Source organism: Carica papaya, chromosome 1 (genome assembly GCF_054855325.1).
Source record: "Carica papaya isolate Zhongbai chromosome 1, ASM5485532v1, whole genome shotgun sequence".
In the NCBI taxonomy this organism is placed as follows: domain Eukaryota; kingdom Viridiplantae; phylum Streptophyta; class Magnoliopsida; order Brassicales; family Caricaceae; genus Carica; species Carica papaya.
In genome coordinates this window covers 4,805,850-4,877,938 of record NC_142309.1, presented here as the reverse complement: position 1 = coordinate 4,877,938, position 72,089 = coordinate 4,805,850, and the positions used below count along the sequence as shown (strand labels likewise).

Sequence of the window (72,089 nt, the reverse complement as noted above, 5' to 3'; positions counted from 1 at the left end):
TTACGAGAATGTCCCTTATAAAAAGCAAACGAAAATTAAAGAAATAAAATGAAAAGCGAATATCTAATTATCCTAAGACAACTTTTACTAGCATTTGAAGGGAGTCTAGATAATGAACTACTTACAACTTTCTTATTGATCGGAATCTGAATTTTGATATTGTTAATCTGAAATAATTAATGAAATGGTGAGTTACACAACTACAGTAAGAATATCACACTAATCAAATATACAAAAAACTGAAAATTGATAAAAAAAATAATAAAAACAACTAATTGAGTATTTGCTATATTTAAATACAATTGAAACTTGAAAATATTTGTTTAATACTTACCATAACGAGTTTTCCAAAAACAACCTATGAACACTCATCTCCATATCATTTTTTATTTTCACACATAAGAGAACGAAAAATAATAACTTTCCTTTCTTACATGTTTACTAGTACCCCTGGGGGTCCATAGAGGTGTCCCCCTTACTCGTGAACCCAATATTCAATTTTACAATTGACAGACTGTCCCCATACCCCGTCCGGTAATAGGTGTCAAACATTCCATCACCTCGATGCTCCGTCCGGTATGAAGGTGAACTATATCTCTCAAACCTTTCCGATAAGGGACTTCTAAGCCTCGTCCGACTGAGATAATGTCCACGGTAGGGTTTTTTATATAACGGACCCGTCTGCCCTGTCCCTAGGTAACCAACAAGTCTTTCACATACAGATTTTCATCAACAAACAACTAACAAACTCATACCAAGATCTCATATCACATTTATATATAAATTAAAGTACATTCATACTGACGGTATATAATCAAAATAACTAGATACGTTGATAACACTATTGAACTATAAATTAAGAACATGTATTATACGAAAATCAAGTAAGTAAGATAGTACAGGAAAATAAATAGAAAATCAGGACAATTATGAACTAACTGATTCCAACTCGATTAAACTTATAATTATTTTTAGGATTTTTTAATTTTTCATAAAAATATAAAATTATACATCGTTAAGTCTCAATTTACCGTAAGGAAGAATAAAGTGAGGAATTTTTACCTAGATTGGTGTTTCAAGACATCAAATTATTTACTACGCCTCCTAACGGGTACCGGGTTTCTAAAATTTTTTCTATGAAATTCAAAACACTCATCACATACCTAAAAATATCCAAAAGAATCCAAAATCAGTATCAAAAACTCATTCCGGCCAATTTTGGGGTTCTGGAACGGCACCACCGTCATGCTCCAGCGCCGATTCCGCCGCTCATGGCGGCGATTCGCCTCGACCTGGTCTGTTTTGGCTGATTTTGGCCATATCTCTGCAAAAAAAATACGTTAAAGGTCTCAGTTGACCGAAAAATTACAAAAAACCGAACCTACTAGCAAGGGGGACCTTTGTATACAGTGGCTTCACCGGTCCTCCTTCACAGTTGAGGTTCTTTCTTCGGCTACCCTGCATAAAAAAGAATAGTGAACATAATGATCAAAAAATCACGTGAAATGGGAATCAAAAAGGGGCTCATCAGAGAAATTTTGGAGTTTTGGCTGCGGCGGCTCCCCCGGACTTTACCTGCAGTTTCTGACTCATTTGCTGTCTTTCTTGCTTCAATTTGGCCACAAGAGTACTCGGAATCGAATTCCGAGCGGGTAAGGAGAATTTTTACATTTTTTGGTAGTCAATGGTGGCTCCGTGCGGCGACGATCAATGGTTGGTGATCGGCCTCCTTCTCTAATGTCTGGTTCTTCTTCTCCAGTGGGGCCTGATGGCTAGGGTTAAAGTTCCTGTGTAATGCAAAATATTTATAATCATCCTGCATTGATCTTGGCCGTCCATCGCAATCGATCTTGTCCGTCTGATCGCGTGTAAAAAGAAAATGAATCTAAATCGTTTATCGCGATTGATCTCTACCATCTGATCATGCATAAGGAGAAAACAAATCTAGGTCGTCCACGCGCGAGGGATCGATACTGGGTCGTCTGATCGTGGGGTATGCGGATCGCGAACGTGGCCTCTCACGTGGCACCGATGTCAGCGCGCCTTGTCACGCGATGCGCTCTGGTTCGTTGAGACTGCTGAATAGATGATCCTACATGGCTGAACTTTCTCTATTACTACTTTGACCCTCTATTTTTAATTTTTTTTTTCAAAAATATCTACAGAACTCAAATTTTCACAATTTTTTTCAAAATTATTTTCAATCTCATCTCTAATTTATTTTTTTTTAAATTTTACTTAAATAAAAATAAAATAAATAAATTAATTATTTTAAATTAATAATTAAAGAATAAAAAATTTATCTCAGATCATTTTTCAGGCCCAGATTATACATGTTTCTCCCTATTTAAAAACAATCCTGCATCACAACTAGATAGCCTACACTATTGATGGTTATTACAAAGAAAGCAACTGCTTAAGGAGGAAGAACAAATGAAAATTTTAAGACTTACCACTTTCTTCATCATCGTGTAAGGCTACCTTCTCCAGCAGACAGGAACCCATCGCCCGCAGTGACTCTGAGAACTTTGAAAGCATAGATGGAGCTGAGTGGTATATCTCCATATTAATTTTAAGGGAAAAGATATAATAACCTTTTTTCATGTATTTCATTCAAATTAGATATGCTTATTGATATATAAATTTTATAAATATGATTGGTGTCCCCTTGTCACCGATACTCAGTACACTTATTACACTTTTATTTTAAAAGAAAAAAGTATTTCATTCAAATTGCCACATTTATATTCAACTTGAAACATTAAAATTAAAGATTTAGTAACCAAACTGTAATCTACAGTCGGCGGCCCATAACCTCCGTAACTATATAGATAAATCTCTCCAAAAAAAAAAAACCATCCCTAAACGTCAACAAAACACATAAATGATCCTGCCACATTCTAAACTCTTTTGCCTAATGGAGGTCAATAACATCATTAGGCAGAGATCTTAAGTGCAGACAACGTCACTAGTGGCGTCATCCATAAACCTAGTCATACAAAAGAAGCAATAGATGTGACAAATCTAATAGATATTTATCTTACGCGGTTTATATAATCCTTATGATAGTAACTACTTCAAGTATTAACTATCTTTTAGGAATAGGAAACAATATTCAAAATATTTTTGGTATTGAAAAGGCTTAATGTGAATATAAAATTAAACCAAAAGTTAACATGTAATAATAATATTAGGAATGAAAACACTTACCATAAGCACTGTTTGTTGCTGCTGCTGCTGCAGAAAGTAAGCTGTCGTAGCAATCTCTCATGTCTTGCATGTCTTGTATAAGAGCATTCAAATTTTAGAAGTCCTTTAAGAATATAATTCATATATATATGGTAAAAACAACTTGTCTAATTGTTATATGTAGGAAACTGATTTCTAGGCATTAACTACTTTCCATTAGGCCAATTCTAAGACAAAAAGAAAAGATATATATGATTCCCATATATTTCTTTTTTCTTTTTGTAGAAGCTAAGAGGAACAATTTCCCACGTCAATGAAACACGAGTCTCCAAAGCAAAGAGTAGGTTACGTCAAACATGTAACAACTCTGAATATAAAAAGAAATAAAATCATAAATTGAATGCGAAAGCGAAATAATAGAGTTAGGGTTTACATTTCTTACACAATAATTTAAAATACCAAATAGGGTTACGTAAATATTCCTTCTAAAAGAACAAGCAAAAATCAAAGAAATAAACGAAAAGTAAACAACTGAGCATTTTAAGACGACTTTCACTAGCTTTTGAAGGAGTCCGGGTGGTGAACTATTCACAACTCCTTTGTTGATCGGGATCTGAATCTTGGTTCTCTTGATCTAAAATATTTAATGAGGGGTGAGCTACACTAACCCAGTAAGAATATCACACTACTCATCGATACAGAAACTGAAGATTGGTAAAAATCATAAAAACAACCAATAGAGCTTTTGATTTAAATAAATTTATTTATTATAAGTAAAATCATTTATTACATACTTACAATTGCAAGATTTCTAAAACTGACCTATAGAGACAATAACTCAATAACATCATAATCTTATATTCAAGTAAGTAAAAATAACAACATTCTCTTTTTATTTGCCTACTAATATCCATGGGGGTTCATAGGAATGTCCCCCTATGTGTGAACCAATATCCAACCTTGTCAACTAACTTATCGTCCCTATACCCCATCCGGTATGGGCACTAAAAATATCATCCATCAATACTTCGTCTGGTATAAAGGTGAAACGGGTCGTTCCCATATCCCGTCCGATATGAACGCCAAAAATACCAATCCTCAATACCTCGTCTGGTATAAGGGTGAAATGGGTCGTTCCCATACCACGTTTAGTATGAGCGCCAAAAATATCAATTCTCGATACCCCGTCCGGTATTAGTCAACGTTCACAGTAGTGCGTTTTAGTTCCTCGGAAAAAATTCAGGGAAAATTAGGGACAGCCTGTAGGCGCACTGTGAAGCCGTGTTCGGACCCCGAAACGAGTAAGGACCCCTCACCCTATTTCCTATCACGGTATTAAAGTTCAATAATGATAAAACGGTATTTCTTGAATCAACGAATGTGTGAAATTGCTTAAGATCGCTAATGGAGCCCGAGTCTAGTGTGTTTGTCGGTTAACTGTTATTTGGCATATTTTACAGTTTTAAATGCAGTATGAGGTCTGATGTTTTTATTTCATTGTTTCGCGTGCATATTTTACTGTTTTGTTGATTATGGGTTGAATGACTGAGAAACCGATGCTGTATGTTGTCTTGTTTGGCATAAATTATTATTTGCTTGTTTGTATGTAAATTGATGATGCTGACTGAGGAAAAGGAGAATGAAAGATTATGTAAATTGATAATTGTATAATGTGGTCAGCCTGACTAGATATCCTGGGAGATGGTGGACGGACCGGGTCCGTAGGGAACCCTACCGGGATTGTGGTCTCTCATACCGGACGGGGTATGGAGACCTTATGTGTTTTGGCGCCCATACCGGACAGGGTATGGGGACGGCCCTGGAATCTGATTTTAAGTGTTAAGGGTTAACGGGTAGCGGGACCCTTATGGATCCCCATGGATACTAGTGGGCTGGTAAATGAGAAAAATATGTTGTGTAATGATTGAATTACAAAAGGCGTGATAAGTATTATGTTATACAGTTTATATGATTTCATGATGATGATAATGTTATTGCTTTCGTATATTGTTTTATGAATTTCACCGAGGTAAGTGGATGGTAAAGGATTTATTATTGATAAAAGGATTTGTTGTAAATTATGCTTCATTGGTCTTTTTGTGTTTTCTACCCACCTTTACCTCCGTGACGGTGAGATATCGTGATGTCTTTACTGGGCTAGTGTAGCTCATTCCTTATTTAATTATTTCAGATCAGGAAGACATTGTTCCCGAGCCCGTTCCGCAGGAGGACGACGAAGGGGACGCCTAAAGACTCCATAGTCATATTCATAGCTTTTACTTTCGAGTTTCTTCTTTAGTTAGTTTGATCTTTTATATTTTGTGAGCACGTTTTTGGTTTTAGTGTAAGGGATGTTAATCGAAATTTTGACTTCGCTTCCGCATTTGATATTTTTAATACACATTTCATTTTAAATTTCCGGGGCCGTTACACTTATAATTCCCCATATCCATCAATCACACAGTAAATCCTCTGCAACGACAACACCAAAAGGATATGTCCGAATATCCATTGGCCTCACTCTTCCTAGTGTTGGGACAAAAGTATCATAGTAGCAAAGTTGCACAGCCTATTTGAAATTACCTAACATTAAAAACATGAAAGGAAAAGGAAAAAAAGGATTTCTTCACATCATCGCAGTTTATGATAAATAAAACAAAATTTTCGCTTCTTCAATTTAGTTACTGGATAGACGAGGGCTTGAACGCAAAACTTCCATGAACAAAAACCTCCAATTATCACCAAGATGCATTCGAGCACTCCAAAAACCTTCCACTTCACACTTCATAATTGTAACGCCCCGAGTTTAGCCTCAGCGGCATTACGACGACCTTGTTAGCATACGTAGCATAACATATATCATTTTGTAACCAATCAGTCATACCACATAGAAAAGGTTCAAATCAAATCATTCAAATTTCTAAAGTTACTTCATTGTATATTCATTAATTGTAGATTACAATTTCACAATTTCTCATTTCAACAGAAGCTGCTTTCTACTAACTATATGAGTATTCTGTTTCATTATCCATACTCCTTGTTCCATCTTCTCTATACGCTAAGATCGGAAGAACACAACTGTGGTCCAGTTTTCGGTGCTACATCATCTATAAATGATAGTTAATGATTATACACAAGCTCAATAAAGTAAATTCAAATAATAAATATAACATAAAAATTCAGTTGAATACCTGCTCTCCTAGGTCCCCACTTCTATTAGTCACGCCATCCCTCCTACCCACACTTTTCTCCTCTTACTCACCTACCCCTTGTTATAATTACAATATCTCATCGAAGAAAAATTGTCAACCATTCCCACGTCTTACCATGTGAAGTTACCATAATAAGCCACCCCAACATTTTCCCACATACCTGACGTACCTGTCCACTCGACCCTAACCCCGCCACACACCCACACTGTTACTCCCAGATCAAACCCCCAACCATCACCAATATCGGCGACTCTCTTTCTTTTTTGTTACTACTTGATCCCAACTGACTACCCACTCACACCGTTACCTATTCCTTCCATCACCAATATCGGTGACTCAACTCATCCCCACCTCCACCAAGTCTCAATCATAAACTGGCCACACACTCACACCGTTACCCTTCTGATAACCCTTTAACCGTCACCAACATCGGCGACTCCACTCCTCTCCCAGACCAACAACTATCAATAACCAATATCGGCGTATCCAACCATGACAATACTACAAGTATGGTTATATAATTTCCACAATCAGAGTCAATCATCACATATGCATGCATATTCAGTAAACACACGGAATAGTTCATACAGAAACATATTCAATAAATACATAAACCAGTTCATTTCACTGTCCACATGCATGTTCAACCAACAAAACTCCTACACATACTCATTACGGTTTTCTCACAATGCACACACACACTGTTAATGCACGTTTTCACCACGACCTCACTCACTGTTTTTATCCGTTTTTCATTTTTATCTCTCCCTCTCATCTCACCTGACAGTACCTCATCAGACCACTCCCTCTCACTTGTATCTCTTTCTCTCATCTTCCTCAAGTGTCCCTCTCAGGCCACTCCCTCTCACTAGTAACTCTCTCTCTCATCTTCCTCATCCCTCGCAAACCGCTTCCACTGTCACAATCTCGTTTACAAATCCCTTCACAGCCTAACCTCAACGGCCTCTAAGCTTCCCATCTTTTTGGCGACTGTCCGGTATGCCCTACACATTTATATATTTTTTTGCATAATTCCTACATCCTTCGGACTTCCTCTCCCGTTGATAATATTCTGATATATATATATATATACCGATACAGAGTTATACAATTATTTCCTTCGCAATTCCCATTCGTACCTCCTGCATAATACTCTCCCGCTTTCGCCTACCAGACTTCCCACTCCCTATTCACTTCCCGACCTACTCTCCTAGAAGAGTCATTTCTCTTTTATGGCTCCCTATCCTCTCTGTGATCCAATCCCTCTCATCTAACACACAAGTATGCATTTCCATGATTGAAATTTAACTACAATTTCCATTTCAATGTTTGAAATTCAAATTTACCATACCTCCTGTCTCCATCATCCTCAACACAGCCCCAACTCACTTAATCCTTAATCTTCTCCTCCTTTTCTGCCTTTCTCTCAAGTCCTCGGTCGACTGTCTCCTCTTCTCTCTTCTTGTCTCCTCCTTCTTCGGCTTTCTCTCAAATCCTCGATCGACTACCTCCTCTTCTCTTTTCTCTCACTCTTTTCTTTTTCCTTTTTTTTTTCATCCTAATTATTCCTACTCCTTTTAAATCATCCCAACCGTCCATTCCTATTCCTTAATCTGAACCATCCCTTCTCACTCTTCCCCTCTTCTATATATATATATAATTACTATTATTATTTATTTATTTATTTTTCCTATAATAATTCAGCTATTACAATAATAATCTTATTCTCTCCAGAATTTTGCAAAACTGAGAATGATTTTAATTTTCAAAACCTTTAAAACCCTACTTAAATCTTACCTAAAAGAAAAAAAAAAAGAAACTCTCACCATTCAGAAATTTTTAGATTGTTCAAAAGGAAGTTCCGGCGATGAAATTATCAAATAATTAACTAACCCTTAAAAAAACAAAAAAACAAAAAAACAAAGTACCTTAGCAGCTTGAGCGAGTTCATCCGCCAGAGCAGATGTAAGGACTAGAAAGAAAAGAAAAAAAAATAATAAAAAAATAATAAATAAATAAATAAATAAATTTCTAATAGGTAGGAAATGACGTCGTTTTAAAGAGGGAAAAAACGACATCGTTTTGAAAGAAAAAAAAACGACGTCGTTTTGGGTAGGCAAGCAGGGTATAAAGGGAGGTCAGGAAAGGGAGAAGGAAAGGAAAAAAAAAAGGAAAAAGAGAGAAAAGAGAGAAAAGGAGGGAAAGAGGGGAGCAGAGAATAAGAGGGAAGGAAAGTTCCAGAAGGAGAGAGGAGAAAGTCAGAGCGGAGGGGAGCGAGAAGGGAGAGGGAAAGAGGCCGTGGACGGATGACGCGACCGGCAGGAAGAAGGAAGATGGAAACGGGAGGTACGGTGAAAATTTGAGTTGTTTGGTGTGGTGTGTGTGTGGTGAGTTTCGTTTGTAGGTTGCGGCGTCGGCAATGGCGCGACGGAGTTGAGCGGTGAAGGTAGGCCGTAAAGCGTGGGGTTATTCCGCACGCTCACAGAGGAGACCGAGGGAGGAAATGGAAGTGTGGTGGTGTTGGAGGCGAGCGGGGAGCCGTGGGGAAGGATGGGGGTGGTGCGGGTAGAACAGAGTGAGGAAGATATGAGAGGACAAGCTAGGGAGCGCGAGGGGTAGAAAAACCCAAGAGGACGGAAAGAGGTGTGTGCGTGGGGTGTGCGTGGGTGGAGGCATGGAGGGAGTCGCTAATAAGAGGCGACGTATTTTCCCGAAGCACACGGTGGTGAGGGTGTGTGTGTGGAGTGAGGTGCAAGCTGAGAGGTTAACCGCCCTAGGTAGGCAACAGTGTAGAGGAGACGGGAGGAGGCAGAAGGATAGTGGGGTGGTAAGTAGGGGACGGTAGGAGAGGGAATGGGGGCTGGAAGGTACGGTAGAGGGGACTAGGAATCAGGATTTGAGGGGGTTCGGATGAGAGAAGAGGAGTAATATGAACAGTGTAGGAGTTAGTAAGTTAGAGAAAAGGGGGGGGGGGGGGGAATAGTGTAGAGTACTTGGGATTAGCATGGTGTAAGGGTAGATGGGAGCGTGCGGTTTGGGATGGGAGATTTGGAGCCCGTTGGTGGGGGTGGTTTGAGCCGCCGATGTTGGTGGCGTGAGGAGGTGGTATGTGTGTGTGTGTGGCCTAACAAGGTCGAGAGGTGTAGGAGAGTGTATGAGTCACGGGTGTTGGTGACGGGAGGTGGAAACGCTTGTGTGTGTGCGTGGCCCACGAGGTCGAGAGTTGGAGGAGTGAGTATGAGTCACCGATGTTGGTGACGCGAGATGATGGTGTTTGTGTGTGTGTGTGGCCTTTCTAGGTTGAGAGTTGGAGGAGTGAGTATGAGTCGCCGATGTTGGTGACGCGAGATGATGGTGTTTGTGTGTGTGTGTGGCCTCTCTAGGTCGAGAGTTTGAGGAGTGAGTATGAGTCGCCGATGTTGGTGACGCGAGAGTATGGTACTGGTGTGTGTGTGTGGCCTATTTAGGTCGAGAGGTAGAGGAGTGGATATGAGTCGCCGATATTGGTGACGTGGAATGAAGGTGCTTGTGTGTGTGTGTGGCCTCATGAGGTCGGGAGATGGGGGAGAGAGTATGAGTCGCCGATGTAGGTGACGTGAGTTAATGGATGGTTATTGGGTGGGTGTGGTTGCTTGGTCGTACTGTTTCCTTGGAATAGGACCTTGACGATTAGTGTAGGGGGGGGGGGGGGGGGCGGGTGGTTATGAGTTGTTTTGGTTTGGGTAGGATAAATGCATATAGACATTTCTGGAAATTCTTGTCACTGCATACTGCACTTACAACTTGGTTTTTATCGTATTGAGTTATGTGAACTCACTTCTCATCATTCACAAGTGGAGTAAGAACGGAGTCGGGATCCGAGCGGCTGGTAACGGAGCCCCGTCGGTAGTGCCATAGGGCACAAGTTTTGTTTGTGATTTAAAGTTGTTTTGAAAGGGTGTTTTAGTTTGGGTATTGAACTTCTAGAAATGTTTAATAATGTGTTACTATGTGTTGTAGAGGTGGATATGTATGTACAATTGATTTGGAGCAATGAATGTGGACAAGTTTCTCTTATGCATGGTTGGAATGATATGGGATTTGTGTGTTGAGTCGTATGAGTGCTTTATCTTATACCGTTAGAAAAAAAAAAAAACGGGGTGTTACAGCAGATGGTGAAAATTCTCTTTTGTCCTTGCCATCGTTCTTGTTGAGCGACCTTGACAGCTTGCCGAGCGAAGATTCCATTTCCCCCTTTCCTCCTTCCAAAGCCCGAACTGACAAAAAAAACGAAAAAGAAAAACTACCAAGGGTTGTCTGAAAATGTTGATTACAAAAAAGTAGTTATCTAAAATAATATATATTTGTTACAATTATTGTATAATTTATATTATTGTGTTTATTATTAATTCAAATGAATATAAATGCAATAGATAAATAAATTCGTTAGATAAAAGATAAAATATAAGTTAACAAATTAATCTCTTAAATATGTATTTTTTAGTTTTTAGTATTTTTTTAATTTTTAATATTTCTATTTGTCTTGTTCAATTTTTTGTATTTTTAATAAAAAATTAAAATAATTAAATTATTATTTGAATATTTAGAAAATTAAATTAAAAATTAATTTTAATTAATTAATAATACTAGAAATAAAGTAATAGTATTATTAATTTATTAATATATTAATTTAATTAATTCATTAATGTTATTTTCTTAAATTATTTTTTAAATTATTTAAACATACTCTAAATATTTTAATTTTTTTGTTCTAAAACAAAAGACCTGAATATTAAAATAAACAAAAAAATTTAAAACTAAATTATAATAAAAAAATATTTAAAATAAAATTATAATGGATGTTAAATTATAAAAACTAATTTAATAATTTACTTAAAAATAAAAACTAAAATATTAAGAAAATAAATGAGTAAATAAGAGAGATTGGATGTTGCTAACGTCATTCGTCAAAGTGAAAAAGCTGCTAAATTCTGTGGTGACACGTCTCTTTTAGGGGCTATTTTGGTAATTTCATCATAAAAGGGGTCCTTGGATTCTCTGGAGAATGATCGAACGGCCTTCCATTTGACACGTCATGATCACAGGGGCCGTTGACGGTTGTGACCCCCCTCGCATATCACCATAAATTTTAATTTTACTCAATAAAAATATTGTATTAACAACTACTGTTTTAATTTTTTTCCCCTCAAAACAAACGTGAGTAATTCAATAATTTTTAAACAATATATTATTTAAAGAACACTATAAATTAATATATAAAATATATATTTTTTTTTTGAAAATTTGAGTAAAATATTAATATATATATGTATATGTATACTTGAACTTGGAATGAACGGTTCAGAAAAAACAGTTGGAGTGACAGTTGGGCAATGTAAAGTCAAAGTTTGCTGACGAGGGAGAAAGCAAATTCCAGAAATGTAAACTACCATCTTTAACTTTCCACGTCACCTCTTTAAATTATACGTTACATAACATTAATTAGTTATTAAATCTTTATAACATTAACTACCGATTAAATTCTTATTTACAACATCAAAATTCGGTACAAACCCACCAAATTTCTTATAAAACTTAATGTTTTAACATATTGGGTTAACGAAAAAATTGAACTGACATAAAATTAATTTAGAATGAATTATCAAAAAAGAAATAATTATAATATTCTTATAAATTAAAGTTTAAAGTTTAAATTTTAAATATATAACAAAATTATTCAAATCTGATATTAATATTCTAATAAATTTCAGGTCTAAATTTGAAAAATTCTCAATTGTCTGGTGCATGTGAATTTGATTTTACATTGATCTATCAATCAACTTCTTTGTATTTAATTAGTCCAATAAGTGTGGTGTTCTCCCGCTAATGCCGAAAAAGGTTCTTCTTTTGGAGAAACTAACAATCCATTCACACATCAATATACACATCATGTGTAACATCCCACATTTTCTATAAGACTCAAGGTCACTAAAGTATTTATTTATTTATTCTACATTGACGATTTACACCTTAACACAACTAAGAGTTCACTTGAGACAACACTCATTACAAGTACGTAGAATATCATATCTATTCTTTCAAATATCTATCATCCCATCAGTGTACATCATTCTGTCCCCACTATTTCGTAAACATATTAGGCTATATTCTCTACTCAACTATAGTACAAAAAAAGGACTTCCATAGCCGTGTCTAATATCACCTGACAAGCAGTAAATACAATAAACTAACAGAAATGATAATATTAATTATTAATCCACCAAAATTTAATAATAGTTCTGCTTACATTCCAGCGCATGGCTACGCTTTGGAGGTTATTAAATTTCTTCCCCTTTAACCATTTATGTAATATAATAAAGGAATGAGTTACATAGTTGAGTAAAATCAATTTAAACTTAAATCAACAGAATTGAAATAGATGTAAATAAATTTTTCATTTTTCTTCAACGACTTCCCTCACCCAAATCATTCTCAGGTCTACATAATACTCAACTCATCACTTATCCATCTCTCTAACTTGGTACCCTTGTATCATGAAGATTTTATAACAGCAACTCCCTTCTTCCACTCTAATCTGCAACTTTTTGATTTTGATTTTTTTCTCTCTCGTAAATTCCCTCTATTTTTTTTTCAGCCACTTTCGAGCTATTTCAATCTCCATAACAGATTATGCAAATTAAACAAAATGACTCACATTTAGCTTACTTACATTTTCACCCATTTTGCAGAACCATACTACTTATTTGCATTATCCTTTCTCATCCAATATGGAGTTTATATATATATATGCATAAATAGTATATACAAATAAAAAAGATCACTCAACACAGCTGCTTAATTCACCTAATTATATCTTTGCTTTTTTTTTTTTCATCATTACACCCTTTCTCTCTATTATCCTTTAACTTTACTTCCACTAGATTTCATTATAGGCTCCACTGGCCCCATCTCTCTATCTGTATTGGTCACACCAGAATATAACGCACGCACACTGACCACGAGGTCCACACACATAAACACACGCAGCTTGCACTTAGCATACTCGACACGACCCTTCTGGGCCTTCCTTTATTGGCCACACCTCTGGCCTCATATACCGCACACATCCAGGACATTTACTCCCTTTCGGACCCTCTATTATTCGGTCCACTCCACTAACTAATCATTAGTCAGCTGATACACATCACCACAACCAATGCAGGCCACACTCACACCACACGAAAGGAATAACATACAAAAAGATGTAGATTAATCTCAGTTTAGTCTTATTTAATATTTACTCTCTAGTTTTTGTTATTTGTTGTTCTCAACATACCACACTACTACCCAGTCCATTTACGACTGTATATTCAACTCTTTTCATGCCCGTTCATCATTATTGTTATTATGTTATTACCTTCATTTACTAATTTGGCCACTTAATGATATGGGTCACCTGAAAATTCCTCAGTTCATCTATGAGTAATAAGCATGCAAAATCACTGTTAAACTCGTACTATAATCACTTCCATATTGGGTGAATGGAAAAATTAAACAAATATAAATACATAACAAATATAAAATTAATTTAGAATGAATTATCGCAAAAAAATAATTATAATATTCTAATAAATTAAATTTTAAAATTTTCAACATATAACAAAATCATTCAAATATGTCATTAATATTCTAATAAATTTCAAGTCTAAATTTGAAAAATTCCCAACTTCCTTGTGTATGTGAATTCAATTTTCCATTAATCTATCAATCAACTTAATTGTCTTTAATTAGTCCAACAAGTGTGGTGTTCTCCCACTAATGCGGAAAAAGGTGCTTCTTTTGGAGAAATTCACACATCAATATGTACATGATGTGTGTATATATGTACATATATTCTTTAAAACATGGTATGCTTATATATGTATATCTTTTAGTACATGGAGTTCATGCTTTATGTAGATTGTGGGTTGATAGGAACGGAGGGATAAATGGGAAGAGTTATTATTGTGTTTTGAATAAGAACTTTATATAATTGGTCAAAAAAGGACAGGTTCCTTGAAGCTTAAGGCATATAAAGAAAAAAAGAACACCCACCTTGAGAATCAATATATGCACATATGTATATAAACATTTATGTATATATATATATGTATATGTATATATATACATGAATGATAAAAGAGTAGCAATCTATAGATATAATCTAAGAAAAATAAAAAGAAAAAAGAAAGCCTTTGTTTATAATTATAGTATTTGACTGCGTTTTAGTTGAGATTCGTTAAGAAGTATTCTTAGTTTATAAATGAATTTATGAACAATTATTAAATTAATTTTTGAAGTTTTATATTTATTATAATTTGGCCACCAATATTTTTTATTATAACTTATCTTGATATTTCCTGTTTATTTTAAATATTTAGTTTTTTATATTTTATGTAATAGCCGGAATTAATTTTAAAAATTTAAAATTAATGTATAAAATATAATTTTTAAATTTAAAAATTTTTATTTTATATAAAAATTAGAAAAAAATATGTGAAGGATAAAATTAAAAATAATTTTAAGAAAAATGAGTGAAATACAATTTTAAAAAAAATGTGTCACGTAAGACCGCTCAATCAGTAGCCCTGACGAACTGGAGCACGCTGTGTAGCAAAGCACGCTGACGCGGTGCCACATAGGAGGCCACGCTAGCAATCTGCGTACTCGCAATCGGACGGTCCGGATTTGTTTCTACGCATATGGACGGTCCGAATATGTTCCCTTTTGAAACGTGATCATATGGTCCAGATCAAATTGCAATGAACGGTTCAAATTCATTTTCTTTTTAAACGCGATCGTACGGTTCAGATTAAATCACGACGAATGGTCCAGATTTATTTTTTAAAACACGATCGGACGATCGACATCAAATGCAATGGATGGCACAAATTACAAAGAGATATATATAAATACCTCACTTCACATCGAACTCTAACCCTAGTCGTCAACCCCTCGTCAGAAAAGGGAGCCGACTTCCGCCCGCAGTCGTGCCAGAGCCACCTCCGACCGCTAAAAAAAGGTAAAAAAATTTTAATTCACTCGAAAATTGATTTTAAACACCCTCATAACCAAATCGGAGCAAAATGACCAGCAGATGAGCCGAAAACTGCGGGTAAAGTCGAGCATTGCCGCTGCAAAAAAAAATAAAAAATTACCTTCGATGAACCCCTTCCCAATTCCCGTTTCATGCTATTTTTTTACCATTGTAATCACCATTTTATTTTCTATAGGTTGACCGAAGAAAAATGCCCAACCGCGAAGGTGAGCCGGCGAAGCCTCCGTGTCGAAAAATTCCGTCGCCAGTGAGTTTTTATTTTTTGACTTTTTTTGGTTAATTGAGACCCTTTAACGTGTTTTCTCGCAGGGATGAGTATAAAACAGGCCGAAAATGGCCAGTCCGAGGCAAACTGCCGCCAGGGCTGGTGGTGTCGTTGCCGGAGCACGGCAGTGATACCGTACCGAAATTCTGAAATTGGTCAAAAAAATATTTTTAATACCGATTTTGGATTTTTTGGAGTATTTTAAGTACTTGAAGCGTGTTTTAACATCCGAAGAAAAATTCAGAAAACCTGAGGACCGCCAATAAGTGCAACTGAAAGCTTAGTGTTTCGAATATCAATTTGAGTAAGAATCTATCACCTTATTCTCTGTTATGAAATTGAAGTTTAATTATAAATAATACAGTATTTTGCGTAATTTAAAAAATATCAATAATTAATTACAGGTTACTAATGGAGTCGAAACTAGTTATTTATTATTATTTGTAATGTTTTAGCTGATTGTTTGATTTTACAGTTTCGAATGCATGATAATACATTGGAATTGATAAGATGATTCAGTTGTGTTTCTTTGATGCAAGTATTGCTTGTTTTGCGTGATTTATAGTTAAATTGTGAAACTGGAAATTAAATATAAACGAAAAATTGCTTACTTAAGTGAATGGATGAATGGTAGCCTTATTAGATATCTTGAGAGATGGTGACTGTGTATATAGGGAACCCTACCGTGAACGTTGTCTCAGACCGGATGGGGTATTAATGATTAGTATTTTGATGCTCATACCGGACGGGGTATGGGGACAGTTCGTTTCACCCTCATACCGGACATGGTATTGATGGATGGTATTTTTGACGCTTATACCGAACGAGGTATGAGGACGGCCCGTTTCACTCTCATATTGGATGGGGTATTAAGGGATAGTAGTTTTGGCGCTCATACCGGACAGGATATGGGGACGGCCGGTTAGTTGACAATGTTGAACAAGAGTTCACGCGTAGTGAGAACATCCTTATGAACCCTCATGGATACCAATAGGCAAATAAGAAAGAAACATTGTTGTTCTGCCTAATTGAAAATGAGATTATGATATTGTATATGTTATTGCCTCTATAGGTCGGTATTTGGAAATCTCGTTACGGTAAGTATGTAATATGTAACGGCCCCAGAAATTTAAAATGAAATGTATATTAAAAATATCAAATGCGGAAGCGAAGTCAAAAATTCGATTAACATCCCTTACACTAAAACCACAAACGTGCTCACAAAATATAAAAGATCAAACTACCTAAAGGAGAAACTTGAAAGTAAAAGCTACGAATATGACTATGGAGTCTTTAGGCGTCCCCTTCGTCGTCCTCCTGCGGAACCGGCTCGGGAACAATGTCTTCTTGATCTGAAATGATTAAATAAGGAATGAGCTACATTATTCCAGTAAAGACATCACGATATCTCACCGTCACGGAGGTAAATGTGGGTAGAAAACACAAAAAGACCAATGGAGCATAATTTACAACAAATTCTTTTATCAATAATAAATCCTTCACCATCCACTTACCTCGGTGAAATTCATAAAACAGTATACGAAAGCAATAACATTATCATCATCATGGAATCATATATAAACTGTATAAAATATTACTTATCAAGCCTTTTATAATTCAATCGTTACACAACATATTTTCCTCATTTACCAGCCCACTAGTATCCATGGGGATCCATAGGGGTCCCGCTACCCGTTAACCCTTAACACTTGAAATCAGGTTCCAAGGCCGTCCCCATACCCCGTCCGGTATGGGCGCCAAAACTATAAACCTCATTACCCCATTTGGTATGAGGGTGAAACGGGTCGTTCCCATACCCCGTCCGGTATGGGAGACCACAATCCCGGTAGGGTTCCCTACAGACCCGGTCTGTCCACCATCTCTCAAGATATCTAGTCAGGCTGACCACATTATACAATTACCAATTTACATAATCTTTCATTCTCTTTTTCCTCAGTCAGCATCATTAATCCACATACAAACAAGCAAAACGGTAATTTATGCCAAACAGACAACATACAGCATCAATATCCCAGTCATTCAATTCATAATCAATAAAACAGTAAAATATGCACACGAAACTATAAAATGAAAACATCAAACCCCATACTGCATTTTAAACTGTAAAATAGGCCAAATAACAGTTAACCGACAAACACACTAAACTCGGGCTCCATTAGCGACCTTAAGCAATTTAACACATTCGTTGATTCAAGAAATACCGTTTTATCATTATTAAACTTTAATACCGTGATAGGAAATAGGGTGAGGGGTCCTTACTCGTTTCGGGGTCCGAACACGGCTTCACAGTGCGCCTACAGGCTGTCCCTAATTTTCTCTGAATTTTTTTTCGGGGAACTGAAACGCACTACTGGTACCTGCACGTGTTCCAAAAAATCCCAAATTAGGCCCAGGTCCCCTTTTTGGCCAATATCGCAATTCCGGCACGGCGGCGATTCGCCTCAGTTCGACCGTTTCCGGACGAATTTGGCCACACTTGCATCGGTCCTTGCGATAAAACAACCCTAGGGCCCTCGGGGGGCCAAAAAAATTACGGAAAATCGAAGCTTACCGGCGGCGGTGCTCTCGGGTGCGGCAGCTCTCCAGTGAGGTTCGTGTTTTGGTGATTCAGCTCCGATCAACCTGTAGAGAAGAGAATGGTGATCACGGTGATATAAAAATTGCATCAAACGGAGGCCGGGAAGGGCCTCATCGGAGGCAAAAACCGAGGAGGGGCGCGGCGGCGCCGCTGGGTTTCGGCCGTGTTTTTCGGCCGTTTGGCCGGGATTTTCGCTCCGATTTGGCCACAGGGGAAATCAGCGTGGAAAAACGAGTCGGGGGTATGAAATTTACCTCGATCGGCGGTCGGAAATCTCCTCGGTGCGGCGGCGGGTGGCGGCGGCGGGCGTCTCCGGCGTCTGGTTCGTCTTCTTCGGCGAGGGCAGGCGGCTAGGGTTTTTGTGGTCAGGTGTGGGGGTTCTATTTATACCCTTTTGCCTTTTGATCTCAGCCGTCCATTTTGTTTTAATCTGGGCCGTCCGTTTTTGATTGAATCTGAGCCGTCCGTGCAATTGCATCTGGGCCGTCCGTGCAATTGCATCTGGGCCGTCCGTACGCACGTTTGATCTGTGTCGTCCGATCGCGCGTACGCGGATCGCCAACGTGGCTCGTCCCCGGTCGACGTGGTTTTGCCATGTGGCAGGTCCTGGTTGGCCGGGACTGATGACTGGGTCTGCTGACGTGGCTGCTGACGTTGCGTTTTTTTTTATAAAAAAAACCTAATTAAAATAATTAATAATAAATTAATAAATTAAATTTTTTTTTTCAAATTTTCGGGCGTTACATAATAAATAATTTTATTTATGATAAATGAATTTAGCTAAATTAAGATCTCAATTAGTTATTTTAATGATTCCAACTTTTATTTCTATACCGGTGAGTAGCATGACATTCTTACTGCTCTAGTGTAACTCACTCTTTCATTATCTATTTCAGATCAGGATGACCAAGATTTAGATTCAGATCCCGATCTACAAGAGGGTTGCGAATAGGATGCCAAGTTGTTTATTTTTTATTTATTTCTTTGATTTTTTATTTATTCTTTTAGAATGGTCATTCTCGTAACCCTATTGGATATTCTAAATTATTGTGTAAGTAATGTAAACCCTAATTTTATTATTTCGTTTTCGCATTTAATTTATAATTTATTTTCTTTTATGTTCCGGACCGTTACATTTTATAACAGAAAAAATTAAAATAGTTAGATTATAATGAAATATTTTAAAAAATAATTAAAATAATAACTTCAACTAATTAATTAAATTAAGATCTCAATAAATTACTAATAATATTAGGTATATTTTTATTGTTATTAATTTATTAATTAATAAAAAGTATTTTTTTGAATTATTTTTTAAATGTATCCAAACATGACATAATTATTTTATTTTGTATGATTAAAAAATGAAAAAAAAAAATTGAATGTTTGAAATAAATAGGAAATGTTAAGTAAAATATATGAATAAATTTGATCTTCTATAAACATCTCGTAGCAGGAGGATATTATTTAAGTGGTGCAATTTAAAACAATTTGATTAAATATACAAATATTATTATAATAAGCCAATAAAAAATTAATATATTATTTACACATTAATACATTCCTCATTCATGTATCTACTAATATGCAATTAATGTGGATCAAGTATGGACTAATATTATCTTGTTTATAAAGTATACCATATACAGGTATATACATACATATATATATATATATATCTGAAGTTAAGAAATAATGGCCGACAAATTGATGCCATATCTAACTAGCTTGTTTGTATCTATGACTTGTTGTATGAAGGAGGTTGACCGGGGAATTCAACTTTTTGGTCAGATTGATATTTAATATTTAACGGTTCCAAATATCTCATCGTTTTCTCTACACACATAAATGTATACCTATATATATATATATATATACATATGTATGTATATAGATATAGGTATTTATGTATGTTTCTAAATTATTTTCTATTTAAAAAATGTAAATTTAATTATCCAACTAAGTAACTTATCCTTCATCAGAATCATAACAACTCATTAAAACAAAACACCATTTAATAACCACAACTCCATGAACATATTAATAAACTAAACTAGTGGTCTGCTGAATCAAAACTTTTATTAATTAAATATTATATATATAATGAATTCACAAAATGACAAAATATACTTTATTATAATATTTGAACTTAGTAACTTGGATATTAAATATTATAATACAAATCATTCGGGCAACTTTTGAGGAATTAGCATTGATTGGTACAAGATCATAATTAATTGGCCATTAATTTAGATAATGGGCTATAAGTATGTGGATTTGGGTGCAAACATGTTTATGGGTTATGGGTTTTGGAGTGACATATAATCATATAATATACATATACATATACATATACATATACATGTAAGTTTGTACATTCTCTACCTAATAAAATTACTAAAGAGAGACACATTAGTATTCCTTTAACTCTGTTGAGAGCTTGAGATGCAATATCTACAAGGGATTTAGTATTTGAAAGAATAAAAAATAATATTAAACATTTAGCGACAGTTTTTTGGAGGTGTGGAATGATTAATTAGACGACGAGTAGTAATGGCTCTGGCAACTCCAACATTTTGCATCACACTTTTAATCCCTCTTCCTATTCTCCCTCTCCTTGTTTCCCGTCTCCTCCTTCCCTGCTCCTCCATGTAAAAATCAACTAATTAATACACACACACACACACACAATATATGTATATGTATATGTATATGTATATGTATGCTTACACATACCTTGCCACTGTTGGAAGATGACACCTCCGATGACTTTCTGGATGATTTTTCTGATGAGTCACTCTCTCTCTTTTTAAGTGAATCAGATTCGCTTTCTCTCTTCGATCCATCTTCTCCACCTACGATTTAACAATCATTGTATTATGATATTTGAATCCAAAAGCTAAATATAAAATTTTTTTCAATTTCGTGGATCGATTTTTTTCTAAACAAAATAATGTAATTCTTTTTTAAAAAAAATTAATTTTCAGATAAATTACAATTTCATTTTTCGTAATATGTTTTTATTTGCATGCATGTGAGTTTAGAAACTCAAAGATGTAGAATTTTACAGATGAATAAGTTATGAGATAATAACCCAGAAAATTGAAAAAAAAAAAACAAAATAGGGAAAAATGTTAAAAATTACAATATAATTACAATTTTCTGGGTTATTATCTGACAGAAAAACTAATAATTTTGTACTGAAATGAGAAAAAAAAAATCAAATTACAAAGTAATGAATTATTACAGAAAAAAAAAAACTAGAGAATTTGAGTTATAATGAAAAATAAAAGAAGTTAGAGGAGTAAAATTTCATGCAATTATATAAATAAATATTAAAATAAAATTTATACAACTTTAAAATATTTAAGATGTCGAACATATCTTACGTTCAATATGACCATCAGAAGAATCAGAATCGAGACAATATTCTCTAAAACTCGGCGATGCGGGATATAAGATATCATCCTCTCTATGATAATCATATTTTCCATCTTCATCAATGTTGGGACGATAGTCATCACTCTTTTCCTTATTTTCATTTTCTTTTTTATCTTTGTCCTCCTCCTCTACTTCTTCATCTGATTTATCCTTCGGTTTTTTTGAAAATATATTGATATTGTTATATCTTGTTGATGAAGAAATACTCTTCCGACCACGTTTAGCTAAGAAATCGTTCTCTCCAATATCCTTGTCTTTGCTACCTTCCAAGGCCAATGGTGTTCTCTTCAAGAATATCGTGCTATCGATAATGGCATGGTTGATTCGCTTGCGGTGAAAGATTTTATAGTCACCAATGCCTTCTGATGCTCTTTCTTCTGCCTGCAACCTCGATGTTCCGCAACCCATTAAAAAGTAAGAAGAAAAATATGAATGAAAAATATCAAGGAAAATTTAAATTTTAAGGAAGAAAATAACGAATTGATCATCTAAGTAACTGACTAATAAGAATTTTAATAAATCATATGAGAAAGAATTTGTTGGAGAAAATGGAAGGTTTAGACAATAGTTACGGAAAAAAATTTGTTGAATTCTAATGAATAAAGTTTTTTTTCTTCTTTCGTTTTGATTAATTCCTCATGAGTTCGAAAACAGTTAAGTATTAATATGATTGACAGCAAAATTTTTTTTTTCATGATAAGATACCAATCACAATTAAATACAACTATGTATGATTATCTGAATTAACTCCAAATTAGGAGTTTCATTTATCCATTTTTACCCTCATTAAGTATAAAAATGTTAATTAACCTATATTTATGCTAACTGATCTAACACCAAACTGTATATCCCCCTAAATATTCGGTCATGATCTACACCATATCACTAATTTGTATCTTAATATGTATGTCTCTGTGTGTGTTTTTAACAGTTTGTTGGATTAATTTTTAAATATTATTTTGTTGGGTAATTAAGATTAAGTGAGAAATGAAAAAAAAAAAAATAGATTGGAAATATTTTTTTAATGAATTTCATAATTTTGAAGTAAATAACTGAATGGATTAAAATGTAACTTTGATCTCAACACTAAAATTAGCCTGAAATTATATTTGTTGTTAAAAAAAAAATCAAGTAAATAAGTTGCAAATCTCATAAACTGATTTTTTTTTTAATTACAATACTGCTTTATGATTTTTAATTTCACTCATTTTAGTTACCTCAATTAAGAAAATTTGATTATTACAAAATATTTTTTTATTATAATATATCATAATTCGCTGAAACAAAAATTAACTAGATCAATTAAATTCCACTAACATCCTAATAAAATGAATTATTAACTCAATTGAATTAAACTTTGTAAAATAATTATCGTTAAACTATAATATATTTATATAATAATAAATTCAATCTACTTAATAAAATTTAAATTTATAAACTATCAAATAAAATATAATTTTTTTTTCTATTAATGTTTGTTTAATGGTATATTTGTTAACTATGTAATATCCGGACTTGAAAATTGGTGTATGATAATCATTTTTATTTGTAAAAGTATATATATAATTATTTTTATTTTATTTTATTTAAATCATTGAGAAAAATATATTATGAACAAAATTAAAAATAATTTTAGAACGAAATTTTGAATCAGTTGGGTGTTTTGAAAGAAAACTTGAAAATAAGAAGTAAAATCACAATAAAAAAAGATTTAACTACATGAGACAGCCCAGTCAGTAGCCATTATGAACCAGAGCACGCCGCATGGCAAGACACACTGACATTAGCACCATGCAGGCAATCCGTGTGCCAGCGATCAAACAGTCCTGATTACGTCTCATGCGCACGGACGGTTAAGATGCATTTATTCTTTAAACGCAATCGGACATATGAGATCAATAGCGATGAACAGGCCAGATTCGATCACGCAATCGGCCTAAACAGGCAATGATCAGACGACTCTCCTCGCTCCACGTTGACATGAACGGATGACCCAGATCGATGCGAGATGGGTATTTAAATATCGCATCTCAGAGAACCCTAACCCTAGTGGCAACTACCCTCACCGGAGAAGAAGAACCAGATGCCAGAGAAAAAGACCGACCCCCAACCGCCGCCGATCGCCAAAAAACTGAACCTTCTTATTTTCCAATTCGCACAATTTTTCGACTATTGTGTTCACTGTTCTTTTCTGTACAGGTTAGCCGAAGAAGAAACCCCAGCTACGAAGGAAAACCGGTGGAGCCACCGCACCCGAAGACCACCCAGTAGTAGGTTCAGTTTTTTTCAATTTTCTGGCTAACCGAGGTCCCCTAACATATTTTCCACAGGGAATATGTACAAAACCGATTAAAACTGACCAAAACTGGTGAGGCTGAAGTGAACCACCATCGTGGGCAACGGAACCAACACTGAAGCATGGAGATGTCGCTGTACAAGAACCCTAAAATTGGCCGGAAAAGAATTTTTAACATCCATTTTGGATTTTTTGGGTATTTTTAAGTACGTGACGAGTATTTTGATTCTCACAAGAAAAATTTAGGAAATCTGGGACCTGTTAGGAGGTATAGTAGATAGTACGATGCTTCAAAATATCGATTGGGATAAGGATCCCTCACTATATTCTCTGTTACGGTAAATTGAGTCTTAATGATGAATAATTTTATGTTTTTTAAAAATTTAAAAAATCCTAAAAATAATTACATATTACTAGTAGAGCCAAAACTGATTAGTTTATATTTGTTTTAATTCCCTGTTTATTTTCTTCTATTGTTTAAACTACTTACTATTATATTGTATGTATTTAAATTAATAATTTTTATGGTCTTCACAATTATTTGGTATTTGGTTCCTCCTGCATTATTTATTTGGTATTCTGGTTATTTGGTTATTCAGTCATGCTAAACTATACCGCTTGTTTGGGTGCCATTTGAATTAATATGTGATTATGAAATGAGATGTTGGTATACGTTGGTGGTTGTTTGGATGATAAGAATCTATATAAATGAAAGCTTGCTGGGTATCTTGGGAAATGGTAGACAGACCCAATGTATAGGGAATCCTACTGTAGACATTACCTCAGTTAGACGGGAATGAGAAGTCTCATACCAGAAGAGTTTTAGGAGATATGGTTCACCCTCATACCGGTGGGGGTGTCGAGGCGATGGTGCTTTTGGCGCCCATTACCATACCCCAAGGTCAGCCGGATTATTTGTCAAATCTTGATACTGAGGCCATGAGTAGAGGAATATCCCAATGGGCCCCAAAGGGTCCTAGTAAGTAGCTTAAAATAGAAGAATTACTTATCCTATGCATGAAAATAAAATGTTGTTTGAATATTTATCTTCATAAGTTGATTTTGGAAAAAATCGTAACAGTAAGTATCAGATAGAATGTTTTGAAGTTAAATGTATTTTCTTAACGCAATGGCTCCATTAGTTGTTTTCTGATTTTTACCGACCTTTATTTTTTCGTATTAGTAATTGGTGTGATATTCTTATTGGGCTAGTGTAGCTCACCCTTTTATTAACTATTTCATATCAAGAATACCAAAATCCATATCCCGATCAATAAGAGGGTTATAAGTAGTTCATCTCTCGGAATCTCTTTAAGTGCTTGTGAAGGTTACCTCTAGAATATCTATTTATTTGTTTTCTTTTTATTACTGTTTGTATTTATAAACCAAGGTAGAATGTACATTCCCGTAGGCCTATTGGGCAGTTTAATTTACTATGTAAGGAATATAAACCCTAACATTACTATTTGCTTCTACATTTAAAATATAAATTTATTTTTTTTGAATTTCGGGCTATTACAATTGGTATCAGAGGCGTGTTCATCAGAACCATTCCTCACACAAAGACTTAAAAACACCAAATATAAACTATCACTCAACCCTTCCTTGTGAAATGCAAGTACAAAAAAATTAGGATGGTTTGTTTTGAGAGAATGTTGATTGACTCTTTGAGATACTGGAGAGACTCATCTCTGCCCAGGAGGCCTAGGAGGAAAGGAAGGAGTTGTCTGACTCTTTTATGCTGCCACAATTTGAGCCACCCTTACAGCGGAAAGATCTAGAGCCACCTCGCTATAACCCTGTTTCTCCACTGTATCATCCAGCACCACCGCAGTATAATCCGGTGCTTCCACTGTATCATTCAATACCACTACAGGGCCACCCAGTCCCTCAACAATATAATCCAATCCCTTTTCTATGGGATCCAATTTCATTCATGATGGACTCACACTACATTGAAAGATACAAAAGACTAAAAACATATACTTTTGCAAGGACATCCTCTTTCGAAGAGGTCGAGTATTAGTTAGCTGAGACAGAAAATGCCTTCACGACTCTTAAGGTGATTCTTGAACAGAAGGTTGCACTTACCACCTACATGCTCGTGGGAGAGGCAGGCCGCTGGTGGCAGCTCAAGCAGGCCACTATGTCCGTTCCAGTTACTTGAGAATAGTTCCAGGTGGCCTTCAATGCAGAGTACCTCTCAGAGCACCTTCGATATTTGAATGAAATAGAGTTTGCACACCTAGTTTATGGTGATATGACTGTGTCAGAGTATGTCTGAAAATTCCAGGAGTTGGGTTGGTATTCCCCCCGAGAGTATGATGGATGAAGGCAGGAAGACAAGGAAGTTCGAATGGGGCTTCCATCCTGAGATCAGTCAGCAATTGTACGTATTTGAGCTCAGTACCTACTCAGCTGTCCTGGTCAAGGCACAGCTAGTAGAGAGAAACTTTCGTATCTTTCCTCCTGTAATGGAAAATTTCAGACCTCCAGTTTCTTGCTACAGACCAACACCCATTGTACCAGTTCAACAAAACAAAAGGCAGGCCAGTGACTCAGGTTCCTCTTCAAACTCTGGCAACAAGATGAGGTAGGACTTATCAGCACTGTGGCAAGGATCATGAGGACCAACCCTATTATCGTCTCAATAACACCTATCATATAAGTGGGAGTGTCTAAAACTACATGAGAGAGTGCTCGCAAAATCAGAATTAGGCCAGACCTCTTATCTAAAGTAGACCTTACAACATCACCCAGTAGGATGCTAAAGCCAATCCGGACGTAATATAGGATACATACATTATTTGTGATCATCTTATACATGTTTTGATTGATACTGGTTCTTCACATTCTTTTGTTTCACATACTTTTGCACAAAACTTGAATGTATTATCTGAGAGACTTGATTTTGTGTTATTTATGTCTACTCCTGAAAGTAGGACACTACTATGGGAGGTTATATACAAGGCTTGTATCATAGACATAACAAATAAAAAACTGAGTGTGGGCTTGATAGAGATCGACACGAGGGACTTTGATGTAATTCTAGGGATTAACTAGTTAGCAGTATATCACGCTACCATAGATTGTTTCTACAAGAAACTTGTATTCAACCCTCCTAACAAAGAGTCATTTACAAGTTAATAAAAATTTTGAATATTATTCCCTAACGGCAATTCCCTTATTACATAGTATTTTAACTCGGTTGTCTTCTCCACATAGGCAAACATGAGAAAGAAGTTTGCATTCAAGAGATTCTAGTAGTCCGGGACTTCCTGAATGTGTTTTCTGAAGAACAACCCGGACTGCCAGTGGATAAAAAAGTTGAGTTCACCGTACATCTTCAGCTTGACACCCAACCTATCTCAATTGCCAATTACTGTATTAGTCGTGTTGATACGGAAGAATTAAGGAAACAAATCAATGAGTTGCAGGATAATGGGTTTATCCAACATAGTGTGTCTCCTTGGGGTGCTGGATCACATTTGTAAGAAAATGGGATAAGACGTTAAAATTATGTATTGACTACAGGTGATTGAACAAAGTCACGATCAAGAACAAATATCCCCTCTCCAGAATTGATGACCTTTTTGACCAGTTGCAGGGTGTTCAAGTCTTTTCCAAGATAGACCTGCATTCGGATTACCATCAGGAAGGATCAAGGCAGAGGATATTCCCAAGACAGCCTTCAAAACTAGGTACAGACATTATGAGTTTTTAGTCGTGTCATATGGATTAACCAATGCACCAATTATTTTTATAGACTTGATAAGTAGAGTTTTCAGATAATTCTTGGATCAGTTTGTCATTGTGTTTATCGATAATATCTTGATCTATTCAAAGAGCAGAGAGGAAAACGTCCACCACCTAATTAAGGTTTTGTATGTTCTCAGAGAAAAAAAAATTGTATGCAAAATTTAGCTAGTGTGGGTCGAGCAGACTACCTTTCTAGGACACATCATATCAAGGCATGGAGTATCAGTGAATCTTGAAAAAGTTAAACCAATACTCGGTTGAGAGAAATTGGCCTCAATTAAGGATATTCATAGTTTTCTAGGAATGACAAGTTATTACCGCAGGTTTGTAGAAAGATTTTCTAACCTAACCACTCATTTGACCAGGCTCACAAAGAAGAATGTTAAGTTTGAATGGAACGAGAATTGCAAAATAAACTTTACAGAACTCAAGAAGTGGTTGACTACTACACTCGTGCTGACTTTACCGAGTGGAACATAAGAATATACAATGTATAATGATGTCTCATACCTGAGGTTGGGCTGTATTTTGATGTAGTATGGGAAAGTCATAGCCTATGGGTTCAAATAGTTGAAGAGTCATAAAAAGAATTACCTCCCCCCCCCCCTGACTTGGAATTGGCTGCCATTATCCACACCTTGAAGACTTGACATTATTATTTGTATGGGAAGCCTTTTGAGATTTACACAAAACATAAGAGTTTGAAGCATATATTCACTCAGAGAGATCTCAATATGCGTCAGAGGCATTGGATAGAGCTCCTCAAGAACTATGATTGCAATATTTTGTATCATCTGGGTAAGGATAATGTGGTAGCTGACGTGCTCAGCAGAAAAATGCAGGTATATTTACTCACTTAATAATTTCTGAATGCAGGGTAATAAGGGCTACACAACAGATATGGTTTCAGGATTTAAAGAGGGTTACATGTTTGGCCAACCTGACTGTTCAATCCAAATTCATCCAAAGAATAAAGAAAGCCCAATTAACCAATTCTACCATAGCAGCTCTCAAGAAAGATGTGGAACAAGGAGTAAATTAAGAATTTCAAGTCTCTGCTAATGGGTTGCTCACGTTTCAGGACAGGATGTGTGTTTCAGATGATAGTGAACTGAAACAGGGCATCATGACATAGGTTTAGAACTTAAAGTTTCTCATACATCCCACAAGTACAAAAATGTATCAAAATATGTGGCCTTAGTTTTAGTGGAACGGGATAAAAAAAGAGATAGTCGACTTTGTCTCCAAGTGCCTGATATGTCAATAGGTTAAGGTAGAGCATCAAAGCTCAGGTGGGCTACTTCAGCCATTATCGATCATAGAGTGGAAGTGAAAACATATCACAATGGATTTCGTGACATGGTTGTCTAAATCACACTCAGAACATGATACTATCTGGGTAATTGTTGACCGGCTCACCAAGTTCTCTCACTTCTTTACTATCAAGATGATTGACCCATTAGACAAGTTAGCAAAAATCTATATCTGGGAGATAGTCAGACTACATTGAGTCTCGATAACAGTGGTATCCGACAGAGACTCCAGGTTTACTTCTCAGTTTTAGTCTGGTTTTCAGCAAGTCATGAAAACGAAACTGTCCCTTAGCACCGCATTCCACCCTCAGACCGATGGACAATCAGAGAGGACGATTCCTACCTTGGAAGATATAGTCCGAGCTTGTGTTCTAGATTTCGAGGGCCGTTGGGATGATCACCTACCTTTAATAGAGTTTGCCTATAATAACAACTATCAAACAAGTATGAGGTGTTATATGGCCGACCCTGTAGGTCGCCAATCTGCTAGAAAGAGGTGGGTGATAGAAAATTATTTGCCTCAGATCTCGTGAAGGAGACTACTAACAAGATAGTTAAGACTATGAAGAACATTTGGATAGCTCCAAATAAGCAAAAGAGTTATGCGGACACCCGAAGGAGGGATTTAGAATTTGAGAAAGGGGATCAGGTGTTTCTTAATATCATCCATTTCAAGAGAATCAGTAGGTTTGGTAAGAGAAAGAAATAAAATTCTCAGTTCATTAGGCTATTTGAAATCTTAGATATGATTGGTACGTCCGCTTACAGACCAGCATTACCTTTAGAACTATCCAGAGTCCATAATGTGTTTCATGTGTTCATATTGCGCAAGCATAACCCGGACCTCTCACACATCCTATCCCACGAGCACCTTTCACTCCAGGAGAATCTATCTTATGAGGAGGTACCGATATGCATTGTAGGCATAAAGAACAGAGTACTTCGCATCAGAGAAATTTTTTTTGTCAAGGTCTTTTAGCATAATCGTACTCAGGAAGAGGTCACTTGAGAACTAGAATCAAACTTCAGAGCTCAGTACCCCCACATATTTGACTGAGTAAGAGGGTAACAAATTTGAGGGACCAAATTTTTTTTAAGGGGTTAGATTTATAATACTCGGACCCGAAAATAAGTCTGAAATTATTTTTTTAAAGTATATATACAATTAATTTAATTTTATTTAAATTATTGAGAAAAATATATTAGAGATGAAATTAAAAATAATTTTTTAAAAAAATGGTAAAATTTTGAATCAGTTGGTGTTTTTAAAAGAAAACTTAAAAATAACAGGTAAAATCCTAAAAATGAGAAATTTGACCACGTGAGACGGCCCAATCAGCAGTCACAATAAACTAAAGCACGTCACATGGCAAGATACATTGACATCGATGCCACACGGGCAATCTGCGTGCCTGGCAATCCGACAGTCTCGATCATGTCCCACGCGCACAAGCGGCTAAGATGCATTCCCTTTTTAGGCGCGATCGAACGGACGAGATCAATCTCAATGAACGGTCCAGATTCGACCACACAATCGACCTAAATAGGCAACGATAAGACGACTCTTCTCGCTACAAGTTAGCACAAACGGACGGTCCAGATTTATACGAGATAGGTATTTAAACATCACATCTTAAGAAACCTAACTCTAACCACACATGCCCTCGTTAGAGAAGAAGAATCAGACGCTGGAGAAGGAGACCGATCCTTGGCCGGCGCCGCACCAGAGCCATCACCGACTACCAAAAAAAAGGTAAAAACAATTTCTACCCACTCGAAATTCGATTTTGAGTCTCCTTATAGCCATATTAGAGCAAAAAAGACGACCGGTGAACTTGAAATCGATGGCAAAGCCCGATGGAGTCACCGCCACCAAAACCCTAAAACCCCTTTGATGAGGCCCTTCTTGTTTCCCGTTTAACATAATTTTTTGACCATTGTGTTCATCGTCCTTCTCTATACAGGTTGGCAAAAGAAGAAAACGCAGCTGTGAAAGAGAACTGATAAAGCCGTTGCACCCGAAGACTCCCCACCGATAGGTTCGGTTTCTTTCAATTTTCTAGCCAACCAAGATCCCTTAACATGTTTTCTGAAGGGATACGTGCAAAACTTGCCAAAACTGACCAAAATTGGACAAAATAGGCCATGCCGAGGTGAACTGCCGTCATGGGCTACGGAGCTTGCGTCACCGTACCGGAACCCTAAAATTGGCTGAAAAAGTGTTTTCAACAACGATTTTGAATTTTTTGGTATTTTTAGGTATGTGACGAGTATTTTGATTCCTCCAGTAAAAATTCAAGAAACTCATGATCCATTAGGAGGCGTAGTAGATAGTACGACATTTCAAAACATCGATCTAGGTAAGGATATCTCATCCTATTCTCTGTTACGATAAATTGAGGCTTAATTATGGATAATTTTGTGTTTTGTGAAAATTAAAAAAACTCTATAATTAAAGATCACTAGTGGATGTAGAACCAGTTAGTTCATATTTGTCCTGATTCTCTGTATGTTATCTTGTACTACTTAAACTTTTTACTATTATATTGTGTGTATTTAAATTGATAGTTTTTTTTTGTCTTCACAATTATTTGGTTATTTGGTTCCTCCTGCATTATTTATTCGGTATTCTGGTTATTTGGTTATTCGGTCATGCTAAACTATATCGTTTGCTTAGATGTCGTTTGAATTAATCTGTAATTATGAAATGAGATGTTGGTATGCGTTGGTGGTTGTTTCAATAATAAGAATCTATTTAAATGGAAGCTTGTTGGGTATCCTTAGAAAAGATGGACATACTCGGTGCATAGAAAACCCTACCATAGACATTACCTCAGTCGGACGGAGCTGAAAAATCCCATACCAGAAAGGTTTTGGGAAATATGATTTACGCTCATGCCGGACGGGGTATCGAGGCGATGGTGTTTCTAGCACCCCTTACCGGACAGGGTATAGGATCGGTCGGGTTAATTGTCAAATCTTGATACTGAGTTCATGAGTAGAGAGATATCCCTATAAGCTTCCAGAGGTCCTAGTAAGTAGGTTAAAAAAGAAGAATTACTGATCCTATGCATGAAAATGAAATATCATTTAGATATTTATTTTCATAAGTTAATTTTGAAAAAAAATTGTAACGGTAAATATCATATAGAACATTTTAAAGTTAAATATATTTTCTTAATGTAATGGCTTCATTAGTTATTTTTTTATTTTTACCAGTATTCGTTTTTCCATATCAGTTATTAGTGTGATATTCTTACTGAGTTAGTATATATCATCATTTTATTAATCATTTCAGAACAATAAGATAAAGATTCAGATTCCGATCAGTAATAGGATTATGAGTAGTTCACATCTCGGACTTCCTTCAAGTGCTAGTGAAGATTATTTCTAGGATATCTATTTATTAATTTTTTAATTATCTTTTATCTTTATGAACTAACGTAGAAGGAACATTCACGTAATTTTATTGAATAGTTTAATTTATTGTGTAAAAAATATAAATATTAACATTACTTCATTTAAAATATAAATTCATTTTTTTTGGATTCCGAGTTATTACAAACTATTACTTTATCCTATTTATATGGATTGTTGAATTAATTATTGGACGAAAAGAAATTGGTATTAATAGTCAAATCTCATAATCTAGAAAGCTTAATCTTTCTTGATTTATGGGTTGGGAATAATAAATGTCAATTTAATTCCGTTTAATTAAGTTTAAACTGCAATTAAATTAAATTAGAGACGGGTATGAACAGATATGTTAATCTAATATATAAATCCAGTAAAAATATAAATATATACTATATTTACGTATAAAAAAATATTTACTTCTTATGGGTAAGATTTTTTAACCCCTTGTTTTTTTAGTTTTAAAAAAATTATAAAATATTTAAATAATTATTTAAAACTTAATTAAAAACTAAAATTTAATTAAAACCTTCAATTTGGTAGTTGAGAAATTTAATTAAAAATACAAATAAATGTAGAGAGAGAGAGAGAGAGAGAGAGAGGAGACCAAGTAAAGCCTGATGAACGTGCGTGTGTATATATACGTGTATATATAGGCTTTTATGATACTTTTATATTTTAAAATTATTTTAATTTAATTATTCTGATTCCAAACCCACTTCCACAAGAAAACTGTCTATCCGGTCGGCAGGTTTGTTGCTCTAGATTCATTTTCTATGGCACATATTGACAAACATCAACTCACTCTCCTCGTATACATATTATATATATATATATATATTATCCTACAAATAATTTTTTATTTTTTTATTTTAAATGTCTATAATTTATAAAATTTACCATTTATTTTTATGTTGACCCAAAATATAATTTTTGGGAACCAACAGGCTTAAAATATAATTTTTAAGTGGGTTATTATTCTAATTCCAATTTATAACATAGATTTAAATTTCGAGAATTAATTAGAGTAAAATTATAAAGATATTATACTAATAACTATATCATATTTTACTTAATATATTTATATTTTAAATTTTAATTATAAATAAAGATATTGACAGACATGGCTTGGTATATATTAATAAGGTCAAAAATTCTATGAGAAAGTCAATTATGTCGTTCTAATTTTGACATTAATAACAAGAAGGATATATATATATATACACACGCACACATATATATATATTTCCAAGCAAGAAGGGAATTAACTTTGTAATGACGTATAAAACAAACATGCTCATCATGTCCATCAAATGTGAATGCTAGTTTTTGTAACGTAACCTCAAAGTAATTTTTAAGACTAACTTACACCATATATATATATATATATTTAATCAAAGTGCATTGCACAATCTATAGTTGTTATTATTATTTTTTTCTTAGCGAGATTTTACGTTTGAAAAAAGAAATTCATTGTAAATAAAGTATCTAATTAAAATATATATTGAAATCGGAGGCACATTTAAGATTTTTCAAAAATAATTTAGTACTGAAAAAATAATTAGAATTTTTATTACTGACGGCCATAATTATTATAATACTCAGATCTAAAATTTAATTCGAGAATTAATTTTCGTGTTATAAAAATAATTAAAACCATTAATTTAATTAATTTTATTAAATTATTTAAGAAAAATAAGTTAGAGACGTAATTGAAAATAATTTTAGTAAAAATGGGTCAAATTTTGATTTTAGTGAATATTTTTAAAAGAAAAAATAGAAACATGGGGGGTCAAAATGTAAAAAAAAAATTCAATCACGTAGGATAGTCATCAGCACCGACGAATCAGAGCACGCCGCGTGGCAAAATACCCTAACGTCAGCACCGTTCGAGAAGCTTCGCGGGTGATCCGCATGCCTAGTAATCCGACGGCCCAGATTCGATCACGTGCACGTGAACGATTCAGATGCATTCTCTCCTTAGACGTGATTGGACGGACGAGATCAATCGCGATAAACGGCTCAGATTCACCCACACAATCGGCCTAAATAGGCAACGACCAGACGACTCATCTCGCTCTACGTCAACGCGAATGGAGGGACCAGATCAACGCAGAGTGAGTATATAAATACTGTGTCATAAGGAAACCCTAACCCTAGCCATCCTTCCCTCATCGGAGAAGAAGGACCAACCGCCGGAGAGGATAGCAACCCCCGGCCAATGCTACACCGAAGTCACCGTCGACCGCCAGAAAAGATAAAATTATCTCCAACCCGCTTATAATTCGATTCTGAGTCTCACTATGATTATATCGGAGCAAAAGGGACAATGGGTGAGCCGAAAATTGTAAACAATGTATAGCAGAGCTGCCATAGTCGAAACTCTAAAACCCCTCAAATGAGCCCATTTCTGTTTCCTGTTTCACAAAATTTTTCTACCATTGTGTTCACTGTCCTTTTCTGTGCAACTTAACCGAACAAGAAACCCTAGCCACGAAGGAAAACCAACGGAGCCGCCGCACCCAGAGACCCCCCCGTTGGTAAATTTAGTTTTTGTGATTTTTCGGTCAACCAAAGCCCCATAATGTATTTTTTTTACAGTGATACATGTAAAACAAGCTAGGCTGAGTCAAACCGTCGGCATGGGCAGCGAAGCCGGTGCCGGAACACGGCAGCAGCGCTGTACCAGAACCTTAAAATTGACCAGAAAAGATTTTCGACACCGATTTTGTTTATATACCGTCAACATTAATGTAGTTTAATTGATCCGTGAATGTGATATGAGATATTTGTATGAGTCTGTTGGTTATTTATTATGAGAATCTTTATGTGAAAGAGTTACTAGATACCTAGGGAAAGGTCGGACAGGCCTGGTATATAAGGAACCCTACCGTGAACGTTATCTCAGTCGAACTGAGTTAAACAGTCCCTTACCGAGAAGATTTAACAGATATAGTTCACCCTAATACCGAACAGGGTACGGGGACGGTCGGTTAATTGTTAAAATTGGATATTAGATTCACGAGTAGAGGAGACACTCTTATGGACCTCAAATGATACCAGTAAGCAGGTAAGAAATGAAAGTTATTATTTCTCATTCTCTTATGTGTGAAAGTGAAAAGTGATATGGACATGCGTCTTTATAGGTTGTTTTTAAAAAACTCGTTACGGTAAGTACAAAATAAATGATCTTCTTTATATTAAATGAATTTACTCAAATTAAGTGCTCTATTAGTTATTTTATGATTTTTATCAATCTTTAGTTTTCCGTATCTGTAATTAGTGTGATATTCTTACTAGGTTAGTGTAGCTCACCATTTCCTTAACTATTTCATATCAAGAGGATCAATATCTAGATTTTGATCAGCAAAAAAATTGTGAGTAGTTCACTATCCAGACTTCCTTCAAGTGTTAGTGAAGGTTATTTTAGGATATTTAGTTATTTGTTTTTTGTTTCATTTCTTTAATTTTCATTTATCTTTTAAAAGGGACATTCTCGTAATCCTATTGGACATTCAAAATTATTGTATAAGAAATGAACGGTCCAGATTCGTTTCATCTTTAAATGCGATCGTATTGTTAAGATCAAATCGTGATAAACGGTGCATATTCATTTTCTCTTTAAACACGATAGGACAGTCCAGATCAAACGTGATGAACGACCCAGATTTAAGGAAGACAGGTATAAATATCTTACTTCACACTGAATCCTAACCCTAGCCGTCAGCCCCCCACTGGAGAAGAAGAACCAGTCGCTGGAGAAGAGAGCCGACTATCACCACACCGGGGCAACATCCGACCGCTAAAAAAGATAGAACTTCTCTCATTCGCTCGAAATTTAATTTTGAACACCTCCATAGCCAAATCGGAGCAAAATGACTGACGAATGAGACAGAAACTGTAGGTAAAATCCGGCGACACTACCGCAGAAAAAACTAAAAATTACCTCTGATAAGCCCCTTATCGATTCTTGTTTCATGTGTTTTTTCCACCGTTGTATTCACCATTCTATTTTTCACAGATTGACTAAAGAAAAATTTCCAACCGCAAAGGTGAGCTGGCAGAGCCGCCGCACCGGAAAACTCTGCCGCTTATAAGTTTTTTTTCGATTTTTTTCAGCCAACCGAGATCCCTTAACATGTTTTCTCGCAAGGATGAGTATAAACTGACCAAAATCAGCTAAAATCGGCTGAAAATAGCCAGTTCGAGACAAACCACCATTACAGGTGATGGTGCCATTGCCGGAGCACGACAGTGCCACTATTCTGGAATTCTGAAATTGGCCGAAAAAGGTTTTTAATAGTATTTTGGATTTTTTAGGGTATTTCTAGGTACTTGAAGCGTGTTTTATTCTCTGAATAAAAATTCAAAAAATTCGGGGACTGCTAGTAGACGCAGTTGAAAGTTTAGCATTTTATACACCGATTCGGGTAAGAATCTCTCATCTTATTCTCTATTATGGACTTAAAGTCTAATTATAAATAATACGGCATTTAATAATTTAAAAAATTTTGATGATTAATTACAGTTTACTAATAGAGGCGGAACTGGTTAATTATTATTGTTTGTCCTATTTTAGCTGATTGGTTGATTTTACAATTTTAAAAGCATGATAATACACTGAAATTGGTAAAATAATTTGGTTATATTTTTTTGATGCATGTATTGCTTGTCTTGCGTGATTTATAGTTAAATTGTGAAATTGAAAATTAAATGTAAAAAAAAAATTACTTGTTTAAGTGAATGAACGAATTGTAGGCTTACTAGATATCATGTAAGATGGTGAATGGATCGGATACATAGGAAACCCTACCGTGAACATCGCCTCATGCCGGACGGATTATCGAGAATTGATATTTTTGGTGTTCATACTGGGTATGAGAACGGTCCGTTTCACCCTCATACCAGACGAGATATTGAGGGATGATATTTTTAGCGCTCATACTGGACGGGGTATAGGGACGACCGATTAGTTGAAAATGTTGAATAATGGTTCACCTGTAGTGGAGATATCTCTATAGACCCCCATAGAAACCAATAGGCAGATAAAAAAAGAAAGTTGTTATTCTTACTTACTTGAATATGAGATTATGATATTGTTCGTATAGGTCGTTTTTGAAAATCTCGTTATGGAAACAATAAATTATTTTATTTATGATAAATGAATTTACCTAAATTAAGACCTGCATTAGTTATTTTTATGATTTTTATCAACATTCATTTCTGTATTGGTGAGTAGTGTGATATTCTTACTTAGCTAGTGTACCTCACCCTTTCATTAACTATTTTAGATTAAGATGATCAAGATCCAGATCTCAATCAATAAGGGGATTGTGAGTAGTTCACCACCTGTACCCCCTTCAAAGGGTAGTGAAGGTTGTCATAAGATACTTAATTGTTTACTTTTCATTTATTTCTTGATTTTTCGCTTGTTCTTTTAGAATGCCCTATTGGGGATTCTAAATTATTGTGTGAGGAATGTAAACTATAACTCTATTATTTTACTTCAACATTCAATTTATAATTTATTTCCTTTCAAGTAGGCCGCTACATATTCTTAATTTATAGTTCAATAATCTTATCAACTTATCTGGTTATTTTGTTTATATACCGTCAGCACTAATGTAGTTTAATTGATATGTGAATGTGGTATGAGATATTGGTATAAGTTTGTTAGTTATTTATTATGAGAATCTTTATGTGAAAGAGTTACTAGATACCTAAGGAAATGGCGGACGGGTCTGGTACAGAGGAAACCTTACCGTGAACGTTATCTCAGTCGAACAAGGCTAGAAAGTCCCTTACCGAGAAGATTTGGGAGATATGATTCACCTATATACCAAATGGAGTATGGATACGGCCTATTAATTGTTAAAATTGGATATTATGTTCACAAGTATGGAGGACACCCCTATGGACCCCCAGGTGTATCAGCAAGCAGGTAAGAAAGGAAAGTTATTGTTTCTTGTTCTCTTATGTATGAAAATGAAAAGTTATATGGACATGCGTCTTCATAGATTATTTTTGAAAAACTTGTTACGATAAGTATGGAATAAACGATCTTCTTTATATTAAATGAATTTACTCAAATTAAGTGCTCTATTAGTTGTTTTATGATTTTTATCAGTTTTTAGTTTTTTATATATGTGATTAGTGTGATATTCTTACTAGAGTAGTGTAACTCACCCTTTCATTAACTATTTCATATCAAGATGACTAAGATCCAGATTCCGATCAACAAGAGATTTATGAGTAGTTCAATATCCAGACTCCCTTCAAGTGTTAGTGAAGATTGTCCCAGGATGTTTAGTTATTCATTTTTCATTTTATTTTTTTTTAATTTTTATTTGTCTTTTAGAATAGACATTCCCGTAATTCTATTGGGCATTCAAAATTATTATGTAAAGAATGTAAACCTTAACTTTATTAATCGATTTCGCATTAAATTTTTGAATTTTTTTCCTTTTAAGTTCCAGACCTTTACATATCGGTATTCATATGTTGATTTTTAAAAAACTCGTAACGGTGAGTATGGAATAAACAGTTTTCTTCATGATAAATGAATTTACTTAAATTAAAAGATTCATGAGTTGTTTTGTAATTTTTACTAACATTTATTTTTTGTGTCAATGATTAGCGTGATATTCTTAATGGGATAGTGTAACTTACCATTCTATTAATAATTTAAGATCAAGAGGATTATGATCTAGATTCCGATCAACAAAAAGGTTGTGAGTGGTTAATCTCTCAAACCCCTTCAAAAGCTAGTAGAGATTAAACCCGTATAACATTTATCTATTTGTTTTAAATTATTTATTTTATACTTTTTACGAATCACTGTAGTAGGGATATTTTCGTAGTTTTTTGGGTATTCTAATTTACTGTGTAATGAATATTAATTTTAATATTATTATTCGTTTTCGTATTTAAATTATAAATTTATTTTTTTTAAGTTATATAATTTTACAATTATTATATATATTTTTTAAATAAAATTTTAGAAAATAAAAAAATAATAATAATAAATTGTGGGTTCAAGAGTTTTTTTCTTTTTGGATTTACCTCATTTGTCTCAATTTTTTATTGTTTTGTTTAAGTTAATAAATCTTAATTAATCTTAGGGCAATTCATCAAACCAAACATAGAAAATGGTGAGCCTTTATTAATTTTCCTTGATATCCAAAATCCAAATTGATGCTTTATAGGAAATCTCAAACACTCCTAGGCTTCCTAGCTTAGAACACATTAATTACTAGGTTTAAAATAGTAATAATCTCATTAAAATTTATTTTAATCTAATTACTATAATCTTATAAATATATAAGTGAGATAAGTTTATAATTCTACAAATAGATTATTATTATTATTATGTGTATTTATATGTTTAAAAATAAATATTATATTAAGAAATATATTTTGTATGAAAACTTATATATTAAATTGAGTGTCATTTGTATATCAATAATAAAAATAAACAAAATACATAATTAATACTTTAAATTGATACCCTTATATAGTCAGTGAATGATTAATCAAAAATAGGCACAAGATAGTTAATTAAAAGAGTAATTAATTATTTTATTTGCAAATTTACTACCTAATAATTTTTAATTCTTAGACTTTTGTGCACGTATTAATGTTATAATATATATATATATACACGAAAATATGTAATGACTATATTTTATTATATTTCCTCTAGGCAAGACACGTTCTTGAATTGTGAATAAATAAATAAAAAAAAAGACATGAATGTCTCTCTTGATTGGTTTTATTGGCTGACAAAAAGAATCTTATTTGCCGTATCCATGCCTCTTAGCAATTATAAAACCTTTCTTTTAATTTCATTTCCCAACAACCATTCTTTATCACATTTTATTTATATATATTTAAAATTATAAAGTTTTTAGTCCAACTTAATCTTTAAAATCCCACATAATTAAATATTATTTATTATCGATTTATAAAACATTCATAAAAATAATAATTTTTGCAGATATTCATTTCATCCAGTAATTAACAAAATTTAATTATTATAATTTTATTAAATTAAATATTATATATTGATTCCTGTTCATTCATAAAATATTAATAAAATAATAAATTAAATACTAATATTCAAAGCACTAGAGTGTTGTGAGGTTGTTATTATCACGAATATTTATTATTAATAATTACATAAATTATTGAAAACATTAATTGTATGGAATCAATTTCAATGCAACAACACAACTGTAAGACAACAAAGAGATCAGAACCACTTTAATTTTTTTTTTTAATTTGGATTTTTATTAAAAATAATATAATCAACCAAAAGTCTTTTTTTAAAAAAAAAAAATCAAAATAAATAAAAGTTTTGAAAATATTTTTCTTGGAGAGTATTGAGTTCTGATTTAGTGATAAATATAGAACAGGAATCAATTTTTTTAAAAAAAAAAAATTAATTATTTTAAGTCCCATCATTTAAAATAAAATATAGTTAATTACATTTTATATCTTGTTCAAAAATTCAGTTTTCATCTACTTTTTAATTAAAATAAAATTTAAAATAATGTATTTTAAATATTAAAATAATTAAAAAATCAATTTAAACCTCTAAATATAATTTAATAATTTTATTTTTGCTTTAAAAATGAATATAAATTATATATAAACGTTAGGAACAAAATTATAACCAAAAATTAAAAATTAAAAACCAAACATTTCATACACTAATTTAATAATTTATAAAAAAATTTGTAATAATATAATAAAATATATTTAAAAAATCATTTGAGTGTCATACATAGAAATTATTCTATTCTTTTCCAAAAGTCATATGATTAGATACTATGCATAATAATCTCCCTTTATTTTTTATTGCTTTGGATGCCAATTCATATATATATATATATATACTTGTAAATAAAATTATATTCTTTTAATGTATACATATAATTATTAAAATCAACATTGGATATCTGACTTTTTGTCCAAAAAAAATCATTTGCCTTTTGATAATAAAAGCTTAGATTCTGAGGAGTAATAAGTGCCACCTCTTTTCCACTCACCATCATTATTATTTTCAAATTTCTTAAAATTAATTAATAATTTTAAATAATTAATTATTGTACCATCACAATAAGCTGAAATCTTAAACATAATTAATTTTAATTTGTAACTATCTTATCATATTTTTTAGGTACTTTAATTTTTCTTGTCGAATTTTCTTTGAAAAATTAATTTTTTACGTGGTACATTGATGACCCATATAAGGATTTTACAGTAATTAGTTGATTTAATATATATATATATATATGTATATATGTATATGTACATATGACAATTTTGCTTGCAAAGCACAATTTTTCAGCTTCATAAAAGAGTAAATCAATTAACTGCCTTTTTTCCTTCTAAATTAATTTCTCAATAATTGCTATTTTTTTTTCTCAGCACAAGTTGATAATTTAATTTGAAGTACAGAAACTGAAGAACTGATGAGCTGTAGTACTGCTATTTTCTTCTTGGTCTAATGCCTCAGAGAAACAATCTTCAGTGGCTCCATTAATGGAGCTTGGTGAAGAAGGCGGTGGAGGACCAAAATGATCAGAGCTATCTTGTACTGTAAAATCAATACATATACTATTTCTACATATACTACTAACCGACTTCCTAGCTTCTTCTTCCTCCTGCTTCTTCTTCCAGCTGCATCTACATGGAAGATTGCTTCCATGGCTTCTTCTGGCTTTTCTCTTCCTTTGAAACACACAGTAAACCGACCAATCATCTTCATGTTTCTTCTCAGACATCTGCTTGAAATTGAATCAAAAATTCAGATAAGCGAAACCCATTAACCAAATTCAACAGAAAAATGAAAAAGAATCTCCTTCATGCATGTACAAAATCACAGTCTTGAAAGTTAATCCACGTTGATACACAAGCTTATGTTGATAGAAGATTATGAATTGAGAACTGTCTCATCATTTTTATGTAAAATTAATTCTTATAACATAAATAGATTTCGGATATTAAAACTCTAGCATTCATTCATATATCAAGTGATTGTTTTTAGAAAATTATCGATAACGAAATTAAGTCACTTCCGGTTTATTGGCATCCGAAAATTTTCACCTCGAAATATTGGCAAAGGGACAATATCACTCTCATAGGTACCTCTACTTCAAACAAAACAATTTTTAGAGTATAAAATATGACAACAAATATCTCATTTAATTCCCATAACTTATGCAACATCAATTAATATGTTGTCTAACCAAAACTTAGGCGACATCAATTATAATGTCATCTAACATTAGCCAATTCTGACAAAAATTTAAAAGTTACTAATCACATTTACGATAATTTTTTGGTTGTCTATGTTCTCGAGCAGCTTGATTGAATAACCATTGGAGAAAGGAATAGTTTGAGATAGTACCTGGGTTGTAGGAGGAATCGAAAGGCGGTATTCGTGCATGATCCAGCGGGTTTTGGTGGCATGAGGATGATCATGAGAAGTCTTCTTCTTCTTCTTCTTGGATTCATAGAAGGCCAGAGATTTTCTACTCCCTAAAATCTGGTTGGTCCCGGAAGAAGCTACAATTTTCTTCTCCTTCCCAATTGGCTTCCAGTAACCAGACCCACTTCCATTAATCCCCATTGTTGAACCCTTGCTAAAGAAATACCTGTTCTTCTCCTTCATGTCACCTATACATTTCAACCAATTACTCATCTTCATATTCAACTTCATATACATATACATATATATATATATACACACACTTATAAAAGATCAGAAAGCTTCATCTTCAACGAATGATACAAGACCCAGAAAGAAGCCTCATACAATGCGGTTATGGCAACAACGCCAGAAACAAGATCCACATGTGCTCAAAGACATGCAAGACTGATTTATATAATATACATATACTATGTATATATTTATGCGCATATATATATATGTATATATACCTGGCAAGATCCAGGGATCAGTTGTGAACACATCAAACTCAGGGATGATCAGAGCAGGCAACGGGAAACCGAAAGCCTTTCTCTTCAAGTAATGAACAAGAAGCTCCTCTTCAGTAGGACGAAATCTGTATCCAATCGGTAATCTGATTCCTCCGTTAACAACAAAAATCGAGCTTGATCTCTCCATTAATTCCTTCTTTTTCTTGTTTTACAAATTCGTCAATTTACTTTCATAAACTCTGTAAATCAAAATTTTCACATCTGCGTTCAGCTCAATTGAGGAAAAAGAAAATAACCCATGATGAATTTTCAGAATGGTTATGGAGTTTTCATGAGAAACAAACAGAAAATAAAAATAGAAACGAGAAAATAAAGGTGGAATATTTTGCGGGAAGAAGGAAGAAGTGTGCGGTTATATATATAGAGGATGGAAGAAAATAAGAAATTCCAAAGAAATCCCGAGACTCCTTTTATGACTCCAAACTCTTGAATTTCGTTGACCTTTTATCTTTTTGAAAAATAAAAAAATAAAAAAAATTTGGGTTTTTTAATTTGACGGGTCGTTTATTAATTCTTACACGCTTGGTGCAAGAAAGGCAACGCTGCTTTCGGTTTCCGGTCAAAGTATGACAGGCGCACGTGTCACATCGAGCCCCACGTGCCCCTCGTTTTGGTTTAAACGAAAACACAAGATGGATGAGTTTGGGAAGATCACTTCTTCTATCCCTGTTTCCAACTTGGGGGCATAATTTATTGGGAAATAATATTTATTTTTTTATTATTTAAATTATATACATATTAATTTTACAAAAAATATAATTTATTTTAAATCCGTGATTTTTTGTTTTTTTAAAAAAATATAAACTAAATAATGATTAATACAATTTTAGGTACAATATTGATCAATTAATGATTAATTAACTATGATTTATCAATATAAAGTGTTGACACTATGAAGTATTTTAACAGTAAAAATATTTTCTTATTAATTTTTTGTAAATTGAAATTAAATTCATTTTTTTAACAATTTAGAAAAAATAATTATCTATGAAGACTAATTATTGTAAGATAATCCATATGATTTTAGATTTCCAAAACATATCTTGATGATGTTAAGAAGAAGCAATATGGGTGATGATGATGATCACGTCATCATCATGATCATCATCAGATAAGTATACGGAATTGCAATTAGTGGTGATCAATCAACTTTTGTAAATAGTATGTACGTTGATTCATACTTCTTGCCTAACAATTAGGGCCACACCCACATCTATATATATATACACACACAAATAATTTTTTTTAAAATAATTAAAAAATCATAAGTTAAAATTTTACTAAAATTATAGAATTTGTTATTATTTGATTATATTATGATATTTAATTCAGTAAAAATTAATAATCATATTTTAGTAATTAGGATAGTTATATAATTTTTTTTTTATTTAGAAAAAGTTGATTTGAAAATCTCTTTTAAAATTCTTGAAAAGCACAACCATCAAGACGTTTTTTTTTTTTTTTTTTTTTTTTGCTTTTAAAAACAAAACACATCGTTTTGGTCAATTTCACGGAGAAAAGTCAAACACCGAATTAAATGAATTTGAATAAAATAATCAAAGTTGTTGAGGTTCATTTTCTCCATCTAGCTGACAGATTCTCTCAATCAATGGCTAAGATCTTCCCAAATTGCATTTTATTATGACACAAAATGTTTATTTTATTAAAAAAATATAATTAAGTTGTTAAAAATTTAATTAAATTTAGTTAACACAAATTTCTTAATAAATTATTAAATTAAATATTGTAAATTAATTATGGTTTAATGAAATTCAAATACAAAGATATTAAGTATTAAACCACCATATTGACTTGTAAGCCAATTTGTTTAAGTACTTATTGAGATACAAATTTGAGATTATGAATGTTTTCCATTATCCATAAGGTTTAGTTTGGTCAAAAGTTACTTTATTTCTATTCAATTTTTAAATTTTAGTTACTTGATGTATAACAAATCTATTATAACTTACATATTTATACAAAATATTTGTATTTACGTTTTCACCTTGAGAGAAAAATTACAAAATATTTTAATTTAAACTTAATATAAAATTAACTTTAAATTATAGTAGCATTTTGATGTATCACATACATATTATATTAGATTTTCATTTCTATCTATAAATTAAAATTAAACCAAACTTATTGTAATATGATTATATGTTATAGTAATTAAAGTAGACAAATCATCAAGCATCTGAATTATTTATATACCAGCAGAATTTATACCCCTAATATTGCATATATAGTAAATAAATATATTTATTCCAAATTGTTATGACCTAAGGGATTGATTCTTGAATCTGATCCCACTATTAATTTGTTAGTTGCAAAAATAATTTATAGATATCTTATTTTTTTCAAGAAAAATAAAAAGTTAGTTTGAATTTTTAATTTGTTGTTAGCATATCAACTAAAATAATATAATTGTAAAAAAATGATATATTTTTTTTTGATTACTACAACTCTAACAATACATCAATAAGTAAATAATTTTTAATTTATTTATATCTCACTAAAATCATCAAACATATTATTTTATGAACGTATTATGAGTTGATAGTGATTAATTTATAATGTTTCATTTAATTAGAACTTTAACTTATCTTATTAGCTTATTAGTAAGATTATAGCAATTAAGTTAAATTAAGTCGCAGCAAATATGTCAATTTTTTGAACGAAATAAATATTACGTAACAATTATATTTTATTTTTTTAGCATACTCGTAATAAATTAAAAATTTAAATTAATATTTATTTAAGAAAATATATTAATAGAGACCCAAGAAAAAGTTAACAAGATTAAGGGAGAAACAAGATCAAACATTTGGGTATTGTCACTAAATGATTCTCTTTCTTTGCTTTATTTTATGCCCAATTAATAAGATTCCAAATTGAAAAAAAAAACAATTAGATTTCTTGTTTTCAAAGAATTTAACTTTTTATCTTTAATTTCCCCCACATGAAATTGAATGGAGTACAATATTCAAATTAATTATAAGGTTGAGTTACAGAAGCATTTGACCTTGGAGATATTGTTTCCCCAAACATGGCACACTCTTCTTCTTCCTTACTCTACACTCCAATCATTTTGCATTCACATTTTTTGTACACCATCATTTTCCATTTCTCCTCGTTACCCACAAAACACCATTTTCAATTTGTCCTTCCAAGCAATCATATGCTTAAAATTATATGCATGTATTTATAGGAACAACGTTTAATTAATTAGGTGGTGGGTGGTTTGACCCATTTTCATGATTGGTGACACGGGTTGTAAGTATTATTATTATATGTTATTGTTAGGAGATTGTGTGTTTTCGTCATTAGATTGTCTTCTCGTTCAGGTATATGTGTCAATTAATTAACGAGAAAATATGTATTGAGAAATATATATATATGTAACTATACAATTAGCCAGTTTTCTGTCAGCTTGGTTCATTGATCCCATTGGTGAGGCCTATTTTTAAATTGAACTGAAACAGATGGGCCACCGGACTTCTAAGCCCACATCTCCCGTTTTATTGATGAACAATAACATAAATAGGCCCCCATTGTATTTGTATTTTTTTAATTTCTGTGCGGTTATTATTAAAAAAAAAAAAACTAAATATCTGTTACGGGTACGAATGGATTATAATTCTATATAATATACAAATTATGGTTAATTAAAATTAAATTTTATTTTTATGTTCTGAAATTTTGAATAGATAATATTTAAGAATTTTATCTTTATATATAATATATTTATATTTAATATTAATATTTTATTTTAATTTTTGTTTCAAAAGAGAAAATATCATGTTGCATTCTCGGTATTACCTGTATATATATACGTATAACTTGTTAAAAGATAAGTATTAATTTTCTAAGAAAAATATCACGAGATCCGTTGTAGTCTAGTTGGTCAGGATATTCGGCTCTCACCCGAAAGACCCGGGTTCAAGTCCCGGCAACGGAATTTTTCGTTTTAATTTTAAACATATTCGACATTTAACCCACTGGTTTAAGATAACTTAATAAAAGAAGCTCTCCCTCCATCAGGTCCGTTGTAGTCTAGTTGGTCAGGATATTCGGCTCTCACCCGAAAGACCCTGGTTCAAGTCCCAGCAACGGAATTTTTCGTTTTAATTTGCAGGGTCGGTGATGCAGTTGAGAGTCCAGATCTGGAGAACATGATTTTTAAACCAATTAGGATTTTTTTATTAATGATGATAATAAAATATTTATTCTTAGTGGTTGATGATGGGTTGATTGTAAATATAATTTAAATAAAAACTAATTATTTATTTCTTTTTAATGTATTTGGTTTTTCTTATAGAAATATAAAGTAATTATGGCAATTTTTATGTTCTTATTACAATTAAATTTTTATAAATTTATTGCTTTTTTTTTTAAAAAAAATGAAAATGAAAATGAAAATTTTGTGCTTATTAAATTTCATTAATCAATATAATCAATGAGTTAAAAACGGTGAGTATCATATTTCTATATATTATTAGGTTCCCCGACAACCCCTTAAATTGGCTAAGAAGACAAACCCAGGTCCTTAGGTGCATGAATTAACGGAGGAAGTAGGATAGATAAATATATATATATATATATATATATATATTATAAGTAAAATACAACCATATATCTCACTATACACATTTTGTATATAATAGTGAAATACTTCACGTATAATAAAAATAAAAGAATATTTGAAAAACCAAATAAAATTCTTCCTTCACTATCAAAAGCATTTTCTTCTGTTTTCTTTTTTATTTCAAAATTTTTACTGAATTTAAAATACCCAAACCCAATAATTATTTTTTAAAGAATAAAATGGATTAAAAATTAATTTGTCCAAAACACATGGTCTTAATATAAAGAATATAATTCACTTTAACGTGAATCTTCTAAAAATTAATACTCAAATTAAAATATCAAAAAAAAAAATTATAACCACATAATTTTAATATTTTCAAATTATAAATTAAAGAGAATATTAGGTATAAATGGGAGAATAAAACAGTCCAATTGTAAGAATATATTTCCAATAAACAAGAATAAAAAACGGGAAAGTTGAATACAAGAGGAATGAAAACATTTGCTTTTTGTTGGGAGATTATTGGTCACTCCTGCATAAAAGAAAAAAAAACATATATATATATATACATATTTTGTAAAAGGCCAAATTTTAATGAAACATAAATATTAAATTAATGAAATATAAGCAAAAGCAATTTAAGATTTAGGATTTATATTCTTTATACAGTAAATTATAATATCTAATAAATTTACGAGAATGTCTTTTAAATGAGATTAAAATAACAGAAATATAAATATAATTAAAAAATTATAGCCTCATCATTCGAGTGATTCTACCATAGGATATTGATGAAGAAAATTTATCTGTTGCGAAACATGCTACTCTTTCGGTTCAAAATGTCAACTGGTACCTCCTCATAGAGTATATTATCTTAGAGTGGAAGTGGCTCAAAAGACAAGACATGTGAGTGGTTCGAGTTATACTTACGTAGCATAGACACATGAAATACATTATGGACTCTAAATAGTTCTAGACGTAGTGCTAATCTGTAGGCAAATGTTCCAATCCTGTCCAAGATCTCAAACGGTCCGATAAATTGGGGATCCAACTTTTCTCTCTTTCCAAACCTGTTGATACCCTTAAAGGGGGTGACCTTAAGGAACATTCGATTGCCATTCTCAAATTCTAAATCTCTCTTTTGGGTGTCCACATAACTTTTCTGTCTACTCTGTGCTGTATGGATGTTCTTTTTGCTTTTAATTATTTTCACTATGGTCTCATCTATAAGGTCTGCGCCAATCAATTTTCTATCACCCACATTTTCTTAACAGATTGACAATCTATGAGGTTGGCCATACAATGCTTCATACGAAATCATGCCAATATTTGCTTGATAACTGTTATTATAGATAAACTCTATCAGGGGTAGGTGGTCGTTCCAATGCCCTCCGAAGTCTAGAACACAAACCCTGAGCATACCCTCAAGTATACAAATTATTCGTGTTAATTGTTCATCTGTTTGAAGGTGAAATGTTGTACTAAGGGATAATTTTGTCCCCATTGCTTGCTGAAAACTTGTCCATAACTGAGAGGTGAACCTGAAATCCCTGTCTGATACCACTGTCATCGGAACTCCATGTAGTCTGATTATCTCCTGAATATAGATTTTAGCTAGCTTGTCCAAGAGATCGGTCATTCTGATGGCCAAGAAAAGAGAGAATTTAGTGAGTCGGTCAACAGTTACCTAGATTGTGTCATGCCCCAAACGTGCCCTAGATAACCCTGTTATAAAATTCATAGTGATATGTTTCTATTTCCACTCCAAGATTGGTAATGACTGGAGTAGCCCGTTTGGGTGTTGATGTTCTGCCTTGACCTGTCGACATACAAGACACTTGTAGACATAATTTAATTTTTTTCTTTTCATCTCGTTCCATCAGAATCGAGATCGCATGTTTTGATACATCTTAGTACTTCTAGAATGCATGGTGAACCTTGAACTATGAGCCTCTGTCATGATATCTCTTTTCAGTTTAATGTCGTTTACACCATGTCCTGGAATCTGAGCAATCCATCGGCAGAGACTTAGAATTCTGAATTTAAACCTTTTCCTGTATCTGTAATGCTCCATTTTTTTTTCTTCAGTGGCATTGTCTCAAATAGATTAGTATACAGAACACTCGTATCTCATTTCAAATCAATCACACGCATAAAGAAAAAATACCGCAACCAATTGCTCAATTTCTAATAGAAATTTTTAACCGTAAGCGCATCAATACAGTAGATTACAAATTTCATAAATCTTTATTTTACATGCGATTTACATTGCTACCAACTACGTAAGTATCCCAATCTACCAGTAGTAAACCCTACTCCATTTTCTCTACGTACTAGGTTTGGAAACCGACAACTCCAATCCCAACTCCAGTCCTACTTCATATGTAAATAACAGAGAATGAGTATATATAACTCAATACAGTAAATTTAAATAAAAAGTATAGCATGGAAACCCAATTAAAAGCCTATTCTTTTATGTTTTCCCTTTCTGTTACCTTGGTCATGCTTTCTTCCTACCCACCCCCTGACATTGTCCCCTCGGCCCTGACTCGACCACTCACCTACACTGTTACCCTCATCCGTCACCAATATCGGCGACCATTCTTTACTTTTCCACCGTTCGACCCCTAGCTGGACACACACATACACCATTACTGTTTTCTTCCGTCACCAGCATCGGCGACTCAACCCGTTACCAATCTGGAAACTCCCAAGCATCACCACTATTGGTGACGACAACCAATATCGGCGTCCCCAACTCAATCACCTCTAAGGTAACCTCACCCCGTCCCTACTCAATATGCCCCGCATACACGCATACCTAACCCACATGCCAGGTATTCCAACATTAATTATTACCAAACCATCAACATTGTCATACAATTCTCAAATTTACAAACATATTTATAGAATATACACCGATACACACCCACACAACATACATCCACACACAACACATTTACACAAATACGCATCTACACCAAATACTCTCAGACACAACCCCTAGATGCCCACACTCATTGTTCCCTAACCTTTATAATACTCACACATGCAATTCTCAAATTTATAAACATATTTACAAGATATACACCAATACACACCCACACAACACATTTACACAAATATGCATCTACACCAAATACTCACACACAACCCCTACATGCCCGCACTCACTGTTCCCTAACCTTTATAATACTCACACATGCAATTCTCAAATTTACAAACATATTTACAGGATATACACCGATACACACCCATACAACACACATCCACACACATAGTACATTTACACAAATACACATCTACACCAAATACTCACACACACAACCCCTACATGCCTACACTCACTGTTCCCTAACCTTCATAATACTCACACACAATCCCTACATGCTTACACTCACTATTTCCAACTGTTCCACTCTCAGTCCCTCTCTTCCCTCCTCTTTGTTTTTCTCGGCCTCCAGCACTCTTCTCCCTCTCATTATCAATCTCTCATAGCCCTTTGCCTCTCCCTATCTCTCTCTTTCAGCATTTTGCCTCCCATTCTCCGGTACTCGTGTTACTTCTCCAGACTCACACCAATTCACCTCACCTCCCCACAAACTCTCTTACACCTATTCACTCACTGTCCTCCTTCCTCTAACCATAACTGCAACTTACCTTCACTCTCTCATTCCTCACTTACTCTACTTCCTTTCCTAACTTCTCACATTGTCTAGACGACGCTTCACTGTATCTATCAATATCTCCTCCCGCGACTTCTTCCATTTCTCTTCACTCACAACCCCAACTGAATAGTTCCACCACTCACGATTACTTTTCGCTCTCTAATTCCACCAATCACTATTTCTTAATTCCATTTCCTTAGCTGTTTAGATATTCCTTCAACATTTGCAGTCATAATTCCACATTTCATCATCATCCTATACTCAGTATTTAAATTTACTATACCTCTGGTCTCTATCACTTTTCGCACCTCCATAGCTCACACTGTCACCTTCCTCCCTCTCCCGCTCTCTCTTCTCGTTCCTTCCCTCTTCGACTTCTCTCTCTCGAATCTTCTATCACTGGCTTCCTCTTCCTCTTTCCTGTTCTCCCCTTTTCTTTCCTCCTCTGTTTTTCATTTTTCATTTTTCTTTTTCTTTTATTTTCTTTTTTTTTCCTTCCTCCTATTTATACTCCACCTACTACTCATCCTAGCCATCCATCTCATCTCACCATCTACACTCATCCTAGCCATCCATTCCCTCTCACAAACCCCACCTATCTTGGTCGTCCATCTCATCCTCCAAATGGCACCGTTTGCTCCTCTCCCTCTCCCTAGTATATATTATTATTATTATTATTATTATTATTTTACCATATATATATAAATACATTTTTTTCCATCCAAATCTTAGTTTCTATAGTATCCTTCTTGAGAGCTGCTAGAGTGGGATCGGTCAGTTGAGCTTCCTTTATTCTCTGAATCAATTCAGGTTGGACTGCTAGATGAGTTAAGCATGTGGCCCTCTATAAATCCCGAAGCTATATCAACTGCGCAGCCTTTATTACCCTATATTCAAAAACCATTATATGAGCCAACATACTTGCATTCTTCCTGCTGAGAGCGTCGGCTACCACGTTACCCTTACCTAGGTGATACAAAATCTTACAATCGTAGTTCTTGAGGAGCTCTATCTAATACCTCTGACACATGTTGAGATCCTTTTAGGTGAATATATACTTTAAACTCTTATAGTCTGTATAAATTTTGAAATATCTCTCCATATAAGTAGTGGCACCAGGTTTTTAAAGCATGAATAATGGTGGTAAGTTCTAAGTTGTGGGTGAGATATTCTTTTTATGAGTTTTAACTGCCTGAACCTATAGGCTATGACATTTTCATGCTGCATCAGAACACAATTCAGTCTTTGGTAGGACGCATCAGTGTATGCTATATATCCACTTGTCCCACTCGACATAGCCAAAATTGATGTGATAATCAATCATTTTTTGAGTTCTGTAAAGCTTTTTTCACATTCATCATTTAACTTAAACTTGATATTTTTCTTCATAAATCGGGTCAGAGGGGCGACTAGGCTTGAAAATCCTTTTACAAACCTGCGGTAATAACTTGTTATGCCCAAAAAACTTTGAACTTCCTTAACCAAAGTCAATTGTTTCCAATCCATCACTGCATTAACCTTATCAAGATTCACTAACATCCCATCCTTTGATATTATGTGCCTTATGAAGGAAGTCTGTTCAAGGCAAAACCCACACTTACTCAATTTTGCATATAGTTTCTTTATCTTGAGAAGCTATAAAACTTGAATCAAATGGTGAACTTGTTCCTCTCTACTCTTTGAATAGAACAGGATATCATCAATAAACACTATGACAAACTGCCTGAAGACTTTGTTCATCAAGTCCATAAAGATAATAGGTGCATTGGTTAATCTGAGTGGTATGATCGAGAACTCATAGTGCCCATACTGTGTTCTGAAGGCCATTTTGGGGAGGTCTTTTGCCTTGATCTTTACCTGATCATAACCTGAACGCAAGTCAATCTTAGAGAAAACCTGAGCATCCTGTAACTGATTAAAAAGATCATCAATCCTAGGGAGTGAATATTTGTTCTTGATGGTGACTTTATTTAATTCCCTGTACTCAATACACAACTTCAAAGACCCATCACTTTTCCTCGCGAACGTGACTCCAGCACCATAGGAATATATACTGTGTCGGATGAACTTATTATTTTGCATTTTCTTGATATGTTTCCTCAGTTCTTCAATCTCAATACAACTCATTCGGTAGGGGGCAACTGAAATAGATTGGGTGCCACATTAAAGATGTATGGAAAATTAAACTTCTCTATCTATCGGGAGTCCTGATAGTTCATCGGAGAATACATATGAAAAATCTTGGACCACAGGAATCTCTTTAATGTAAATTTCTTTCTTACACTTACCTAAGGTAGAAAAGAATAGCTGAGTTAAGGCATATGATAAATAATGTAGTTACAATGAGTGAAGTATATTTAAAACTTTTAATAATTTATGAAAATAATCTAAGGTGGCGTGATACGCCGCTAATCAGTTCATTCATATAATTACATCAAAATTCCCTGCGTCTAGTGCTATTAGGTCTACACTTAATTTTATATCTACTATTTCTATGATACAAGCTATGTATATGACTTTTCTTAATAGTGTCTCATTCCTAGGTGTAGATACAAACAACATTAAATCAAGACTTTCAGGTAATATATTTAGATTTTTTGTAAAAATGTGTGAAATAAAAGAAAGTAAAACACCGGTATCAATTAAACCATGTGCAAGGTGGTTATAAATAGTGTACGTACCATGTATTACGTTTGGGTTGACTTCAATATTGTGCTGGGTGAGGGTATAGACTTTGCCTTGGACTAGAGGTTTGGTCTGATTCTGATCATGGGAGCACTCTCTTGTGTAATGTTTGGCACTTCCGCACATGCGACAAATGTTATTGAGGCGATAACAGAGTCAGTCCCTATGGTTCTTGCCACAGTACTGATAAGTTCTGTTGCGTCTTGTTACTGGAGTCTGAGGAGGAGCTTAAGTTACGAGCTTAGATCTCTTGTTCTGCTAAATCGATACAGTAGGTACTCGCATGCAATATGGAACCGGAGGCTTGAAATTACCCACTGCTAGAGGAAAGATGCGGAGGTTCCTTTCTATAAACTGTGTTTTGGCCAAAACTGCTAAGTATGTGCTGAGCTTGAATACATACAGTTGCTGTTTAATATCAAGATGAAGGCATCACTCAAACTTCCTCGCCTTTCTGCCTTTGTTCATCATGTTCTCTAGAGGAGTATCAGTCCAACTCTAAGAATTTTTAAGTATACTCAGACATTGTCATATCACCCTAGACAAGGTGTGCAAACTCTATCTTCTTCAAATACCAAAGGTGTTCTGTGAGGTACTCTGTCTTAAAATTTTTCAGGAACTATTCCCATATAACCGGAATGGGTAGGGTGGCTTGCTTTAGTTACCATTAGCGCCCTCTCTCACCCACGAGCATGTAAGTGGTAAATATGACATTTTGTTCGGAAATCACCTCAAGAGTTACGAAGACCTTTTCTTTCTCTACTAACCGGTACTCAGCTTCTTCAAAAGTGGATGGCCCTAAAAAAGTATATGAGTTAAGTCTTTTGTACCTCTCAATGTAGGTTGGGTCCATCCCGGGTGGAGTTGGGTCTTATTGAAGAGGAACTGGATTATGATGGAGAGGGACCGGGTGACCCTATGGCGGCACTTAGTTGTATGGTGGAGGGACCAGATTGTACTGTGGCAGTGCCAAATGATACTGTGGAGGAGCAGAGTTGTACCGAGGTGGCATTGGATCCTCTCATTGTAGGGGTGACTCATACTGTGGCAGTGGTGGAGGATTAGGCAGCTCCCTCCTCTTTTTCCTAGTCTGTTGGGTAAAGATGAGTCTCTACAGAATCTCGAGGAGTCGATCAACATCCTCTCAAAGCGACCCCTCCCGGGCTGCTCTATTCAATGGGGGTCTTCCTCTCATCATTTTTTGATACCCGTATTTCACAACGAAGGGTTGAGAGTTGGGTTGTAGTTAATGATTCTAACCTTTTGTATAAGGAATGATTTCTAGGAACATGACTTTGATACCAACTGTAAAAGCCTAAAATTTAATGAAATAAAAATATTAAATTAATAAAATATAAGCAGAAGCAATTGAGAATTTAGTGTTTACATTTCTTACACAATAAATTAAGATATTTAATAAGGTTAAAAAAATGTCTCTTAAAGGATATTAAAACAACATAAATAGAAATATAACTAGAAACTATAGGGTCGACCTCTGCAGGGCAACTCTGATGGAAAATGGGATGCCACTTTTAGTCACTAACTTTCTTGTTATTCAGAATCTAGATCTTGGTCTTTCTGATCTGAAATAGTTAAATAAGGGGAATGAAGTATACTAGCCTAGTAAGAATGTCAACACTTAACAACCAATACAGAAAATTAAATATTAGTAAAAATCACAAAACAACCAATGGAGTCATTTTCTTTTATAGGTAAATTCATTTAATTTAAAAATGTAGGTTTCATACTCACCATTTTAGTTCTCAAAATTTGATTGTGAAGTTAATAATCAAGATAACAATTCATTACACATTCTAAGGAATAATAATAGTCAAATTTTACTTTTTTGCTTACTTACCGGTTTCTCTGGGGGTCCTTTGGGTTCACTCTACACGTGAATTCAATATCCAATCTATTAATTAACTGGCCGTCCCTATACCTCATCCGATTATGAGCACTAAACATACTACTACCTCAATACCCGATCTGGTATGATGGTGAATAAATACTTCCCAACCCTCATAGTATGGGACTTCTCAATCCCGTTCAACCGAGGTAATGTCCATGGAAGGTTTTGCCCTACGTACCGGATCTGTACACCATTTTTCATGATACTCAATAAGCCTTTTACACACATGTTCATATCATTAGTCAGCCACTAATTGTAATACCCTTAATTAATTTTAATGTAATTAAAATTAATGTATAAATATAATTTTTTAGTTTTTAAATTTTTATTTAATGTAAAAATGAAGAAAATTAATTGGAGGATGAAATTGAAAATAAATTTGGGAAAAAGTGGTGAAATTTTGGATTTTGAAGTGTTTTTGAAAGAAAAATAAAAACTGGGGGTTAAAACGTAATTTAAACAAACTATGCCACATAGGACGCCTAGTCAGCAGCCCCAATGAATCGGAGCGCGCCGCGTGATAAGGCACGTTGACGTGGTGCCACGCAGGAGGCCACGTTGGGGATCGCATGCCCACCATTGGACGATCCAGATTTGTTCTCGCGCGCACAAACAGTCCGGATTTATTTTCTCATCAGACCCGATCGTTCTGGTCACGATTAAATATGATAAATAGTTCAGATCTATTTCGTATTTAAGCACGATCGAACGATCTGGATCAAATCGCGATGAACGGTCCAGATTCACTTCTTATTTAAACGCGATCGGACAGTTCAGATCAAACGCGATGGACGGTCCAGATTAAAAAAAGACGAATATAAATAACTCTCTTCACACTAAACCATAACCCTAGCCACCAAACCCCCCGCCAGAGAAGAAAGTCAGTCGTTGGGAATGGAGTCGACCGCCGCTTGCCGCCGTGCCGGAGCCACCTTTGACCACCAAAAGAGGTAAAATTTTCTCCATTCGCTCGAAATTCAATTTTGAACACCCTCATTGCCAAATCGGAGCAAAAGGATCAACATATAAGCTAAAAACTACAGGTAAAGCCTAGCGCTGCTGCCGTAGGAAAAAGCAAAAACTGCCTCCGATGAAGCCCTTCCTAATTTCCGTTTCATATAATTTTTCTACTATTGTAATCTCCATCCCTTTTTCTACAGGTTGACTGAAGCAAAACACTAAATCGCGAAGGTGAGCCAGTGGAGCTATCGCACCGAAAAACTCCACCGCCGGTAAGCTTTGATTTTTAGATTTTTTTGGGCCAACCAATGCCCCTTAACGTATTTTCTCACAGAAATTGGTACAAAATCGGTCAAAAACAGCTAACCTAAGGCAAACCGCTGCTGCGGGCGGCGGTACCATCGTCGAAGCAGGGCGTAGCCGCCGTGCCAGAATTTTAGAATTAGCCAAAAAGTGTTTCTAACACTGATTTTGGGTTTTTTGGGGTATTTCTAAGTACTTGAAACGCATTTTAATCTCCGAAAAAAAATTTAGAGAACCTGATGACCACTAGTATGCGCAGTCAAAAACTTAGTGTGCGGACACCAATTCGAGTAAGAATCTTTCACTTTATTTTCTGTTATGAAATTGATGTTTAATTAATAATAATACGGTATTTTGTGTAATTTAAAAAATATCCATAATTAATTATAGGTCACCAATGGAGGCAGAATCTGTTATTTATTACTGTTTGCCATGTTTACCTGATTGATTGATATTGGTATGATAATTTGATTGTGTTTCCTTGATGCATATATTACTTGTTTTATGTGATTATAGTTAAATTGAAAAACTATAAATTAAAGGCAAACGAAAAATTGTTTAATTTAGTGAATGGATGAACGGGAGCCTTACTAGATATTCTGGGAGATGGTGGACGGACCGGGTATATAGGAAACCCTACTGTAAACGTTGTCTCATATCGGATGGAGTATCGAGTATTGGTAATTTGACGCTCATATCGGACAGGGTATGGGGACAACCTATTTCACCTTCATACAAGGTGAGATATTGAGGATGATATCTTTTGGCACCCATACCAGACGGGGTATGGGGACAGTCCGTTATTTGAAAATGTTGAATAGGTTCACGTGTAGTAGGAACATCCCTATGGACCATCATGGATACCAGTAGACTGATAAAAGAGAAAGTCGTTATTCTGACTGATTGAATATAAGATTTTGATATTATTTTTATTTTTGACTTCATAAGTTGGTTTTTTTGAAAATCTCGCTACAGTAAGTATGCAGTAAATGATTTTATTCATAATGAACGAATTTACTTAAATTAAAAGCTCCATTAGTTGTTCTTTATGATTTCTACCAACCTTCATTTCTGTATCGATTAGTAGCATGATATTCTTATTGGGCTAGTGTATCTCGTTCTTTCACTAACCATTTCTTATTTTCTATTTATTTTTTTTATTTTTCGTTATTTCTTTTAAAAAGATCATTCTCGTAGCCCTATTAGGTAATCTGAATTATTGTGTAAGGAATGTAAATCTTAACTATTTATTTTGCTTCTACATTCAATTCATAATTTATTTCTTTTCTAGTTCACGGGCCGTTTCACCAATTATACACAACTATTTCGTTCCACAATTATAGAATAATATAGCGACAATTAAACAGACAATGTAAATTGATACTTTAACAACTAAAAAAAGTGTGATAGGATATTCATTCCAAACTAATCAACAAATAGGGATAAAAGGGTTATGTAAATTAATAAACGAAAAGATAAGTAAACCTATGAATTAAAGTGCATGCGGTAAGCAAACAATAACAGCCTAGCAATAAATGAACAATATAGGTAAAATAAGCAATTACATACTAACTAGTTACTAGCTCCACTAGTGACCTGTATTTAATTAATTAGGGGCTGCCAACATTCACAAGTTATACCGTTTATTATCTATTAAACTTTAATTAACCGTAACGGAAGAAAATATGAGAGATTATTACCTCGGGTCGGTGTTCGAAACACTGCTTTCTTCACTGCACTTCCCGTCAGTTCTGGTTTTTTGTGAAAACTGAAAACACGGGTAACATATCTTGAAATACCTAAGAAAAGGCTGAAATTAGGAGTTTTAAAATTTTTCGGTCAGTTTAGAGTTCCAACATAGCGACGTCGCCGTGCTCCGATGCTGGCTCCATCGTCTACGGGGCGTCTCCTCTCAGTCTGGTCAGTTTCGGCCGATTTTGTGGAAAAACCTGCAAAATTCGAGGTTAGGTGGCCTCTGTTAGCCGGAAAAAGAAAAAAATTGAAGCTTATCGGCAGAGTGATTTTTCAGTGCGGTGGTTCCACCATTCCTCTCACGCGGCCGATGGTTTTCTTCGGTCGCCCTACACCAGAAAAGGGTTAGGAATTCAATGGTCGAAAAATAAAAAGGAAACAGGAAGCAGGATCGGACTCATTGGAGAGGTTTTGGGTTGCGGGTGCGGCGGCTCGGCCGAGCTCCGCTCTCGATTTTTGGCTTTTCGGTGTTGATATGGGTCGTTGGATCCATTGACATGCTGATCGCCCGCGTGGCTTCCCGTGTGGACTCATGTTTACCACGCGGCACATGGCGACAGACCGCGCTATTGATGTGGCAGTCCACGTGGCCATGTTTTTATTATTTTTTACTTTTACGTTTCTATTAAAATTACTTTTGAATATACCTAAAACATAATTTTCTTCAAATTTTTAATTAAACATTAAAAATTAAATTTATTTAAATTTTTTATTAAAATAATTTGATTATTTCGAACTTAATTTTTGAGATCGAGTGTTATATATTTAATTTTTTTAAAAAATATTAATATAATTGAATAAAATCACTAAAATTAAATTCAATTTTGTCACTACAAAACATTATCCCATCTAAAAAATAAAATAAAAATAATGTTCTATTTAAATAAATAAAATAACATAAAAAAATAATAAAATGAAATAATTGGGACTCAGCGTGTGTCGGCTGTCACCCGCTCACCAACTGTTCCAGTCCCATAACATTAGGAGACGGGATAAGCCTATCGTGTACCTACGTGGCTACACGTCATACCCAAGTCAACCTCCATTAATTTTATCATTAAATTTTATTTTATTTTTTCTTAATAAATATTACATAAGATAATATTCATAAATATTCGTGTATTCTTGTTTATACATATACTCACCTCCACGTTTCATTATCACCGCTTAATTATTGTTGAAAAAATAATAGGACAAATTATTAAATTTAATACAAGTTAAAATAGTTTAGTGATATTTAAACATTCTAAGAAAATAATTTTAATTAATTAATTATATTAATGATTTAATAATGTTTTAAAAATATTTTTAAATTTAATCAGAACACAAAACTATTTTGATTATTTTTAATTAATTATTCTAACAAAAAAAAATTTAATAATTCAAGTACGTTTACAACATATTCGGTGGGATATTCGGTTTTGTCCGGACACGATAATTTCAACTTTAAGGGTTTCGAAACCCCACTTGTTCACCAAGAGCGTGCTACCCATACGCTTTAAAGCACCGATCCAATTTGCGTTTTCTTTTCTTCTAGCCGTACAATGAACCACGTGCCTTTTAAGCGCGTGTAAACTCTGTTTTTACCAAGGAAAACTTATTTTGACCATTATCGTCGGGATTAAGGAAAGGTCGCTCCAAACTGGAAAGCTCTTTGACGGCGTCGGTGACAAAGACGGAGAGAATTAGGTATGCAAGAATGTAGTGGGTTCTTGCCACGTGTAATGGATTCAGAAGATATAACTAACACGGACATTGGAGGTACGTATAATGATCTAGAAAAATATTTTCTTTTCAAATTACTTTGTAAATTAAAAATCCAACTAATTTGTTAAAAAAAAAAAACAAATTAACAATAAATTGTAAGTGTTAAATTTTTAATTATCAATTTAATTTCAAATTAATTATACTAATTTAAAATTAAAATTATATGAAAAATGATTACTTTTAATCTAATTTTATATAAAAATAAAAAAAGCATTTTAACTAATTTTAATCTAATTTTATATATATGAATGAATTAAATTTATTTAAAAAATCATAAAATTTGTCTCGTAATTTATTTTTAATAAAAAGAAAGGAGAGACGTGAAATTTAACGGAATAAGAGACGGGGGATTATTAAAACCCAGAATATTCAAGAGCATAAAACCTACACGGAGGGAATATTCTACCGGATGATCCATCCCGGTTTCGAGTCCAATAAATACCCCACAAACCCAAAACTTTCTTATCTAACAAAACCCAAAGTTCCTCCACCGTCCCCGTCGTCTCCAGAACTCTTTCTCCTTCCCTTTTTCATCCTCTGTATTTTTCTCTTTTTCTTCCAAAAAACAAAAAGAAAGCTGAACAAAAGAGAAAGAAAAATAGAATGGCTCTCAAAGCTGTTCATGTCTCCGATGTGCCTAATATCATCGATCAAGTAACAGAGAATGCCTCGCTCTCGCTCTTCTCCACACGTTGCGCCAACGGTATACATATACATATGTATATAAATATCGGTTTAAACATCATCAGAGGAATCTTGTGGATTTACATTGAAGGTTTGGTGGTGTTGCAGGTGTGGATTTCAGCAGGACGGCCTCGTTTAAGATCCCCAAGTTTCTTGTCATAGGGCACAGAGGCAGCGGCATGAACCTGCTGCAATCGTCTGATATGAGAATGAGAGCCATTAAAGAGAACTCGATCCTTTCCTTCAATACCGCCGCTAATTTCCCCGTTGACTTCATTGAATTCGATGTTCAGGTTGGTATTAATTTTTCCTTCCTGTATTTCTGTTCCTTTTTTCTTATCTATAACCTAATTTCAAAAAAAAAAAAAGAAACAAAAACAAAAACAAAATCTCCGGCGAGGTTTAAGCTCTTTCTAGCTTCTTGTCCTTTTCTTTTTTTTTTTCTCTGTTTTGAAGCTTTGGATTTTTAATGGGGCCAAGAAAATGATTCAGATCTTGTAATTCAATTAAAAGTTGATTATTATCTGTTTTAAATATCAAATGTTCACTCAGTTGGAATTCTTGGGGAAATCATGGACCCGCATCATTGTACGGAGTGCGTTGTACGCTCGCCGCGTATGACAAAGTTCTGTCAACTTCTTTCGCTTCGGGTTCGGGTACCCACGTGGGTGCACCGACTTGGTATTTTAGGAAATTAATAATTTCTTTTTAATTTTCAGATTTTGAGCTGATTTTTTTGGGTAAATAGATTTTATCTCCAACCTTTTTTTAGGAGGAGAATTTTCCTCCGTGTTTTAGCGTTTTACTATTATTTGTCTCAATTTTTAGTTCAGTGTTCTCTGTTCAACTTATGTTATTAGAAAAAGGTTTTTTTTTATAAAAAAACTGTGCATATGAAAGAAATACATAATAAATAAATTCAAGTCAAACTATGAACTGGAATAATGATTGATACTTATTATACTGCTGCTTTTGAAGGAGATACTGATTGTGTTCATATGGTTTTTGTTTTTTTTTTCTCAAATATGTAGGGGTTTTTTTTTCTTGATTTATTTTGAAAAATAAAGCTTTAGATTGAAAAGAAAAAAGTATGAAGATCAAAAGAATGTGGCTTATGAGCCGTTCAGTGGAAAGTAAAGAAAAGGAACCGTTCTGGTTTTTTGTAGGTGACAAAAGATGGCTGCCCAGTAATTTTCCATGACAACTTCATCCTCTCTGAAGAAAATGTAAGTTCCCTAATCTCTTCATTCTTCTTAACTAAGATTTTCAATTAATTCAAGGGATTAATATGGCAGTGAATAAGTATTGATTTGTAAGCTAGCTACTGGGTTCAATTACTGAGTAATTTACATGAATTTTCTAATTCTGATGCCAAATTAAAAAGGAAGATAATATTGGTGTGTAATATAGGCTGATAGCTAAATAAAGAATGTAAAATCAATTACAATTAAATCCCTTAAAAGTATAACCTTGTCCTTTTAATTTTAATTCTTTGGTTTTGGTTATTTCTAGGGTTCTATTTTTGAGAGAAGACTGACAGAATTAACCCTTTCCGAGTTCCTCTGCTATGGGCTACAAAAGGAACCAGAGAAAAATGGGAAAACCCTTTTGAGAAAAACAAAAGATGGAAAAATAGTGAAATGGAATGTTGAATCAGATGACTCACTTTGCACATTGCAAGAAGCTTTCCAGAAAGTTGAACCCACGTTGGGTTTCAACATTGAATTGAAGTTTGATGATAACATTGTCTACCAGCCAGATCACCTCATTCATGTTCTCCAACTCATTTTGCAGGTACATGAAGATAAGCTCTTTTTACTTATAATTCTTTTTTTCTCATTCCGGATAACCATTGTCTTTTTCTGACTTGGGTTTTTGTTCATCTTGTGTGACAGGTGGTGTTTGAATATGCTAAAGACAGACCAATCATCTTCTCTAGTTTCCACCCAGATGCTGTCTTGCTAGTCAGGAAACTTCAGAGCACCTACCCTGTTTTCTTCTTAACAAACGGTGGCTGTGAGATTTACTATGATGTCAGAAGGAACTCCCTGGAGGAAGCAATTAAAGTTTGCTTAGAGGGAGGTCTTCAAGGGATTGTATCAGAAGTCAAAGGAGTGTTCAGAAATCCTGGGGCTGTCACCAAGATCAAGGAGGCCAAACTTTCTCTTCTAACATATGGAAAACTGAAGTAAGTTTCTAATTTATTGAAAATATTTCTTATTTCAGTCATGCAATTATTTTGGTTGGTAAGATTGACCACTCAAGTTTCCCGGATGGTAAAAGTCAAAAGTTGCCACCCATGGCCGACTGTAGTTTTCATCATGTTGATCAATTCTCCTTGGTCAAGTCCTTGGTTAGAAAAGTAGAGTAGGGTTTGTTTGAATGGAATTAAAAAGGACGATTAATGAAGTTGTTTAGGTTCAATGCAGTTAAGAAATTGTGTCATAATTGGTACATTATAAATAAAATATACGAATGAATTTTCATGAACAAAAAAATGGGTAATAATTGGATGGATTTGTGTGTACAGCAATGTGGCAGAGGCCGTATACATGCAGCATCTGATGGGAATAGAAGGAGTGATAGTAGATCTTGTTCAGGAAATTACAGAGGCTGTGACAGAGATGATTAAGAAACCATCAAAGGCAATTGGCGAAGAAGAAGAGAGTTTAATTAGCGAGGTGGATATGGTTGTGGAGGCCAAGACAAAGCCCCAGTTCTCACCAAGAGAACTTTCATTTCTTCTGAAGCTGATTTCAGAGTTGATACAGCTTTAAGAATAAAGACAATTTATTAGGTGGTAGATATTCCTTTTTTGAGCATGACAAATGTAAGGTGATATACCTACTTACACTTGTGTATATAAATGGTTTTTGCTTTTGTTGATTAGTATTTGGGAATAATTGGATCTTCATTATTAGATTTTCTTATATCTTTAAAATAATTTAATTTATTAGTTATTTTTATAAACAAATTAAAAACATGGTATTTTTTATTAAGTAATAATGATTAAATTGGAAACTTTTTTAAAAATAAGTATTAAAATTGGAAAAAATAATAAAAAACTAATTTAAATATTTTAAAATAATACATTAATTAATTTATTATTTCTACATATCCAAGAGAAAAACAAAGGGATTATCTTTGTTGTTGTAAGTTGGGAAGCTTCAATTAGGTGAAATGTAAGAAGTCGAGAGACTGTAAACATCATATATATATATATATATATATATTGATCGAATGTGGACTTTAGTTTTCTAATTTCTAGTGATGGGCCTAATAGCAATGGTATAGTATAAAAGACGGTTGTTTTAGAGAAAATTAGTAAAGAGAAAGTTAACTCATTTCGATACTATAAATTTGAAATACACACACACACTTATATATATATATATATATGAAATCTAATAATTTGATTTTATTTTTAAAGCTATATCGAGATACAGCTCTGGAATACATGAATTTAAAAAATGATTCGAGATAAATTTTTTATTTTTATTTAAATAAAATTTTAAGAAAAAATAAATTAAGAACGATATTGAAAATAATTTTTAAAAAAATAGGTAAAATTTGAATTTTATGAGCATTTTTAAAAGAAAAATAAAAAACAGGAGGTCAAAATACAAATAGAAAAAGTTCTGCCGCGTGGTAAGGTGCGCTGACGTCGGAGCCACTCGAGAGACCACGTTGGCAATCTGTGTGCCCCACGATCGGACAATCTAGGATCGATCTTGCGTGCGTGGACGGGCTGAATTCGTTTTTCCCTTAGCCGCGATCGAATGGTTGAGATTAATCGCGATGAACGGTTCAGATTCGTTTCATCTTTAAGCTTAATAGGACAGACGAGATCGATCGTGATAAACGGTCTATGTCAACGTAAGATGGTTATAAATATTTCGTTTCACACAAAAACCTAAACTCTAGCCGTCAACCCCCGCTAGAGAAATATGCCGATCGCCGACTGTCGTCGCGCCGAAGCCACCGCCGACCATCAAAAAAGGTAAAAATTCTTCATACCCGCTCGAAATTTGATTCCGAGTACCCCTGTGGCCAAATTGGAGCAAGAGGAACGATGGGTGAGCCGAAAATCGCAGACAAAACTCGGTAGAGCTGCCATGGCTAAAACCCTAAAACTCTTCCGATGAGCCCCTTCCCGATTCCCATTTCACGTGATTTTTTGATCATTGTATTCACCGTCTTTTTTTGTGCAAGATAGCCGAAGAAAAAACCTTAGTCGTGATGGATCAGCGGAGCCGCCGCATTCGGAGGTCCCTCCGCCAGTAGGTTCGATTTTGTTTGTGATTTTCCGGCCAATTGAGGCTCCTAACGTATTTTTCTGAAGGTATACGACCAAAATCAATCAAAAGTGGCTAAAATCGGCCGGCATTGGAGCACAACGACACCGTCGTGCTGGAACCCCAAAATTGACCGTAATGAGTTTTGGACACCGATTTTATATTTTTGGGATATTTTTAGATATGTGACGAGTGTTTTAAATTCTACAAAAAAAATTCAGGAAACTCAGTACTCGTTAGGAAGCGTAGTTGACAGTTCGACATCTCAAAATACTGATATGGGTAAAGATCTCTCAACCTATTCTCCGTTACAGTAAATTGAGACTTAACGATGTATAATTTTGTGTTTTTGTGAAAAATGAGAAAACTCTTAAAATAATTACAGCTTACTAGTGGAGCCAAAACCAGTTAGTTCATAATTGTCTTGATTCTTGTCTATTTTTCTGTATTGTCCTAATTGCTTGATTTTTGTATAGCACATGTTCTTAATTTATATTTCAATAATCTTATCAACTTATCTAGTTATTTTGTTTATATATCGTCAGCATGAATATAGTTTAATTGATCTATGAATGTGATATGAGATATTGACATGAGTTTGTTGGTTGTTTGTTATGAGAATCTTTATGTGAAAAATTTACTGGGTACCCAAGGAAAGGGCAAATAGACCCGGTACATAGGGAACCCTACCATGAACGTTACTTCAGTCGGATGGGGTTGGAAAGTCCCTTACAGGAAAGGTTTGGAAGATATGGTTCACCCTCATACCGAACGGAGTATCGAGACAATGGAATATTTGGCGCCGGACGGGGTATAGGGATGACTAGTTAATTGTTAGAATTAGATATTGCGTTTAAGAGTACGGGGGACACCCATATCAACCCCTAGGGGTACCAGTAGGTAGATAAGAAGGGAAAGTTATTGTTTCTCGTTCTCTTATGCGTAAAAGTGAAAAGTGATATTGATAAGGGTTTTTATAGGCTGTTTTTGAAAAACTCGTTACAGTAAATATGGAATAAACAGTCTTTTTTATATTAAATGAATTTACTCAAATTAAGTGCTCTATTAGTTGTTTTATGATTTTTACCAATCTTCAGTTTTTTGTATCTGTTATTAGTGTGATATTTTTTCTAGGCTAGTATAGCTCACTATTTCATTAACTATTTCAGATTAAGAGGACCAAGATCCAGATATCGATCAGTAAGAGGATTGTGAGTAGTTCATTACCCAGATTCCCTTCAAGTGTTAGTAAAGGTTGTCTTACGATGTTTAGTTATTCATTTTTCGTTTTATTTCTTTAATTTTTATTTGTCATTTAGAAGGGACATTCTCGTAATCCTATTGGGCATTCAAAATTATTGTGTAAGGAATATAAATCCTTACTCTATTAATTGCTTCCACATTAAATTTATGAATTTATTTCCTTTTAAGTTTTAAATCTTTACAGTTGGTATCAGAGCCGCGTTTCTCAGAACCATTCCTTATACAAAGACTTAAAAACACCAAAAAGATAAACTATTGCTCAACCATTCCTTGTGAAATAAGGTACAAAAAAGTGAAGAGAAGAAGACCCCCACTAAACCGAGCAGTCAGGATGACTCATTTTGAGAGGATGTTGACCGGCTCTTTGAGATGCTAGAGAGACTTATCTCTGTTCAGCAAGCCTGAGAGGAAAGGAGGGAGCTACTTGATCCTCCCTTGCTGCCACAATTTGAGCCACCCTTATAGATGGAAGATTTGGAGCCACACCGGTACAACCCTACTCCTTCACCGTATCATCCAGCATCGCCATAGGGCCACCCGGCTCCACCACAAAATAATTCAATCCCTCTTCCACGGGATCCAATTCCACCCATGATGGATGAAGGCAGGAAGGCAAGAAGTTCGAGTGGGGCATCTGTCCTGAGATCAGACAGTAGCTATACATATTTGAGCTCATTACCTACTCACCCGTTCTGGCCAAGACACAGCTAGTGGAGAGGAACCTTCGCATCTTTCCTCAAGCAGTGGGGAATCCTAGACTCTTAGTTTCACACCGCAGACCAACACCCATTGTACTAGTTCAACAAAACAAGAGGCCTAGACCAGTGACTCAAGCTCCTCCTCAGGCTTCGGTAATAGGACACGGTAAGACTTGCCAACCTGTGACAAGAATCATGGGGACCAACCCTGCTATTATCTTAATAATACATGTCGCATATGTGGGAGTACCCAACATTACCCGAGAGAGTGCTCGCAGAATCATAACCAGACTAGACTTCTAAACCAAGGCAGAGCTTACAACCTAACTCAGTAGGATGCTGAAGTCAACTCGAAAGTAATATAGGACAAACCTAAGAGAAAAGTTTACATTCAAGAGATCCTGATAGTTTGAGACTTCTTGAATGTATTTTCTAATGAACTACCCGGACTGCTAGTAGACCAGAAAGTTGAGTTCACCATAGATCTTCAGTGTGACATCTAGCCTATCTCTGTTGCCTCTTACCACATGAGCCGCGTTGAGATAGAAGAACTGAGAAAATAGATCAATGAATTGTAAGACAATGAGTTCATCTGACATAGTGTATCTTCTTAGGGTGCTGGAGTCACATTTGCAAGAAAAAAGAATAGGACGTTACGATTGTGTATTGACTACAGGGGATTAAACTGAGTTACAATCAAGAACAAGTACCCACTCTCTAGAATTGATGAATTTTTTGACCAGTTACATGGTGCTCAGGTCTTCTCCAAAATAGATTTGTGTTCAGATTACCACCGGGTAAAGATCAGGGTAGAGGACATTCCCAAGATAGCTTTCAGAACTAGGTACGAACATTATGAGTTTCTAGTCATACCATTTGGACTAACCAACCCACCAGCCATTTTTATGGACTTGATGAACAGAATTTTCATACAATTTTCATATCAATTCAATTATGATATCCTGATCTATTCAAAGAGTAGAGAAGAACAGACTCACCACCTGACTCACGTTTTACAAGTTCTTAGGGAGAAAAAACTATCTGCAAAATTGAGCAATTATGGATTATGGCTTGAGCAGACTACTTTTCTAGGATACATTATATCAAGAGATGAAGTATCAGTGAATCCCGAAAAATTTAAGGTAGTACTTGGATGAGAGAAGTTGACCTCGGTTAAGGAGATTCGTAGGCTTTTAGGAATGGACGGTTATGACCGCAGGTTTGTAAAGGGATTTTTCAGTCTAACCGCTCCTTTGACCTAGCTCACAGAGAAAAACATTAAGTTTAAATGGAATGTGGACTGCGAAAGGAGCTTTACAGAACTCAAAAAGTGGTTGACTACTGCACCCGTATTGACTTTATTGAGTGGGACAAGTTGAGATACAATGTACAATGATGTCTCCTACCTGAGGTTGGGTTGTGTTCTGATGTAGCATGACAAGGTCATAACCTATGGATCCAGGCAAATAATGAGTCATGAGAAAAATTACCCCACTCACGACTTGAAACTTATCGCCATTATCCACGCCTTGAAGACCTAACGCCACTATCTATTTAGGAAGACTTTTGATATTTTTACTGACCATAAGAGCTTGAAGTACATATTTACTCAGAATGATCTAAACATGCGTCAGAGGCATTGGATAGAGCTCCTTAAGGATTATGATTGTAATATCTTGTATCACATGGGTAAGGGCAATGTAGTAGCTGATGTGCTAAGTAGAAAAAGTGTAAGTATGTTATCTCACATAATGGTTTTTGAATGCAGGGTAATAGGGGCTGCATAACAGATACGATTTTAGGACTTAAAGAGAGTTGCATACTTAACCCACCTGATTGTCCAACCCGAATTGATCCAGAGAATAAGAAAAGTCCAATTAACCGATTTCACCATAGTCTTTCTTAAGAAAGATGCAGAACAGGGAGTACATCCAGAATTTCAAGTCTCTGCTAATAGATTGCTCAGGTTTTAGGATATAATGTGTGTTCTAGATGACAGTGAACTAAAAAGGGACATCATGACAGAGGCTCACAACTCCAAGTTCGCCATACATCCCGTAAATACTAAAATGTATCAAGTATGCGATCCTAATTTTGGTGGAGCGGGATGAAAAGAGAGGTAGCTGATTTTATTTCTAAGTGTCTAGTATGCCAACATGTTGAGGCGGAGCATCAACCCCCAGGCGGGTTACTTCACTCATTACCGATCCCGAAGTAGAAATAGAAACTTATCACAATAGATTTCATAATAAAGTTACTTAAAGCACGCTCAAGACATAATGTCATTTGGATAATTGTTAACTGGCTCACCAAGTCTTCTCACTTTTTGGCTATCAAGATGATCGACCCCTTGAACAAGATAGCAAGAATGTGTATTCGAGAGATATTCATATTACATGGAGTTCTAGTGTCAGTGGTATCCGACAAAGATCTCATGTTCAATTCTCGATTTTGGTCTAGTTTTCAGCAAGTCATGAGAAAAAAATTGTCCCTCAATACCGTATTTCACCCTCAAACCGATGGACAAATAAAGAGGACGATTCGCACATTGGAAGATATGCTTCGAGCTTGTGTTCTAGACTTCGAAGGCCATTGGGATGATCACTTACCTCTGATAGAGTTCGCCTACAATTCGCCTACAATAATAGCTAATAGGCAAGTATCGGCATAGCTCCGTACGAGGCATTATATGGTCACCCATGAAGATCGCCAATCTGTTGGGAAGAGGTGGGTGATAGAAAATTATTCGTCCCAAATCTTGTGGAAGAGACTATGGCTAAGATAGTTAAGATTAGGAAAAAAAGACAGCTCAGAGCAAACAGAAAAGTTATACAAACTCCCGGAGGAGGGAGTTGGAATTTGAAAAAGGTGACCGAGTGTTTCTTAAGGTCACTCCTTTTAAAGAGATCAGTAGATTTGGAAATAGAAAAAAAATTAAATTCCTGATTTATCGGACTATTAGAGATCTTAGATCATATTGGTACAACTGCCTGCTGACTGGTACTACCTCCAGAGCTATTCAGGGTTCATAACGTGTTCTATGTATCTATACTACGCAAGTACAACTCGAATCCCTCACACATCTTGTCCCACGACCCCTTTTTACTCAAGGAGGATCTATCTTATGAGGAGGTATTGGTATTCATTGTAGATCGGAATAGTAGAGTATTTTGCAACCAATAAATTTCATTCATCAAGATTCTATGGTAGAACCATACGCAGGAAGAGGCCACTTAAGAACATGAATGAAGCTTCAAGGTCTAGTACCTTCAACTGTTCAACTGAGTAAGAGAGTGACCAATTTGAGGAGCTAAATTTTCTTAAGAGTAGGAGAATTGTAATACCCAAGCCAAAAAAATGACCCGAAATAAATCTTTTATTCTTTAATTATTAATTTAAAATAATTAATTAATTAATTTTATTTTTATTGAAGTGAAATTTTGAGAAAAATGAATTAGGGACGAGATTGAACATAATTTTAGAAAAAATGGGTGAAAATTTGGGTTCTATAGATGTTTTTGAAAGAAAAATTAGAAACAGAAGGTCAATGTGCAAATAAAGAAAGTTCGGCCACGTAGGACCGCTCAGTCAGCAGACTCGACGAACCAGAGCACTCCGCGTGGCAAAACGCACTAATGTCGGTGCCATGTAAGAGGCCACGAAGGCGATCCACGTGACTCGCGATCGAACGATTCAGGATTGATCCCGTGCACGTGGACGGCATAGATCCGTTTCCTCCTTAGACGTGATCGGACGGTTGAGATTAATTGCGATGAACGGTCTAGATTCATTTCTTCATTAGGCGCCATCGAACGGATGAGACTGATCGCAATGGACAGTCCAAATCAACGCGAGATGGTTATAAATACTTTGCATCACACGGGAACCTAAACCCTAGCAGCCAACCCCTGCCGGAGAAAAAGAACTAGACGCTGGAGAAGGA

General features: G+C 34.4%; 3 protein-coding genes and 2 non-coding genes across 5 annotated transcripts; 3 read left to right on the top strand and 2 right to left on the bottom strand.

The window, feature by feature from the left end:
- Positions 1 to 20,787: 20,787 nt before the first annotated feature.
- LOC148269108 (uncharacterized) lies at positions 20,788 to 22,470 on the bottom strand. Its single transcript, XM_088221534.1, has 3 exons — positions 21,731 to 22,470; positions 21,078 to 21,196; positions 20,788 to 20,980 (listed from the first exon to the last, which is right to left on the bottom strand). The coding sequence occupies exons 1-3, from the start codon at positions 22,188 to 22,190 to the stop codon at positions 20,843 to 20,845; spliced, it is 717 nt and encodes a 238-aa protein (XP_088077660.1). The 5' UTR covers positions 22,191 to 22,470; the 3' UTR covers positions 20,788 to 20,842.
- Positions 22,471 to 41,929: 19,459 nt separating this feature from the next.
- On the bottom strand, positions 41,930 to 43,904 carry NAC084 (NAC domain containing protein 84). The gene is made up of 3 exons (XM_022039925.2): positions 43,512 to 43,904; positions 42,979 to 43,247; positions 41,930 to 42,352 (listed from the first exon to the last, which is right to left on the bottom strand). Exons 1-3 carry the CDS (start codon positions 43,696 to 43,698, stop codon positions 42,011 to 42,013), a joined length of 798 nt encoding a protein of 265 aa, XP_021895617.1. The 5' UTR covers positions 43,699 to 43,904; the 3' UTR covers positions 41,930 to 42,010.
- Positions 43,905 to 47,459: 3,555 nt separating this feature from the next.
- TRNAE-CUC (transfer RNA glutamic acid (anticodon CUC)) lies at positions 47,460 to 47,532 on the top strand. The gene has a single exon. It is a non-coding gene; the product is annotated as a tRNA-Glu (tRNA).
- Positions 47,533 to 47,616: 84 nt separating this feature from the next.
- On the top strand, positions 47,617 to 47,689 carry TRNAE-CUC (transfer RNA glutamic acid (anticodon CUC)). Its single transcript has one exon. It is a non-coding gene; the product is annotated as a tRNA-Glu (tRNA).
- Positions 47,690 to 61,660: 13,971 nt separating this feature from the next.
- On the top strand, positions 61,661 to 64,779 carry LOC110813024 (glycerophosphodiester phosphodiesterase GDPD1, chloroplastic-like). The gene is made up of 6 exons (XM_022040014.2): positions 61,661 to 61,909; positions 61,999 to 62,183; positions 63,057 to 63,116; positions 63,403 to 63,684; positions 63,786 to 64,078; positions 64,421 to 64,779. Exons 1-6 carry the CDS (start codon positions 61,810 to 61,812, stop codon positions 64,665 to 64,667), a joined length of 1,167 nt encoding a protein of 388 aa, XP_021895706.1. The 5' UTR covers positions 61,661 to 61,809; the 3' UTR covers positions 64,668 to 64,779.
- Positions 64,780 to 72,089: the final 7,310 nt, after the last annotated feature.

Bases quoted from the DNA above. Each gene is read 5' to 3' on its own strand.
- LOC148269108 (XM_088221534.1), bottom strand. From the start codon at position 22,190: ATGGGTTGCGGAACATCGAGGTTGCAGGCAGAAGAAAGAGCATCAGAA. The intron at 21,197-21,730 runs GTAAGATATGTT...GTTAAATCGTAG, and splicing joins TTCTGATGGTCATATTGAAC to GTGGAGAAGATGGATCGAAG. The intron at 20,981-21,077 runs GTATGTGTAAGC...ATGGAGGAGCAG, and splicing joins CATCTTCCAACAGTGGCAAG to GGAAGGAGGAGACGGGAAAC.
- NAC084 (XM_022039925.2), bottom strand. From the start codon at position 43,698: ATGGAGAGATCAAGCTCGATTTTTGTTGTTAACGGAGGAATCAGATTA. The intron at 43,248-43,511 runs GTATATATACAT...TGAAATGTATAG, and splicing joins TGATCCCTGGATCTTGCCAG to GTGACATGAAGGAGAAGAAC. The intron at 42,353-42,978 runs GTACTATCTCAA...AATTTCAAGCAG, and splicing joins CGATTCCTCCTACAACCCAG to ATGTCTGAGAAGAAACATGA.
- LOC110813024 (XM_022040014.2), top strand. From the start codon at position 61,810: ATGGCTCTCAAAGCTGTTCATGTCTCCGATGTGCCTAATATCATCGAT. The intron at 63,117-63,402 runs GTAAGTTCCCTA...GGTTATTTCTAG, and splicing joins TCATCCTCTCTGAAGAAAAT to GGTTCTATTTTTGAGAGAAG. The intron at 64,079-64,420 runs GTAAGTTTCTAA...TTGTGTGTACAG, and splicing joins CTAACATATGGAAAACTGAA to CAATGTGGCAGAGGCCGTAT.